At 50.9% G+C, this 60948-nt stretch overlaps 1 protein-coding gene across 1 annotated transcript; it reads left to right on the forward strand.

Annotated features, from left to right (window-relative positions):
• Nucleotides 1-34260: 34260 nt before the first annotated feature.
• On the forward strand, nt 34261-58677 carry LRFN2 (leucine rich repeat and fibronectin type III domain containing 2). The gene is made up of 2 exons (XM_012928493.2): nt 34261-35665; nt 57674-58677. The coding sequence occupies exons 1-2, from the start codon at nt 34275-34277 to the stop codon at nt 58659-58661; spliced, it is 2379 nt and encodes a 792-aa protein (XP_012783947.2). The 5' UTR covers nt 34261-34274; the 3' UTR covers nt 58662-58677.
• The last annotated feature ends 2271 nt before the right edge of the window (nt 58678-60948 follow it).

Below are 60948 nucleotides of genomic sequence, written 5' to 3' on the forward strand. Positions count from 1 at the left end.
CAGAGTGAGAGGCCACATGCCTGCAGCAGTGGCTGCTTCCTTCCATGCTTGCCAGGTCCATGGGCCTCCTTGCGACACATTCATTCTGCAGAAACACAGGGGCTTGTGAAGACCTCAGGGGGAACAGACAAGAGCTTGTTGATAGTCCTGCTGGACCTCCCAGTTGCCATGCCAGTGAGTGCCACTGCCTGCTGTGGGTCTGAAGCTCAGGGTGGCCAGGACTGAGGATGGGCAGTTGGGGCTCCTCAGCAGAGGGTGGTGTTTCCAGCCATGAAGTTGCTTGTTGCCCCAACCATGAGTCTCCCAGGGCTCCCTGGGCTGGGGGCGTTTGAGCTCCAGTTGTACACCTTGATAACACCCTTTGCATTAGCTTTGCTTTCTACCCTGTCTTGCTGCCCCCACTCACTCTTCCATGATACAGAAGAGAGAAGGTAGAGAAAGGACCAGAAGGGCCTGAGCCTGGCCACATTTGCTAGAGGAACCAGCCAAAGGGTCCAAGCTGGACAGGCCAGCCAGGGGCCCGAGGCATCCACAAAGGCACTTCAGTTGGAATGGAGCTGAGTGGGAAAGCATTGGAGATGATGGCAGTTTTTTCTTGTTGGCGCCCCTGATTGCTGCTTCCCCTCAGTCCCTGGTGCTCTGCTAGTCCCTTTATCTGGCAGGTTCCTGTCCCCAGGGGACAGGCCAGAATGAGCACAGATGGAATTAGCGCCCCGGCTCCCTGGCCTTCCCAGCTGTGCCTCTGTGAGCCACTCTGCATCCCCTTGTCCCCGGAAGGCTCACTGTGGAACACCTGGCGCCAGCAACCACGCCATAAATGTCAGTTCCTCCTCTCTCCCAGCTCTGCCTAAAATAAAACCGCCGTGGCATGCCTCATCTCAGAAGGAAGTCCTGTGGCGCTCGCGGTGTGTCTTTAAATACACGATCTTACACTTGCCCACACCCCATCGCATCTGCCACTTTCCTGCCCACTCGCACAAGCCCTGGTGGCAATTGGTAACGGAGCCCATTGGCTTGACATTTCATTTTCCCCAGAAAACTTGGTGCCGTTTGCCCAGTTGTCCCTTGCGAACCTCTCATCTTCCAGATGATGCGCGAAGCACTTGAGACATAGCAGCTAGCTGTGGCTCTTCTGTGGACTGTCTTCCACCCAGCGGTTCCTCCAGCCCGCTGCCTGTTCCCAGTGTGAGGACCCTCCTAGTGGGTTGCCCTCCTTCTCTTCCCAGAGGTCATCTGCTGCCTCAAGACCTAGCTTGAGTCCCCACAGAGTCCCTTGTTGGACCTGGCTTGTAATCCGAGTGCACTCCCTGGGTTTTGCATCTGTGCTAAGATGACCCTGGAGCAACAGGGAAGCTATGCTTCTACTAAGTCCTGCTGACCTTGTGTGGCATAAACACTGATTCCCTCAGCCACCATCTTGATGACCCCTTTTCCAAACAAGGGCAGAGCTCCCCTACCCACTACCCACAGCATTGTGGATCCATCCTTCAGCGACAGCCCTCCAATGATGACTGCTGAGCATGCCCCGCCCAGGGCTTCAGCTACAGGAAGCAGGGTTCGCTCCAATATGGGTACCTACATTGTCTCCCACTGGTTCCTGGTGGGACGCAGCACCCATTGCCCACCCTTGGGGGCCCTGCTAGCTAACACATTCTTGGCTGGCTCTATTCTCTTTACTATCTCACTTCTGCCCTTCTCTTCCCAGCGTTTCTAGGAGCCATCTCCTAAATAAGTGATATGCCAGGCACAGCCTTGTTCAGAACCATGGCTTGGCCCATGGTAACTACATGACCTTGGATGATGCCCCCTCACCCCATCTGATTCAGCATTGAGTTATTTCTAGGTCTTGAGGTCCATACCTTAGATGTACTCTGCACAGAGTCCCTGTCTAGCTCTGGTCAACAGCCTGCCCCTGCCCAAGACCTTGAGGCTGAGGGTCAGGGCCTCTCTGAGCCTCCTGTTGATGTCAGAGGAGTTTATCTTGTCGCTGGGTGCATTGTCTGCTGATTTATCTCTGTCCAGGGGAGCGAGCCCAGCTGTAGACAGCAAACATATTGAGTCAATTCCTAATGAACTGATTACTCAGCTTAGCGTTTTAACTGCGGCATTAAGCGTCCTCTCACCCTCATAAACACTGTGCAACTACTGAAAGGATTATGGCTTCTGGGCCTGGCCACTGTCCCCGGGCCAAAAAAAAAAAATGATAGTGAGATTTAATCAAAGTCAAACCAACATACCCTGGGAGGGAAGGGGCTTTTTCCTCTCTCTGATGCCTGGTAGAGGGCGGGGAGTTCATGGATTTTTCTGAGTGGGGAGCAACCTTGCCAGGATGTCTTGTCCATATCACTGTATCTGGGTGTACTCAGGCTCTCTTGGCCCTGTGGTGGAGGTGATCTGGCTGAGGAGTGTCTCTCTCTGTGGTCACACACAGGTGTAAACCTAGAAGAGGTTTTACCAATCAAGGTGGAGTTTGATGCAAGACAGAGAATGCATAGGGACCCCCTGCCACCCTCAGATCCTTTCTGGGGGGTGAGGGGCTTCCACAGGAGCCAGGGCTGCATCTACACTGCCCGTTGTCTTCACTGAGCTTTCTCACTGCTGCTGGAACTGTGTTGGCTTCTACTTGCCTGGGCTGAGGAGTGAGTGTGGCTGGCAGGACCCATCTTGGCAACTCTCAGCTGGGCATCACCTGTCAGCCTGTGAGATCTGTTCAGACAGATCTGGTCAGCTGCATTCCTCCAAGGGAGGGGCTCCCTATTGCATTCCTTGGCTCTAGGCATGGATATGCTCAACTCAGGAGGCACCCAAGAAATTGTGTGTGTGTGTGTGTGTGTGTGTGTGTGTGTGTGTGTGTGAGCACGCGCACATGTGTGGGTGCTTGAGTGCCTCTCTGAGATCCTCACACCTCCACGTATGCACTTAGAAGGTGGTCCTGAGCCTGCCAGGCCCTCACTACTCAAGGTATGCACAGAGTGCCGCAGCACAGGCCCATCCATCTGCACCTTCTCAGCCGAGATCTGCTCTTTAACCAGGTTTCCACCCCCATCCTAGGTGATCCATGTGCATGGTAGCTTGTGTCCATCACCAGCTCAGCGTCTGAGAACAGCTGCCGGAGGTGGGGACAAGAGCCCAAGGGAGCAGCCATCCACGTCACTGGGAGCCGCAGCAGAGCCTCAGAGAGTAGCCAATGAGCAGGCACAGGAGGATATATCCAGAGCAGCAGTCACTGGGCAGAAGGCTCTGGGAATGAATGCTTCTGGGCCAACACAGGACCTGCAACACACTCTGTCCCTGTCAGGGCTGCTGCCTACCCTTGCGCCAGTCCCTGCCCCTGGAAAGGATCCATTTCCTTTGCAGAGTGGAGGCAGAGATGGAGAGGGGTGGTGAACAAGCTGGCCGTGGCAGGGAGCCCCTGCTCAGCACCATCTTGGGAAGGGGTTGTGCTAGGCCCAGGCAGGGTCAGGGGTGGAGTGTGCATGGCAGCAGTAGTGATAGACAATTTCAAGGCTGCCACTCCTCTGCCAGAGAGGCTAGACAGGGGAGGGAGACTGTAGGTGACCTTGAACTTGGAGCCAAGGATGCTGTCAGAGATTCAATAACAGAGCCTCCCAGAGGCCTGAGGGTGCAGGGGAGAGAGGCACCCACCCCTCCTTGCTCCCACTCCTGCCTCTGAGCTGCCAGAAGTTCTCTTTTTCCCTCATGTGCCGTGGCTGGGAGGTGCTGCATCTCACTGGGATAACATGGGGGTGGCAAGATGGCGCCTAAACGGAAGGGGGAGGATGCCGCTGAATGAGCACATTTGTGACAAACTCCTCCTGTGGAGCCTGGCACACAGAAAGCACTCCATAAGCATTGTTCCTCTCCGTGGTCATTAGAACTTTCCATCACAGATCAAGACAGTCTGTTCTGGAGACAAGCCCCGTCTCTTGTCACCTGGCCCCTCCTCCAGAAGGCAGTGGGGAATGGCTGAGCTCTTCTGTGGGGGCCCAGTGGTATTGGCTGCTTGAGCAGTAAAGTCCACACAGCGAGGGGCAGCCAAGAGACAGGGGAAGTGCTGTGGAGAATAGATGGGAACCCAGCCAGTCTCGAGAGAGGATGGCAGGGGAAAGGGCTAGAACTGGGAGGCAGAGAGAAGGAGAGGGGCGTGGCTGTGGCGACCATGCTGCACCTGCTATTTATACTGTTTCTTGTTTATGACCCCAAGGCAAACTCTAAGGTAAATCTTGTCCTCTCGTTTTGTGGGTGGGCAGGTGCGGGGCCATACTGGCCCAGGGTCAGGCAGCTGATGACCTCCACCAGTCTCTTTCTTCTCAGCCACCTTGGTGGAAGACGAAAGAACGCCAAAGGACAGGAGAGCAAGTAGAGGACAACAGGGACAGCGGCTGCAGCAGGAAGTTGGCAGTGGGGTGGGCACAGCTTCTGAGGTGGCCTAGTCATGTCTCGGCATTCCTGGCAGGCCTGTGCCACTCGGGAGCTCATTACTGCCAGTCACCTGCTGCCTGCATTCTGGGGCCCTCTGAGGTCCTTGTCCATGCCAGCCTGAACCATTCTCCCCTCCCCTCTGCAGGGTGGCATCTGAGCTAGCCTGGGCAGGAAGAACTGGAGGGCTGAGCCCAGGGTGCAGCTGAGAAGGCAGTGAGAGGACAGGGATGGGTAGGAGGAGGCTGCAGAGCAAGAGGCAGCTGAGACCACTCCAGAGGAGCCAGGAGGAGTCGTCATGACAACCACTGATGGCGGCGTCGTGGAGGAAAAGGAGGGACAGTTTGGGGATTTTGATTTGCTGTCATTGTACCTTTGCTTAGAGGTGCAGTGAACTGTCTGGCCTGTGGGCCTGAGTATCTCCTCATGACCCCACTCCACCCATGCACACCCTTCCAGCCCTGCCTTCAGAAACCTGCCCCTGCCTAGGCTTTACCATACATAGGGGGCTATGCAGGCCCCATCACGTGATCTGCTATGAAACTGTACACATGGCCACCTAAAGAGGAGTTGTGTCTGAGGCCAGGAGGAGGTTCCTTCCCCATCTTCCCCGACCCCGCTCCACTTAAACACATCCCTTTTTCTGCAGGGTACTTGATGTTCCTGCCAAGCATGTGGAGGAATGTAAGGTAGAGAGCTTCAGTCACCTGCCTGGCTTCACAACCCTAGCATGATCCTTCCCAGCTAAACAGCTGTCCATGCCTCAGTTTCCCCAGTGTGAAGGGGGGTGGTAAGTGGGCTACAGGCGAGAATAGGTAGGCTCATGTCTGTGCAGCATGTACAACAGTGGTGTTGCTCAGCCTGGCTGCTGTGGCCGGATTTGTGCTGTCTCCAGCCCCAGGGCTATGGACTAAGGGCTAGGAAAGATGAGATTGTCTGCTGCCCACAGGCCTAGGCACCTCCTGGCCTCAGGCCCTGCCCTACTGTTGCCCCACTCCCATGCAGGGAGCCTTTGGCACACTTACTGGAGGAGGGCTGGGTGGGGCATCTGCTTTAGAGGGCTGTGCCCAAGCCAGGAAGTGGCCCAGACTTTCTGGGTCTGTTTCCAAAATGTGATTTCCATCCATGGCACAATAATAAGCAAATAATGCAAAGCCGACTGGTTCCAGCCCTCTGGGGAGGATCTGTCTGCGTCCATAAGAGGCTGAAACTGTGGCTGCCTCTTCATCCGTGGCTTTTGTCTTTTCCTTCTGAACCCTAGCTCTCAGAAGACCTGCTTCCCCGAGCAGTAGAAGCCAGCGGGGGGCTGGTGGCTCCCCAGATTGGCATGGCATTGCCGTGAACACAGGTCCCAGTGTGGGTTTGCCCCTGCAGCAGCCTTACTTTCCCTCCAGATGTGCAGGTGACATGATTTTCAACCTCATCTTAGTTCCCACGAGGTTCAGAGCAATCACTTTTTTCAGCCAAGCGTGCAGTCAGCAGACTAGTACTCCTTTAAGTCACGGAGAACCACGAAGCAGTGCTTCTGCTCGTGACGCAAGACACCGGACTGTATGTCACTGACAGTTCCTGGTGGGACCTCTGCAGGTGCATGGCGGCAAGCCACTTCCAGGGATATGAGGCTCAGAGAAAGCAAGGAGCTCCTTCAAAACCACACAGCAAGCGGGTTAAGGAGTCAGGATTCAGATTCAGGGATGCTCTGCCAGAAATATTAGAAGATGATTAAGAGCTCCAGACCAGCAGGACCAGGATCTGGCTGGTGAACTTGCTATTTTTAGTCTCTACTTCTTATCATAATAACAAAGATACTCCTAATTCAGTGCTGTTGAAGACTAAGAAGCTAATACACAGAAAGTGGGGGCTGTTCAGTGGCTCAATGAGTTACATCGCTATCTATGATGTTGGCAGCCCATAGGAGAGCATTATGAGTCCTAGCTGCCCTTCCTCTGATCCAGCTCCCTGCTAATGCACCTGGGAAGGCAGCAGAAGATAACCCAAGTACTTGGGCCCCTGCCACCCACATAGCACTGAGCAGTAAATGGAGTTTCTGGTTCCTGGCTTCAGCCTAGCCGAACTCTGGCTGTTGTGTGTCATGTCTGAATGAACAGATGTAAGATTCTCTTCTCTCTCTCTCTCTCTCTCTCTCTCTTTCTTTCTGATAAACTGCCTTTCAAAATAAGTAAATAAATTCTCTTCAAAATATCCAAGATGTAGAGCAGAGCCTCACATACAGCAAGCATTCAATCCGTATATACCATTATTCTTTCTACCAGTCTTTGAGGCTACCATGCAAAGGCCTAGAAAGTGAAGCCCTAGCCTGTGCTGAAATATTCACACTCAGTAGTTTTTGAAATTTTCCTAGAAGTAGGTCTTTGTAAAAAGGCAAAAACAATTTTTAAGCCAATGCTTATTAAAAAAAAAACTTATTTCACTGCAGCACAGATTTCTTAGGGTTGGCAGGGCCTTGCGTGATGGAGAGAAGAAAAGGGTGGGACAGGTTTTGTTTTTTGCAAAAGCATGCACTGGCACTTCATTGCAACCACCCTGGAGGCCAAAGCCATTGGGGTGGACGCTGGGATGAGGACAGAGACAGCAGCCCCCTGCCCAGCCAGGCCAGTCACTGAAATTTCGCTGGCTTCATGCTCTGGGCCTCAGCTCAGCTTCCTCTCCTGGAAATCAAAACTCTGGCTCCAGATGGCTCTGGCAACGTTGACTCAGCACCCAGGTGCCCCCAAACCAGGATGTCCTCCAGGACTCTGCCTGATAACACCGGGTGCTCACAGCAGGAAGGAGACAGAGGCCCTAAGGCATTCTAGAATGTGATGACTGAAAGGGCATCTCAGGAAGCTACTCTGGACACTCCCCTTTTTTCAGATGAGAATACTGACATCCTTGTGGGAAGAATCAACGTGTCCAGGGTTCAACGTGGGACTAGAACCCCTGTGTCCTGAGTGCCCTTGGCACTCAGCTCAGGGCTGGGATGCCCTGCTCCAGGAGGTGACTACCACGTCAGGGGAAACAGCATCCTCCCATGTTGGCATAGAAGCGGAGAGCCATGCTGCTGTCCGTGGTGCTGATGACAGTGTAAAGACTGTCTGTAGGGAGGACTGTGTGGGGTGGTTCTGAATGCTTTCTGTTGTTTAATCCTGCAAGAAGAGGACCGCCATCACCACCTTCTGTTCTGGGAAAACTGAGGAACATAGACATTCCAGCTCACAAGGCTTTGATTTTTGAATCAGACAAAATTTTAGAGCCTTCCCCTCAGCTGACCCCTTGGTTTCTATTATTTCTGTGTTTTCAGTCCCTCAAAGCCCAGGCCAGTGACTGACACTGCCCAAATTTCAGTCTAACACTTCTAGGGTATTTGTGGGGACCTTCTGTGTGATCAGTTGGACAGCCAAAACAGCGGCTTCTTCCAGAACTGACACCTCAATGCCAAAGCCCAGAATGTGGCCTCACACCTCACCTATATGTGTACATGCAGTTGTGTATTCATGCACACACACACACACACACACACGTGTTACAGAGGGTCAAGTGCATTGGGAAGTGAATGGTCTAATAGGAAGTGAACTGGGTTGAAACTGCCAGGGCACTTAGCTCAAGCCTTGGCTCAGCCACTGACAAGCCAAGGCAGTTCCAGCTGCCCAATGCACCTGCCCTGTGAGGAATGGAGCTGTGTCTGCACTAGTCACTGTGAATCTCCAGTTGTCGTCACTCCTCAAATAAATGGATGCTGTCCTCATTGCTGTTTTGTAGCTGTGAGACCAGGAGCAGCTTAATCACCCTCTCTGTTTGTAAGTTCACCTCAATTGCAAAATAAAGACCAACTATACTCACTGATTGTATTGTTGCAATGATTAAATGAATTCATGTATGCCAAACACTTAGAATTTGCTGCTGAATGAATATTTTAAATAATTAACTTATTTGAAAGGCAGAGTTAAGGAGATAAGGAGCGACAAAAGTAGATCTTCCATTCACTGATTTGTTCCCCAAATTGCCCCAATGGTCGGAGCTAGACCAATCTGAAGCCAAAAACCAGGAGCTTCCTTCAGATTTCCTAAGTGAGTACAGGGGCTTGAGTACATGGACCATCCTCTAATAATTTCACAGGCACATTAGCATGGAGCTGGATGGGAGGTGGAGTAGCTAGGACTCAAACCAGCTCTGCCTCACCCAGGAGCCAGCACATGCTGCGGCCCCAAATGGTGACTCCAAGTCCATTCTGTTCCACTTCCACTCCAGGACCCCTGGACTCACATCTCTGTCTTCTCCACATGCTCCAGCCTCTGACTGCCACCCACCTCTAGTGGCATAGCTTTATGACCCCACAGTACTCAGAGTTAGTGAAATGCAGAATCTTGGTGCTGACACTAGGCCTGCAGCATCTGGTGGGTGAAGACAGGTCCCTCCAGGGGCTAGGCTGCCTTTAGGTGGCTCCTCATCCATGCCTGGGGTGCACAAGGTGGCTATACACTCATGAAGTCCCTGAGAGTGGAAGTGACTAAGTCATGTCTGCAAAACCGGAACAGCTCCCCGATGGCAGAGGCTGTACGGTGCTCGTCAGCCTGAAGACCCAGTTAGGAAAAACCACTTGGAGGAGTACCCTTCTGTCTTTCAGATAAATGCAAGATGGGGCCAAGGGTGTGTAGTGCCTGAATGGTGATTCCCAAATGATGGATCCTCCTGGAACCTTGGAGTGTATGTCTTGTTGGGAGCAAGGACTTGGGAGTTTCCCCCCAGGAGTGTGCCTGTGCCTCTGAGGGAGCTTCCTAGCCAGAGCCAGGAGCAGGCACCTGGAATCCTGCAGGGGCGTGTGCAGGGAAAGTCGTCACTTCCTTGGAACATACTCATTCCCCTCCTGGGGTTCCCCTCCACCCCCTCCATTCTCCTGACATTGCCAGCGCTGCTGCCTTCAGAGTAAGAACACGGCACAGCCACTCCCAGGTTCACTGTTTGGCCACTGTTTTTGTCACTCTTGGCCAGCAAGATCATTTCTTGAATTTCACTGAGGTGCCCTCAGTACTTGAGAGTAATTACTGCTCTCAGCAAATGGAGTTTTTAATTTCACCAGGGTATGTGCAAATTGCATATTTTGCATTTCCTCAGCTTTAATCAATACTGTAACAGAATTAAGAGGTCCCAGTAAGACTTGTGATCTTACCTAAGCTAACAAAAAGTGAGCCTGCATAACTACAAACAGGACTTCCACTAATGCATTTGCAGATAGCAGATGACCACGTTTTTCTGTCTTGGATTTCATTTCTCAAGTTCCTTCAAGTTAGTAACTGAGAGAGTGGGGAGTTGACGAGGGAGGCATAATCTCACTACTATTATAGATGAAAATTTGAAATTGATTTATTTATTTGAAAGGCAAAGTTGCTGTGGGGGAGGCTGGTGCTGTGGTGCAGTGGGTTGAGCCAATGCCTGTGACACCAGAATCCCAGCTGCGTCAGTTGCAATCAGTTGTTGCTCTCTTCTGTTTCCATTTCCCTGGTAAAACACCCGGGAAAGCAACAGAAGATGGCCCAAGTGCTTGAGATACTGCCATCCATGGGGGAGACCTGCATGCAGTCCCAGTGTTCTGGTTTCCTAGCCCAGCCCTGCCCATTGTGGCCATTTAGGGGAGCAAACCAGGAAGCAGTGGATAAAAGACTTCTCTCTCCCTCTCTCTCTCAGTGTACTCAGACTGGGGTATAGGCTCTGCTGTAGGTGGGGATTTTTTAATAGCTTTATTTCTTTTCACTGTATCCTGTACCCACAGTATCTGACACATGTTAGAAGTTCGGTAGACTATTTGCTACAGGAAAGAATGCAGTTGCCTGCCACAACTGCTGGACATGCAATGCATATTCTTCCCAGCATCACTGTTTAGCTCAAATTTCTGTGTTTCCAGGGGCACAGTCTATAGTGTTTGCCTCCTGAATGCTTGGCTGCTTAATTAAATAAGGAGACAAATTCAATGTTACATTCCAATGGTAAGAAAGAGTGTTTCATACAATCGTCTCCCCTTTGCCTGTCCCCCCACTGCCTGGCTTCCTCTCAAATCCAGCTGGCCAGAGGAAGCAGGCACGAAGAACAAGGGTTCTTCTTTACCCTTATCTCTTCAGCACATGGCCAATTTTTAAAATAGCATTTAATGACCATGGTATGAAGATGTCACTGTGCCAGCGCTATCCCCATGCGACTAGAGAGTATGAGGTCCTTCTCATCTTTCCACAGTAATCCATCCCCTGGGCTGCAGAGGGGCATCGTAGGCTGGCTCACCTACCTCATTTCTTGTACCCAGCCCCCTGGGTAGAAGACACTGCTGAGTACACCCTCTGCCTTATAGGCTTCTCTGTGGTGATGCTCTTGCTACAGAAGCCAGACAATTAGAGGTAATTGGGATAATCGGCATTTATTATGGCAATTTGCATTTGTACAGCAAGCAGCACAGAATTCACTTACCTAGCTTGGGAAATGCGCTTTTTGGATATGGGCTGAACCTGGCTCTACGGTACCCTGCAGCATCCCCAGGACTTGCCTTTCTTTGCTCCCAGGATGGCCTTAGGACAGGCTCAGGTGTGAGTCTCACCAGCCAATCAAAGGGGAGCATGTAAATGAGGGCCTGGAAACTCCAGCAGCTTCTCCTTCCTCACCAGGCACTGTCTGGAAAAAGTCCTGAATCTGAGGCTAGACCTCTGGTGACTGATTTTTTGCTGTGTTGACCAGATGTTTGAGTTAATTGACAGAATTGTCTCAGTGTTTCAGCTGAGCAGCTCCAAGTTCATACCTGCTGTTTGTATGGGCCTGGGCAAGGAATCCCTGGAAGAGACTTGACACAAGAGCCTCAACATTTGCAGGGGCTGTAGAACTTAGGACCACCCCTCCTTTTCAGGCAAGCATATTTCCCTTGGATTCAGTTTCATGGCACCCATATGTCCCTCTCCTAAGTGACAACAGAGTTCCCAGTGGCTACCAATGCATGCTCTTGACTGTGGCTTCCAGGATTTGAAGCCCTTCTCTGACAGTTGTTAGCTGCGTGGCCCTGATAAAGTGACTTACCCTCTCCTAAGAGTGGAGATCCTAATAGTGACTCCTGAAGTTAGCATGGAATCCAATGAGACAATGCAGGAATGTTTGATGCAGTGGTTAAGATGCAGCGTGGGCATCTATATCTTCTATCAGACTGCCAGGCTTTGTCTCAGCTTTTGGTTTCTGATGGTCCCACAGATTCTGGGAGAACATTAGTGCAATGAACAAAAACATTTGCTGTAGCATCTTTTTATCCAGTGCATTAATGAGTATCAAGGTGAAGCTGCTGGAAAAGGGGGTCCCCAAAGAGGGCGTTTTGGTAAGATGAGGGTGTGTTTTACTCTCACAGAGCAACTGAGCTGGTTCAGTCTAGTCAGGCAGCTGTACTTAGCAAAGCCATTTAGCTCTGAGTTCCTTTCCATTTGTGGCCTGGCCATGCCAGTGGGAATCTATATTTACCTGTGTGGCTGGAGCTTTCTTACTGGCACATGAACTGTCCAGTTCACCGCAACTGGAAAGAAAAGCTGAGTGTGTTGGCTTTCCTGTAATATAAGGAATGGAAGAGTTGTTGGATGCTTTACTCAGAAGCGGCTGGGATAAAGCATCTCGACCGGTGACCATATGTCCATCCAAACCCAGTGGGTAGAGGCGGGGCAGGGGCAGGTGCAGGCCTGTTAGCAAAAAGAGGAATGGCAATAAGACATTGTGCCTGATCTCCATTGTTGGGGCAATCAAGGGAGCTAAGATACTTGGTGTTGCTCTGAATAGTCAACTTTGTATGTGGTTGGGACTCTGACTCCCAACGTGCCAGATTGCAGTGAATAGCTGCTGTCTGAGTGCTGCAGGCACACAGGCTACTGTGTTCCCGAGACCTTAGGCTTTTTATTGCTCCTCTGTGGTACCTTCTTTTTTTCAGGAGAGTGCCCACGAACTAGGTCTCCCCTATATTCTCAGCTCTGAGGGTCATTGCTATCCAGGATGAGAGACTGATTGTCAATGAAGTGTCTGTCTTAGTGAATTGCCCTTCCTGGTCTGTTTGACTTAGTTGATCCACTCATGGCAATAAAGCATGACTGGCTCTTCCTCATGATGACTGAGTGCATCTTTTTGACACTGAAAGGAGAGACACCAGGTTCAGTGAAGTCAGGGGACTCCTGAGCTAACATCCACCAAGTTCTGCTTGAGTAACAAGCAGTCCCTGATACTACTACCCTAACACAACTAAGGTTAACTCCTTACTGTGAGTCTAGGTGACTCTCGGGACAATCATCTTCTATGGGGTCCCAAAAGATCTCCAAAGGCTCCCTTTTCCAGGGTTTACAGTCTGGAACACACAGTCTCCTTGGCCTTCATAGCAAGGCAAGAGAAAGATGGACCATCAAATCTGGCCATGCTGCCCACTAATCATACTTACCTTTTATTGATTCAGTGCAGTGACAGGACTCAGAGACCTACACAGGTGCTGTGCAATGTTACCTGGGCAGGGAGAGCTAGATGTTGGCAGATATTGGCAAATCCCCTATAAACCTGTTAAACGTGGCATGTCACAGTGCCTCTGGCTTTTCAGAGTTTACTCATTTCTTCCATGACCCTAGGGCAACAATAAAGCAAGCTATCTACCCTTCCCTTATGAACACAGCAAATATTTTTACCCACAGGATTGTGGGTAAAAATTTGGAGGGGTCAAACGCCAAATTTCATACTCAAACCCTCCGTGTGGGATTTTGAATGTTTTTCCAGAGTAGCCAGCATATTGTCTTTGAAGACCCTAGATCCACATCATTAGGATCCTTCCTTTGGATTGAGACTGAGAAAATTGTCTTAAAATACACACAACTCTCTTGGTTTGGAGACAGAAATGCACAAGCACTGTCTTCATCTATACCTCTATTTGGTGGTGACACTCCTGGTGAGCAAAGTGGGAGAAGAAAGGCAAGTTCTGGTAGGGGAAGCAGGGAAAGAGGAGAGAAAGATGGTAGGAGGCAGAGCAATGGAAATGATTGGGATAACTGAAATGAACTGAATGGTGACTGAGCTAATCATTCACTGAGTAGGAACCTGAATGTCTGTGTGGGTGGCCCATGGCTGCTTAGAGAAAAGTCTGTAGGGACTGGAGTGATGATTATGAGAAAGTCAATTTCCCCTGGTGCCACAATTATCATAATTGTGAGTCTGTTGTCTTTGAAGCCTGTGTTGTGGCCTTGACCGGAGAATCACGGCTCCTTCTCCTTGTTGTGTCCCCTTAAAGGGGATTGTGAGCCTTAGGTCTGGGTCCTACACAGTCGTAAATAAGCCTGAGACTATGCAGAGCTCTCAATGACCTGTTTTCATTGTCCTTATTTGCAAAATAGAAATGAAAATATTAAAGATTTCCTCCAGACTTTCTTGGTAGAATCCAAAAAGTCATTGAACAGGCCAGTTTTGTTTACTCCAAAGGACTGGATAGAGTGCATCCCATTGTACTCACATCCCATTGGACTCACATCACCACTGTCATTATCGCTTTTTTGTGGCGTTGACCACACATGGTAGTCAGGACATCAAGATGTCATTAGTGGTGAGTTCCCAGAGGATCTACAGAATCAGGCTTAGGAAGTGAATCTTGGACATACCCAGGTCTGCATCCTCCCAGCATCTCCTCCCTGGATCCACTGCCTTGGAGTTCAATAGCTTTCCAAGTTGTCAGCTGTCTCCCCTTTTCATCTAGAATGAATTTGTGCTTCTGGCTATCTGTATCTGTGTTTTGTTGTTTGTGGCAAAGCTTAGTCACTTACAGCAGTGCAGATTTATTACCTCAGTCTGATTGCTCTCTCAGCTCCTTTGGCTGAAACCAAGGCCCAGTTAAGGAAAAAACATCTTAGCTCTCTTAGACTGAGATTTAGTCATTGAGATTTAGTTCCTTGGGGCTGTAGGACTGAGGTCCCCTCTCTCTTGCTGGTTGTCACCAGGGGCTCAACACTCTCTGTAAAATGAGGATGTATTTGTACTTTCAAGACTAGCAGGTGAAACTTCTATCATGCTTGGAGCTTCCATGATTTAGAAAGAGCTGAATCCTCCTTAATTGTTCATGTGATTGGGACAGGCCCATGGAAACACTCTGCCTCCTGATGAACTCCAGGTCACTTGACTGGGAAGCCTCATTAACAACATCTGCCAGTTCCCTTCTGCCCTGTCATGCTTCATAATCCAAGCAGTGATTCCAATTCTATCTGCAAGTCTCATGCCCAATTACATGCAAGGAGAGGGGATGATATCCAGTGTGGGCCGCTTAGAAACAAGTCTGCTATTGCATCTGAGAGATTTGTCTCCAAGAGCCCCTTATTTCCAACTCTTGACCCTTTTCTCAGATCACAGTGAACTCCGATCCTGTAGTACCCTAAATTTGGGAGACTTATAGAGATAAAGATACAGATAAGGATCTCTCTTTTTCTCTTTGTCTCTATCACACACAAACACACATGAAATGGGACTGATTCTGTATGAGGAATTGGCTCATGTAGCTATGGTGGCTGATGAGCAATCTCTCAGTCTGCCAGCTGCCAGAAAAGTCAGTGATGTTTAACCCCAGCCCAAGGGTGGGAGAAGAGAAGATGAGAAGGCCATGCTTAAGTAGGCAGGCAGGAAGGAAAAACAAACAAACAAACAAACAAACAAACAAACAGCAAGCTGCTTCTTCCTCTGCCTTTGCCTTCTCTACTCTTCAGTTCCTTAAAGGGTTCAATGGTGCCCACTGACACTGGGAGGGTCCTCTTCTGTACGGAGCACATCAGAACACACTCTCACAGACACACCCAGAAATATGCTTGAGCTGCGGGGCACCTGTGGCTAGGCAAACTGAACTTGGAACATTAGCCATCCCAGAGATGCAGATGTAATTGCCCGGGTGGTAACCTCAGCCTGAGGTCCTTACAGCAGAGCATGGGGGTAGGATTCAGTGCTGTCACTTACTTGGGAAATGCAACCCAAGCCAGAGGGGATAAAGGTGGAGGAGAACAGAGGGGATGCTGTGCTGGTTTGTTCTAAACCAGCCCCAAGGGGCAGGGCTGATCTCTTACCAGATGCATTTGTTCCACCAGACAAACTTTGTCTGGACAGGCTGACCACACTGTCCTGGCCGTGCAGGGAGGGAGCTGGCCGAAGCTGTCTGACTGACTTCCTCCTTGACTCTCCTGTTTTCATTGGCCTTTGACACATAAGGAGTTACTGCACTTGCTGGCTGTGTGGCTGGCCTCCCAGGGAGCGATCCCAGAAGTGGGAGCCTCTGCGCTCGGGTGTGAGAACTCATTCCCTACTCTATAGAAAACCCCTTCTATGTATGAAATGTTCTGGTCTTGTGGCAAGCCAGGTGAGGTCTGGCAGACAGGGGAAATCCAGCACTAAGGATGTGCTTGGCAGAGGGATGCCTTGGGAGCTGTACACTGAGGCATGACATGAGGAGCCAGGGAGAGCCATAAGCAGGGGAGGGAAACAGAGATAAGATGTATTTCAGTCATTCATTTTAAATTCTAAAGGTCATGTACTTAAATAAAATGGAAATAGTACAAAATCCAAATAATGAAAATAAAGTCGTTTTCATGTTCTAGACCCCAAGTTATGGTTTCCAGAGAAACCTGAAATTTTTCTGATTTATACAGCAAGTCACATGGTAGGTGGATAAATAGATGTAGAATGTGTGTGTGTGTGTGCGTGTCCTTTTCAAGGACTTCAAACAGTATTTCATTCTATGAAAGGACTTCAAAAAGTTCATGGAATTTAAAGAAAAGCTCATTTTGGTGCTAAAGAATCTCCTAATGTACATTTTCTATGAGCTTTTGAAGACCTCTTGTATTGAACAGATTCATAAGTTTTAGTATCAAAATAAATTATCTTTTATTTTTATTTCCCCATGAACTTGTGGAAGCCCTCTGACAGTCCCTAGCGATTATGAACTATGCTGTAATGAAATCCTTGTCTCTATATCTTTGCACCTGAGTTCAATATCTGTGTAGAGTCGATTCGTGGATGTGGAGTTGCTGACTCACAGAGAGGGAATCCTTGGCATTGCTGTAGATAGCCTTGATGTTTCTATAGATACCCATTACTGAATTGCCTTCTAGCAGTTCTGTCCTAATCTGTTATCTTTTCCCAAGTCTTACAGTGTTTGGTTGTGTATGTTTACCTACAGTCTCACCAGTACTGGCTATTGTCAAGCAACTGAGACTTTACTAAATTCTTTATTTAAGAAAAGCTAAAATTTTTCATGTGAATCTTTCAGTGAGCATAATTTTGTGCACCTAAGACATAAGAGTTTTTTAAAGCATTTGTGAGATTGTGGGTCTGTCTCTTTGTCTGGCATGTCCCAGTTTGACAGGGGCCCCTACTTAAGGGAAGCTCTTAGCAGGAATGGGGAAGGGAGCAGGGCACAGGGACTGGAGGGTTAACCAGCAGCAGAGAAAGCCAGCTGGGGAGAGACTGGCAGGTGTTTTGAGTTTGATGACAAGATGGACAGGAGCTGGGCATATGGGAATATTGTACTCTGGGTTTCAGCACATCTGAAAGAATCTTGAAATGAGTTTTCTGGGGACGGGGATAGGATGGGTTGGTTTTCAGGACTCGTCCAGCCTGGAATCAAGCCTTCTGTCCTGGAAAATGCCTTTGGCAAAGGAAACAGGAATTTATAATTCAGAGAGAAAGAGGTGTCTGGGTAATTAAATACAACTCAGACTGGTATGTGTATGTGTGTTTGTGTGTGTGCGTGTGTGTGCATGTATATATACACGCAACATGAGTGTGAGAGTTGAGGGGGAGATAGAGATGGGGCTAACACTCTTGGAAGGACCACTGTGGGAGTTCATGGCTAAGTAAGCAGGTGATGCTGGGTTCTAATGGTATTCTTAGGGCCTTGACATCAGGGAGTCCTGGGAGATCCTCCTTAAGCAATGCCTCCATCAGTTCCCCCTCCCCCTTCAGCTCTATCGCCACATCTTCATGCTCCAGTTCTATTTTTCCTCCCTCGTCCCCTACTGAGGAGCTTAGAACTCACCAATGCAGATAGCAAGATTGTAACCCTGACTGGTGACACCACTGGCCACTGTCACTTTGCCAGCTGATAGTGGTCAGTTCTGGGTCATCGTCAGCTTGAAATGTCAACAGCATCAAAGGAACAGACCTAAGGTATGGTTGAGTTTGGATGGTTGACCAATTGTGACTGGTACTGAGACCAGTTGATGCCATAAATGCTAGCCCAGATGGCCTAGAGAAACCAAGATGTGCATTGTCATATTACTCAGCAATTCTGATTGGGCCTTACCCTCCATTCTTGAAATACCTTCACTGGGGAGGTAAGATTGAACTCAGCTCCTCTGAGAGTCTATTGCTGAGGCTCCCAGACTTTGTTCACTGCCTTTTTTTCCCCTAATGCAGTCTCCATAATGACCACAGGTATTGCTTCAACTGGGAGAGTTTCCCTTAGAAGTGATGAGATGGCGAGATGGTGCAGCCACACTAGCCCCCAGAAGCATGTAGAGTTATTTCTTGTTCCTAGATGGGAACCATGCTGCATCCTCCCATCACCTCACAGACTAGGGCAGGTCCGTGGGAACAACTCCCTTAAGGTCCCTCTTGGATCCCTTTGGGATCTTTGACAAGGGGTTCCTTACCATCCCTGGCCATAGAGAGTTCGTGTGTGGCTAGGGAACAGAAGAGAATGCGCTCTGTTTCTAACAAGGTAAGGTTCACGCAGCAGCAGCGTGGCCATTCAGTTCTGTCTCCTAATTTTCAGGAGATCAGGATCAACAAGGCACCACTGAATCCTGGTAATGAAATGGCTGCTTGCCCCAACACAGGTGCCATGGTCTGTCCACAGAGATGCTCATTAAGTGCCAGGGATGCTAATTGAATCACTGCAGGTCCAGACACAACCAGGTGCTTCCCCCAGGGAAACAGCTTACCTTCTTCCTTTTGTCTCTTCACCTCTTGCCCCAGCCCTTTGAGCTGGAGCTGCTTTAGCATCTCCTCTTAGTATTAGAGCAATCAAGATTTTGAGAATTAGAGCCTGCCTAGGATGAACCCCATCTAGAATTCTCCAACCTCTCTGTTCATAAAGTGAATTGAATGAGGCTGTATATTGCCCAACTTCTAGGATAGTAGTTGAACTTTGGGAGAAGTCACTTCCATCAAAGATTCTGGATACTCTTCCTGAAACAATACCTGACCCTATAATACTTAGTACCAAAGGCCAGTTAGTTCACAGACTCCAGTAACTGTTCCATAGAACTGAAGAGGAACATAAACAAACATCTGTCTCACTCCTTTAGGCCACAGCTCAGGGGTGTGAGGGAGCAATGAGAGGAAAGCTAGCAATAATGTGTATGACAGCTTTCATGCTGCCCCGAGTTAAAGGAACCCACAGCTCAGGCCTCAGGACAGAGCCTCTGCAGTTCTTGCCTGCTCCTTTGAGCATTCCGAGAACTGTGAGTGCCAAATGGTGAGGATCACTTCCTCCTTACATTCTGTCTTTATCCCCTTTGCACTGTCTCTAAAGGAGCACCATCTCCTGGAGGTGCCATGTTTGCCTCCTTGTAGGTTTCCCCTTAACACCTGTTACTTTTCCCCCATAGCACATGCTCAGTAAATGTTCTCTGGATCAAGGGGTGGGTAATAAAGGAGTGCTTTCACTCGAGCTGCTTATATATGAAAATGTTTCCAAAAGTTCAAGGAAAATGATATTACAGGATGTTTAAGAGGCTGGTGCTATGGCCCAGAGGGTTGGGCTGCGATCTGCAGGACTACTACCCCGTATTGTGTGTGTTTGAGTCCAGGTTGCTCCATTTCCATTCCAGCTCCATGTTAATGTACCTGGGAAGGTATTAGAAGATGGTCCAAGCTCTTGGGCCTCAGCCTCCACATGGGAGACCCAGATGAAGCTCCAGGTTCCTACCTTCAGTCTGGACTAGCCCCAGCCGTTGTGATCATTTGGGGAGTGAGCCAGTAGATGAAAGATTTCTCTCTCTCTGTCCTTCCTTCCCTCTCATAACTCTGACTTTCAAATAAATATTACATATATATATGTACATATATATGTACATATATATGTTTATTTTTTTGAAATCTATATATATGGAGATATATATATATATATGATATATATAAACTGGCTTTAAAAATTCATGGTAAATACTTACTGTTTAAAAATTATGCATGAATTTCAAGCTTTTGGGGGCCAAAATAATGGCGTCATTTAATTGCATTTTTCTATGAACTTGCTGAGCCCCCCACCCTCCTTCCGCCCTGCACTAAGTCTTTCCACAATGAGATTAAGCTGGACATGGTGAGTACTGCACACTTGACATTCCTTGCTGGCTTGCAGTCTGGCTGCGTCCCTCCTCCCTGTGCACACCCAATCAAGAACCCAGAGAAGTCTGTCCCCAAGCAGGGGTGCTCTTCCCTCCCTCCCTTCTTTGTAATATGCTCAGGGTCCTTTGGCATTTCACTCCAGTGCAATTTGTTTGTTTTCACCCGCGTTGAAAATACCAACAAATGTCACCCGCCTTCACTCCTCCGTCCTGATGTGAGACTCCGACAGGCCAAGAGCCTGCAGCACTAATGAGCAGCTCAGGTCTCCAGAGCTCTCAGTGTGCAGGAGGTGGGCAGGCAGCTGGCTCCAGGGGGAGAAGGGTGAGTACTGAGTTATAGGGTGTGGCAAGGCTGCAGGGATCAGAAAGAGGCTAGGGATGCAGGAGCGGGCAGTTCTCCCAACAGCACTGTCAGAGGGAAAGATGGTAGGAGAGTCCAACAACCTCCCCATGTGTTGAAGGACTTGTAAACATTTGCCCCAAAGGTCTAGTTGAGCTCTTTCTATCTGCTGTGTACCTTTCTCAGGGATGGGGATTGATGACCCTTGGTTGTTTTGGAAATTAATGTTAGTTAGAAATAGGTTTCATTGTGAGTGATGAAAAGCCAGACAAACCAAAAGTAGCCTAACAAGATAGGGCTTTATTTCTCTTTGATGTAACAGGTACAGGGAGTGAGGTCTATATTTAAGGAAAGGACATTGTGCCAATGTCAATTGTGCTAGAGTTATGTAAGATGTCACGGTAGGAAAGTAGGTTAAACACCATATAGGAACTGCGTACCAATTCCCACTTCTGATGAGTCTTATATGACTTCAAAATAAAACATTGTAGTAATTAAAAACTTCACTGCGTCCAGGCTATCCTATGGTGGTGTCATGATCACCAGGTGCCCAGGTTCCTTCTGTTTCATTATTGTGCATCCTCAACGCATGGCTAGTGCGTTATTGTCTAAGACCCTACTCATCTTCTACGCACCCATCCACAGTTCAGTCAGTAAGTAAAAGGGAGGGTCCAGGAAGACAGTGTCTTTTCTTTAAGGACACCTGTAGTGAGGGCATCCTCCTGCATAACTAGTTAGGAGCCTTGGGTAGAACTTAGCACATGGCCACAGTTAGGTGCAGAAGAGACTGAGCCATGTTGTTCATATTCAGGGTGGACTTCAGGCCAACTACAACTGAAGAATTGTTACTGTGGAATAAGGAGAGAATGAACATTGGAGGATAATCAGGGGCTCTGTGCAGTTACCGTTTGGGGGAAGCACACAGCCCTAGGTGTGATGGAAGAGTTGGCTGTTTTCCCCGTCCAGGTTTCCATCCTGCCTTCTCCTCTGCCCTGTCCAGCTCCAGCAGGAAGTGGCCTTTGCTTCCTCTTCCACCAAAGGGTCCCCTCCTCTTTCCTGGGTCTAAACCTCCAGCCAACCTCCTTGGTTCTGCAGAGTTGAAGTTAGGGACACTTCCGTAGCTCTGCTGTTATGTCACAGGGAGAAAGAAGTGGGAGTAACAATAGACTGTCTCCAGTCCTGCAGTATTTCCTCATCAAGAAACAGTGTCTCAAAGTTCAAACAACTCCTGTCCTCACTGAGCATAACTGCCATTAATGCTTTACCCATCTGTCTATGTGACCTTTGAAATATGTGTGATAAGGATCATGAAAGGTTAGGGCTAGGATCCTGTGGTCTCCAGCTGTGCACTTCAAGACATCCAGGGTACTAGGTTTTGGTCATACCTGGCAGAGGTGGGCCTCTTAGGCCCTTAGGCAACCTCCTATCTCCTGATTCTTAGAATCCTGAATCTTCATCCTGTGAGGTGGGCTATGCTAGCTGAGACCAGGCAGAAGAAGTACAAGTTCACTGCTTCACCTGAGCAGGACACTGCCTCTGCTGATGGTAGGAGGTGGGAAGGGATCAGCTGTTTCCTAAATCACAAAGCACTCCCCTCTTCAACCCCACTCCTCAGGCGCAAATCTAGGATCATTGTCGGTTGGACACACAGAATCCCTGGGAAGGACCACACTCTGGGGCCCACACCCCACTCTCTCAGGCAGTTCCAAGTCACTGCTGGCCTGTGAGAACACTGCGCTCCATGAGGGTTGTTTCCAGGGGAGGAGGACGGAAGTCCAAAATGACTCAGGATGGCCTCTCTGGGCAAGTCCCCCTAACACCTCCATCAAATAGGGCTAGTGACCACCTGCACTTCCTAATTGCACAGAAGATGTCTAGCATGTAATGCCCAAGAGCAGATGACAAGAACATTGCTGCTGCTCATGTCAGCCATATGTGAAGCGAGGAGGAGCTTGACTTGTTGGACCTGCTGAGATGTTCATGGAAAAACAAAACAAAATCAAATGTAAAGGTTTGGAGATGAACTTTAAAGATCCTGATCCCAGGTTCCCAGGCAATTGAAGCAGTAGGCACTACCAGGTGGGGACAGCTCTGTCCACAGGGGATGGCGCTAAAGGCAGCCAAGTTGAAACTGAGAGAGACCCAGGCCAGAGTTAAGGGAAGAATGCCTTGGCAACTTCAGAGACCAGGTATAGAAGTCACCGTTGTTGCACAGCACATAAGACTGCTGCCTAGGACACCAGCATCCACATGGGTGCTGAGAGGAGTCCCCGGTGCTCCACTTCTGATCCAGCCCCCTGTTAAGGACCTGGAAAAGCAGCAGGGGATGACCCAAGTGCTGAACTCCTGCACCCACAAGAGAGACCCAGATGAAGCTCTCGTCCCTGGCCTTGGACTGTCCCATCCTGGGCTATTCCAGTCATCTGGGAAGTGCACTCCCCTCTCTGTAACTCTGAGTTTCAAGCAAATAAATAAATCACTTTTAAAAAGTTGTGTACATTTGCACTGGAGAAACTGAGACAGGAGATGGGGTTGCTGAGAAGGATGGTGGGATTTTTGCCTTGCCAGATGTAGAGGTACGTTATCTTTGAGAACTCTTGGTAAGGAAGTAGGGGCATGTTAGGAGTTCTGGTTTAAAGGAGATGTAGGGAGAATCAGTCATCTACCCACTTCCCTGCCCACCTCCCTCTCCCTCTGGAAGAAGAGAACTGCACGTCCTCATCTCTTCCTTCCCTTTTCCAAGTCACCATTAGTAGATGGCAGTCCCCCAGAGGACAGACAAGAAGCCCTTAGCCTCTATGGAGCCCAGCGCAGCAGGTACTCTAGCAGGACAAATGTGGGTAACCTGGGTGATATCAGGCTCACTCACACAGCCTGCTGCATGGGTAGGGGCTCTGGTGTAAAGCACTGGCTAGGGAAGGAGTTACCAGGAAACCTGCTGAGATGGAGGCGAGGGGGTAGCCAACCTGGCTCCCCTGTGCCTCCCACAGCAGCTGGTTCCAGAACACTCCTGAGCTGACTACATTAGGACTTTAAAGGACCTGAGTCACTTTAGTCTTGGAAGCCTCTTTCATTAAAAAAACAATAATAATAATTCAAGTTAACCCATGGCCACTTTTCTTGTGGGCACAGAGGTATCTTACACACAGTTCCCACTCAGCCTGGCCCTGGCATCCAGAGTGGCCAGACTGGACTTGGTTATTGCTCTCCAGTCACAGCTTTACTTATGTTAGCTCTTTCCCTCACCGCCCGCAGCCACAGAGTTCCCTAAACTGGCAGCCAAGGTCCCTGGGGTGCTGAATTCTGTGACTATGTCAGCTTCCTTTGGAGTGATGAGCCCAAATCCACTCACTAGCGAAGCTGCTCTTTGAGAGTAGCCTGTGGCAACCTAGAGAACATGCGCAGAATGGGAGCCAGGAGCCGTGGTGCACAATGCCGTCTTAGAGTTTCCCTGCCTGCCCTGCTTGTGCATTGCATGGGACTGGCTCCAGCAGGGCTCGCAACTCCCTGAGAGTCTCTGGCTTCACAGACAAGGAAGTTGAGCTTCTGAAAGCCCCAGCAGCCTGCCCACGACCACACAGCTAGGAAGGCTGAGCTGAGCCTTCTTTACTGCCAACCATGCAAGGTCACCAAGAGTGTCACCTTCCCTAAGAAACATTTCTTTGCCACCGGTGGGGGCCATACTGCCGAATTTCTATAATATTCCATCACCTTCTTTCAATCTTCATAGAGTAGGGCATAGATCATTGAATAAGTTACGTAAACCTCCCTGGGCCTCAACTGCTCCATCATTAAGCAAGGAGAGAGTGTCATTGAATTCTTTAAATGTAATAACAAAAGTAAAGCATTAGACAGACCATACATCCTTCCTCTTTCCCCTGGGTAGCAGTTAACCAAACAGCAGACTCCTGGAAAGAGAGAAGGTGTTTGCCCAGCTCTATGCATCCTGTATCCCGCAAGCCTGTGGTAGAAACCTGATGGGAGGGCTGCGTCACGGCATCCCACTGGAGTGGGTCCTGCATCTATAGGGTGAGGGTAGAGGGGGTGGAGGAGTGAAGGAGGAGGGATTAACTACAGGCTTCAAGATTTGGCTCCAGATGGGATGCGGGGGAAAAAAACAGTGATGGAGAAGATAGAGGCAGAGGGACACCGAAAGGCAGCCAAGTGACAAGAAGGGAAGGAAAGTCAGTTTCAGGCTTGAGGATGGGGAGGAAGATGGGGGTGTATGTTGGTGCTGAGATGGTCTGAGACTCTGCCCATCTCATACAACCAAGGCTGGAAATGGACTGGCACATGATCAGAGAAAACTGAGGCCCAAGAGGTCTGTGGAGAGCCAAGGCAGAGCCAACACAGGGACGCAGCTCACAGAGCTGCCCGTATTCCTCCAGCTTTACCGCGGTGGTGGAGGGTAGGGGGAGAGACACGGCAACCCCCCACCCCCGGCCACCTGCGGACAGTGATAGGGACACAGAGAGCACATTCCAAGGTAATGGAGCCTGGTGTTCGCAATAAAAATTTTAATGTGCCATCCTGGTGGTGATGGCGGCTTTTGTCTGATCAGCCCATCAACGCTTGAGAGGGCTGGCTATGTAAACAGCAAAATCAAACTGAATACATAGTTACTGCCCTGGAGTCTTTGCGGCTGATTGTTTCCCATGCATTTGTCTCTCGCTTCTCTTCTTCCTTTTCCTTCTCCCCCTTCTCCTTATGCCCCCCAGTGGTTTTCTTATCCAGCAGGTGGCTGTGAAAGTTCGCCCTAGAACAGGGCTCTCTCTCTCTCTTGCTCTCAGTCTGGCATTCTGGTCTGGTTAATTCTGAAGCTTCTGCCACAGGGTCCCTCCTCTGCATGGGGATGAGCTCCCAAGCAAGGCCATCCACAGGCCCCTCCTGCCCCAGCCTCTGCTTTCTGTTGGGTTTGGTGGACACAGGGAGGCAGCGCAGGAGGTGAGTGGACAGAGAGCTATTCCATGGTTACAGGGTCCCAGTGGGCCCCCCTTTATCCCCGTAAGACCTCTGTGCCTTTGGATGATCCCTTACTACAAGCCAACGGGGCTGCTCAGGCCTGGGGTGAGAGTGTGACAGGTTCCCGGCTGTTGCCGGCTGCTGGGGCTGCCCCATCCTGCCTTGCCAGCACTGCCCTGAGTCACCTCTTTATGAAGCTTCCTGCAGGTTCTGCTTTGAAGCTGCCTTCTGCTTTCTCCCGTGACACTGACTGGGACAGTGCCACTCAGGACCTGTGTGAGAGCAGCAGACAAGGGAGTAGCCTGGGGTCTCCTGTTCTGTTCACCATTGGCACCATAGGTACAAGAGTAAATGATCAAGCTGCTATGCTCTTTGGGGAGAGGGGGAAGGCACAGCCGTGTCCTCAGGGAGCCCAAGTCTGAGCGGGAGACACAGCCCCGTCCTCAGAGAGCCCCATGTGAGGGGGGAGACACAGCCCTGTCCTCAAGGAGCCTCATCCAAGGAGGGGGAGATAGTTTCTACCCACTACAGCTCCCATCTGCTGTCTCATTCAATGCCATCTCCCACAATCCCATCCTGTAGCCAGAGTGAACTTGGATGCCATTAGTCGATGAGTAGCCTCTAGCCTAGGTGGCTTGAAAAAAGTATAACTGATTTTAACGTTAGCCTGAACCAAGCATAATGAAGAGAGTAAATCACAGTGAACATTCTGTGGCCAAATGGAAATGAGTTTTGGATTCTCTGTATTGTTAAATTATCCATTCCACTGCTCCCTGCTCCCTGGAGAGAACCAGACACTAGGTCCTGGGCATAGCTGGAGGGTGCGGGGCTGTCAGGGAGACTGGGGCAGCTTTAGGGGCGGGTGGAGATGGATGGGCTCGGTGAGGAGGAAAGGCCTAGAAAGGCTTGGTGCCTGGATGTGCATCCCCCAGTGATCCACAGGTTACTCTGGCCCTCCCAGGAGAGGAGGGAATGGTTCGTCCAGGGCCCACACCTAGATCCTCCTATGAGACAAAGATGCTTAAAAGAGCAGCCATGGGACTTAAGGCACTGTTCAAAGCCCTGACCCTATGCACACAATGATCTTGTAGCATGTCTCTGTGGTTCCAGGCCTGCTGCACCCTGTTCCCACCCTCCCTGCCACCCCCTGCCTGCCAATGCACACACAATGACTGAACCAAGCTGACAAATGCAAACAGGGGAGATCCTAGGCTAGACTAGAGCCTGGAGCTCACAGCTCTGGGGCTGTGTGTCCCCAACCCGGGGACAGATCACAGGCAGCCATGGAGACAGACACAATGAAAGCCTGACCACATGGCACCAAAACCTCATTGGTTTCCACTGAAGCCGAGCACCTGCTGAGCCTCCAAGCCTGGTTTCTTCATTCACTTTGGGGGGGTCCATACTTCAGTCATCTCCATTCACAGAACACCCCCTCACTCAGGAGCTGTCATATCCCCGCATTCACATTCCCATCTCACAGCCTGTGGCCCAACCCGTCTGGGGGCACTCTCCATACATATATACACACACATTCCTTCACATGTAGGCTTGTGTGTACGTGTCTCCAGCCAATAGACAGCATCCCTACAACCCTCAGCCCAGGCTGGGCCCACACCTACCAGAGACATTTCCCATTAAATTATTTTTTTAAAAGATTTATTTATTTTTATTACAAAGTCAGATATACAGAGAGGAGAGACAGAGAGGAAGATCTTCCATCTGATGATTCACTCCCCAAGTGACCGCAACAGCTGGTGCGCGCCGATCTGAAGCCAGGAACCTGGAGCCTCTTCCAGGTCTCCCGTGCGGGTGCAGGCTCCCAAATCTTTGGGCCGTCCTCAACTGCTTTCCCAGGCCACAAGCAGGGAGCTGGATGGGAAGTGGAGCTGCCGGGATTAGAACCGGCGCCCATATGGGATCCTGGGGTGTTCAAGGCGAGGACTTTAGCCTCTAGGCCACGCTGCTGGGCCCATTTCCCATTAAATTATTAACTACCCACTACTTGCGTGCCAGCAGAGGCTGCCAGTTTTTGGTCACCATTGATGAGAATATGCATGGTTTTTCATATCATTTTTAAAATTTCCTTGCATCTCCCATTTCCCCAATAGCTTGGCCTCAGCAGGTTGCTTATAGAATGACAGTTATAATTAAGAAGTTTGCCTGGGGCTGGAGTCCCCAGAAATGACTTAGTCATTGTGAACAAAGGTTTCATGGTAAGTGGTATATTTGGATCACGATGGCAGGAAATGTGAAGAGAAGTGGGGAACCGAGGCAGGGAGCAGGAGGAGGCCGGCGTAGAGCAGGGTCAGGAGTGGAGGACTGAGGCTCAGCCTCACCAGGGCCTCCAGGAGATGGTGCAGAGCACGTCTGAGCTGAGCCATAGGAGTGGGGAAAGTGTGGGGGCATTGGCCCTCCTCTGTCTCTCTCACTAGCATTGGTTGAAGAGCGCTGCCTCAGAGCAGGCTTTCATCAGAGAGTCAGAATGTTAGGAGTGCCGGGGGACATGACAGCCCAGTGTTACTCTTGTCCCAACTCACTCATTCATTCTTTCGCTTATCCAACGCATCCCCGGTGACTACTCAAGTGCCAGGTGCTGGGGTTTCAGAGCTGAAGCACGCACAAGTACCTGCCAAGAAGGGGTTCCCAGGTGGATGGGGAGGGGGCAGTGAAGGCAGGCAAACACATCGTAGACATGTGAACCTGGAGGCTTGATGCTGGCGTTTAGGGCACAGAGGGAGCAGTTCTGAGCTTAATGGCTTCCTTAGGATAACAACTGCTTGTCTTGGACCCACAAAGTTTACACAGAGCCTAAATGGGCTCATCTGCTACCGGGATATTGCTGACATTGTTTCCAGCCATCATTGTCAGTGATACCAAACCTCAGTCTTTTGTCCTGGTCTGTGAAGGAATTTGCACCTTCCAGATGTGGCTCCTGGCCTGGGGTCTTGTCCTTTTTGTTTAAGTGTCCTGGGGATGTTTACGGGCGGGGACTCTCTTCCAGGTGGTCTCTCTCCTCTCTCTCTCCATCCATCCCTCTCTCCCTTTCTCTATTCTTACTGAACCAGAGCCCTTCCCCTCCAGTGCCCGAGATCCAAGGATGCAACTCCTCTGTCAGACTGGGAGCGTTCTGGGAGCTTGGCCTCTTCATCTGAGCCCACACTCATTGAGCTTGCCCTGTCCTCTTCTCAAGGTTCTAGAAGGATCCCTGTATGTATGGCTTCCTCATTTTTCCTCCCTCTCTGGAAAATTCCCAGACCACCCAGGGAGCATGAATGTCCTCCCTCAACCGGAAACTGCTTCCTTTCTCTGTACCCTGTCTGAGTGAGTCCCTGCAGGATCTGTCTTGCAGGGTGTCATTTTCAGGGAGCAGAAGCTCAGAGGGAGGAAGTGGCGAAGGTAGGGCGCTGGGTGGCAGCTTGGCCTGTGGTAGAACGGAGCTCCTCCCACTCTTGTCAATTCACACACTGGAGGGGCCTCTGCTCTCTGCCTGATGCTGTAGACAGGCATCTGGCTTGACTTACAGGCTGCAGGGCCGGGTGATCCTCTGCTACTTGCCAGGATATCTCTTCAATGAAAACCAGGGTAGAGAAATCTCACAGAATGCATACCAGCCCATCTTCCATGTTGCCTCTGCAGGTGCTTCTGATGGGGCGAGGAGGGGGCAGCTGAGGAGGGGAGGAAGGCTTGGGGCTGGCAGGCAGGCCTGGGGGCTCCAGGTCCTTTCCTTGCCTGCCTCTGCAACCATTCCTTCCCCACTCTCTGTTCTCACTGCTCTCTCTTTTTCTTCAGCGTTAAATATAAAATCCCATCTGGAGGCTGAGATTACAAGCCGTCAGCCCAGCTCCACAACTCTGTGTTTGCTGCCAGTAGACTTCTGTTGCTGTGTGTGTGTGTGTGTGTGTGTGTGTGTGTGTGTGCACGCACGCGCCTGAGCACGCGTGCGTGTGCATGTGTGGCTCACCACCACCCAGGCCTGACTGGCAGTCTTCCGGGGCCTCTGCTTCTGTGGACATCAGCATCAGTGTTCCATCCGGAATCAGCCCTAAGCTGCAAACATGAAATGCTTCAAGGTGGCGGGGCTGCTGGGCCATCCCCAGGCACTAGGCAACTTGGTAGTGCAAGCAGCCCAGGCGCATAGAAGCTTGGAGGGGTCTCCTCTTCCTCTCTGAGCAGACCAGACACTCCCTCAATTTTAATTGTGGAGCATCCTGGGACATTAGCAGCCTTTGGGCCCAAACCATCTTTGAACGTCAATTCCTAGTGGTTCCAATGGAGATGGCAATGGTCATGGATACAAGGCATGGTGAGGCAGGACGTTCACTGCCTGAGGTTGCTAGTTAAAGGCTGCTAAGAAGACCCAGAGGGTGTGTTTTTCTTTCTTCTAAAGATTTACCTTATTTGTTTGAAAGGTAGAGTGACACAGAGAGAGATAGAGAAGAGAGAAAGGATCTTCTACCTGCTGGTTCACTCCCCAAAAGCTAAGGCTGGGCCAGGCCAGAGCTAGGAGCCTGGACCTCATCTGGGTCTCCCACATGGGTAGCAGGGACCCAAAGCACTGGGTTCATCACCTATTGCTCCCTAAGTGCATTAGCAGTGTGTACTTGCTTCTGGATCCGAAGCGGGTCAGCCAGGACTTGAACCGTGCTCATACGGGATGCTGGCATTCCAAGCCTCAATACCAGCTCCAGCAGACACCTCCTCCTTACTGCACAAGGACCCCTTATGCATTAGCGGCATACTCACTTTGCAGAGTTGCAGGGTCTGAATGAAGAAATTTCACCGAGGAGTGGAGGAGACTGTTCCTACCCTGGTTCAACTCCCAGGGCAGGGCTGATTGTCTGGTGCAGGGCTGGTGGGAGAATGATTCCTGTCCACCCCCTACTCGGGTTTCTGCCAACTCTCCTGAAAGCCCTCATCCCAGCATTGCCTCATAGACATTCTAGGCAGGGCAGAGCAGCCTGGCTCTGCAGAGGATCCATGTTCTGCAGGCTGATTCTGACATTTGATACCAGCATCCATTTCACAGCCTCTCTTTGATATCCATGTACCCCTGAGCTTAGCCCACAAAGGATTCTGCAGCCCGTCCTGCCTGCCCTCACGTGTCCCCCTGCTCCTGGCCCCAGCCCTGTCCTTCTCATCACTCCCTCCATCACCTGTATCACTTGGATATGCTGTGAGGCCCCAAGGACCTGGATGTGCTCTAAATACCCTACTTGGTTCCATGCCCTATTGCCTCCCAACTTGGAGGTTAAGCTTTCTTCTTTTTGGCTGTTATAGTAACACATTAAGTGACAGTTCTTAGAATGTAATTTTAATTAAGATTCAATAGTTGCTGCTCTGTCAGCTATCTTCCATGCTGATTATTTAAAATGCATTTACCCAGCACTATTATGTCACAGCATTGAATTCATTAGACATTTGTTAATCCTCAACAAACTTCTTTTCTCCAATGTGGTTTGCTTAGCTTATTCTCTAAGGGCAAGGCCATGGGAAACAATGGGCCTCATGCCCCTGGTAGCTGTGGCGGGTGTGCCTCCAACATTCTGTGGGGCAGGTGACTGAGTTAAGGATGCCAGAGGTCTCCCTCTGTGTTACGTCAATGTAAGCCACCTGGCCAACACCGTCAGGACTCAGGGGAGAGTGGTAAACAGGCCTAGAAGGGCAAATGGAAAAGCTCAGGCCATGAATAGCCTTGGCCTTAACCCCAGGTGCACCTGACAGATACCCTCATCTCCTGTGCATTTCCATGGCATGAAAATGTTGGAAAATGTTTCTTGGCCTTGGAACTCTACAGTGTTTCAACTCTCCAGAGCACATAAGGAAGAATGGCTTTATTGTAGGGCTGTAGGATACTAATCACCCTGGGCCCTATACAGCCATTTGAAAAGTATATTTACGGGGCCCAGCGGCATGGCCTAGCGGCTAGAGTCCTCGCCTTGAACGCGCCAGGATCCCATATGGGCGCCGGTTCTAGTCCCGGCAGCTCCACTTCCCATCCAGCTCCCTGCTTGTGGCCTGGGAAAGCAGTTGAGGACGGCCCAATGCATTGGGACCCTGCACCCGTGTGGGAGACCTGGAAGAGGTTCCTGGTTCCCAGCTTCGGATCGGCACACACTGGCCCGTTGCGGCTCACTTGGGGAGTGAAACATTGGACAGAAGATCTTCCTCTCTGTCTCTCCTCCTCTCTGTATCTCTGGCTTTGTAATGGAATAAATAAATCTTTTAAAAAAAAAAGTTTTTTTTTTTTTTAAAAAGAAAAGTATATTTACGTATCTTTGATAATTCTGCATAAATAAATATTATAAATCAAGCATCATTTATTTATTTAAATGTATCTGTTGAAAGGCAGAGCAATGAAGAGAGAGATATCTTGCACCTGCTGGTTCACTTTCCAAGTGGCTGCATTAGCCAGGACCAGACCAGACTGAAGGCAGGAGCCTGGAACTCCAATCTAGGCCTCCTGTCTGAATGGCAGTGGCCCAAGCACCTGGGCTGTCATCCATTGACTCCCTAGGAGTGTTAGCAGGGAGCTGGATCAGAAGCGAAGCAGCCAAGACTCTAACTGGCAGTCTGATACATGATGCCAGCATTGTAGGCAGCAGCTTAATTTGCTGTGCCACTGCATCAGCCCCACATGCAGCCTCAGGGGATATCACTGAGTGTAACTGTCCTGTGCTCCCAGTGGGTACAGAGGCTGCCATTCAACTCCATGGAAATATAAGCGGTGGCCAGGGAAGTGGTCTCAGCTGTGCAGCCACCATGAGTCACTGAGAGGAAGAGCTGTCCAGGAGGTCCAGCCCTTTGAGCACAGAGAATGTGAAACACTTCCATATAGTGGCACATGGGGGCTGGACACATCTGGTGGGAGCTGGCATGGTTCTGGCAGGAGCTTGGTGAGAATAGGCACAGGGCATCGTGGGCAAATATCTGCGGGAAAACCGAGCAAGAATTGTGCGGATCTGGGCACTTGGCAGAGGCTTCCACTGTGTGCTTGCTGCATGAAGAGGAGAAAACAAACCCTCGAGAGTATTCTAGAAACAACCAGATGGTGAATATTTGGGGCTTTTCTGGCCACATGTTGCCTGCTGCAGCTACTTACCTCTGCCATTGTAGCAAAAAAAAAAAAAAAAAAAAAAAAAAAAAAAAAAAAAAAAAGAAGCTACAGATAACAGGTAAATAAACCTGTGTTTTAATAAAGCTTTCTTGACAAAAACAGACAGCGGGTTAGAGTTGGGCTGTGAGCTATATTTTGTAGTGCTGTCCAGTATGGCAGCCAACAGCAACTGGAACTGGTGAGCATTTGAACTGTGTCCTGAGAACAAACAAACGCTAACCATCTCATTAATCATTGACTTGATGATTATTGAAATTAAATCTTGAATATCATGGTTAAATAAAATACATCACCAAAATGACTTCACCTTGTTTTTGTATTATTCCTTTTCAACGGGCCACTTGAATATTTGAAATTAGTGACAAGTTCCAGCTCACATGATATTGCCACTGAACAGTGCTCCTCTCAGATAACACTCCAGGTGAAATGCAGAAGTCCCTGGCTCTTAAAGGGTCTCAGATATGGGCTTTATCCTTAAGGAGACACAATAATGGAATTCAAATCTACATAGTGGAAAATGTGGTTGGAGCTGGTTTTTAAATGTACTGTACTATGTGTTTCTCCTTTTAAGTCTATGAATCATTTTGTGTGCATCTGTGTCCTTCAGACCGGGACCCGTGAAGCTCTACCTCCTTACAAACAGGAGTATCTTTGTGGTGAAGAAGAAATAGCAGTGATGCCAAGCACGAGTGTGGTGTCTGCTACGGCAGCTTTTCTCTACTTCTCGGAGCACTGTGTAGAGAGAGTGAGCTTTTGCAGCAGCAGCAAGCAGGAGTGTGCAGCACTTCCCTGACTGACTGTCTCCACAGGACCCTAGTTAGCACTCCTACAAGGTACTTTGTGAGGCAGCGGGCTGCCTGATGCTCCATAACCAGTGGGCACACTTCTCCCGAAGTCCAGCTGCACAGGCTGCTTGCAGCACTACCCGAAACAAGCAGCAGAAGCACAGCATGGCCAGCGAGCGAACTCGGAGTGGGAGGCAGCGAGACTGTGCCAGTTTCCTGTTCCTCCCTGCCCGAGGGTCATTGGCAGTGAACATAGAGTAAAGTAAGTCCTTCTTCTGGGCTGTGCTGTCAGAGCTGAAGGCAAATGAAGAGATGAGGAGCTTAAATGTGGAGTAAGGTGGAAAAGGAGGAGCTCCAAGGAGAAAATGCAAAGTGTATGTGGGTGGGGTGAGGGTGAGGGCGAGGGTTCAGAGAAGTCATTGATGAGAAGGCAACTTGTTTTTCTATTTAAAAGGGGTTCATTTATTGATTTGAAAGTCTGACTTAGAGAGAGATAGAGATCTTCTATTTACTGGTTCACTTCCCAAATGGAAACCTCAGCCCTGGAGCTGGGCCAGGCCGAAGCCAGGAGCCAGGATCTCTGTCTGAGAGCTCCACATGTCTGCACAGGTTTGCCAGCAACCAAGTACTCAGGTCATCATTTGCCACTTCCTAGTGCATTGGTAGGGAGCTGAATGAGAGCCAGGCATAGCTGGGACTTGAACCTGCACTCCTATAGGTGATGTGGATGGGGCAGGAGATAAGGCACATCGCCACAATGTCTACCTTCACTCACTTCCTTGTGCTTAAGGGGTGCTGGTTCAGTTTCATTCGCTGCTGAGTCTACACTACATAAGAAAGGAACAGGCACTTTCAGAGATAGCTGTTAGGTATCTTCCAAACTCAATGATTATAAAGTGCACTACTGATGGGGTCTCCAGCCGCACTCCTGCCCTACCCTTCCAACCTACAAACATATATTGAGAATCTACTGTATTCTTGGCACCGTGCTATATCCTTGGAATACAGTGATTCATGGAGCAGACGGAAGTAACCACCCTCTAAAAGCTCATGTTCTAGCAGAAGAGATAGGGAAGGATCAATACAGGTAATAAGTGAGTAAATGAAATTGTACATCAGCCAATAAGAGTTCAGGGAACAGAAAACATTGGGCTGCATCGGAAGAGCTGGTGGGGGAGAGGAGGCCGTGCACCTGCTGCTGCCTCAGGCAGGGGCGAGTGGGAGGGCAGTGGAATGTTGCTTCTGACCCTGACCTTGTGTACCTCCCTTCCAGGGGCTGTAGCCTGAGTGACCAGACCATGGAGACCCTGCTTGGTGGCCTGCTGGCATTTGGCATGGCGTTTGCCGCGGTCGACGCCTGCCCCAAGTATTGTGTCTGCCAGAACTTGTCTGAGTCACTGGGAACCCTGTGCCCCTCCAAGGGGCTCCTCTTTGTGCCCCCCGACATTGACCGGCGGACAGTGGAGCTGCGCCTGGGCGGCAACTTTATCATCCACATCGGCCGCCAGGACTTTGCCAACATGACAGGGCTGGTGGACCTGACCCTGTCCAGGAACACCATCAGCCACATCCAACCCTTCTCCTTCCTGGACCTCGAAAGCCTGCGCTCCTTGCACCTTGACAGCAACCGGCTGCCCAGCCTGGGCGAGGACACACTGCGTGGCTTGGTCAACTTGCAACACCTCATTGTGAACAACAACCAGCTGGGCGGCATCGCCGAAGACGCCTTTGAGGACTTCCTGCTGACGCTAGAGGACCTGGACCTGTCTTACAACAACCTGCACGGCCTGCCCTGGGGCTCTGTGCGCCGCATGGTCAACCTCCACCAGCTGAGCCTGGACCACAATTTGTTGGACCACATCGCGGAAGGCACGTTTGCCGACCTGCAGAAGCTGGCCCGCCTAGACCTCACCTCCAACCGGCTGCAGAAGCTACCACCGGACCCCATCTTCGCTCGCTCCCAGGCCTCTGCCCTGACCGCCACACCCTTTGCCCCAGCCTTGTCTTTTAGTTTTGGAGGGAATCCTCTGCACTGCAACTGTGAGCTCCTCTGGCTGCGGAGACTGGAGCGGGAGGATGACCTGGAGACCTGCGGTTCCCCGGGAGGACTCAAGGGACGCTACTTCTGGCACGTGCGGGAGGAGGAGTTTGTGTGCGAGCCGCCTCTTGTCACCCAGCACACGCACAAGCTGCTAGTTCTGGAGGGTCAGGCGGCCACGCTCAAGTGCAAGGCCATCGGGGACCCCAGCCCCTTGATCCACTGGATAGCCCCTGATGACCGCCTGGTGGGGAACTCCTCGAGGACCGCTGTGTATGACAACGGCACGTTGGACATCCTCATCACCACGTCTCAGGACAGCGGCCCCTTCACCTGCATCGCGGCCAACGCTGCAGGCGAGGCCACCGCCACAGTAGAGGTCTCCATCGTCCAGCTGCCGCACCTCAGCAACAGCACCAGCCGCTTGGCGCCCCCCAAGTCCCGCCTCTCAGACATCACCGGCTCCAGTAAGACCAGCAGGGGCGGTGGGGGTGGAGAGCCTCCCAAAAGCCCCCCGGAACGAGCCGTGCTGGTGTCCGACGTGACCACCACCTCGGCGTTAGTTAAATGGTCGGTCAGCAAGTCTGCGCCACGAGTGAAGATGTACCAGCTGCAATACAACTGCTCCGACGACGAGGTACTGATCTACAGGTGAGGCCGGAGGCTGCTGCCAGGGAGGGGAGGGGTGATGGGGCTGCCCCGGCTATGCCCATCTGTGTCCCTCTTCCCAAAGGGGTACACCGGACCTTTAGTGCAGGTAAGGGGGTATGAGAAGAATACCAGCTGCTAGTTCAAGAAGAAAAGAATCTTCTGTGGATAAAAAAGCCTTCCTTCCTGTGGGTGGCTGTGCTAGATGGTTGCGTGACTATGAGCCGTGGAACCTTCTGTCTTGAGCCTAGCCAGAGGTGGCAGTAAGGGGGATGTGCAAGGACAATGAATCCATCTCTTGCCCAAAGAATCTGATTCCTCCAAGGGAAGAGGCATTTGACCTTCAGCCTTGAGGTCAGAGAGTGGCTTGCAATCATGGCTGTGCCATTTCCATGTCATTTAATTCTCCTTCCTCAGTTGCCACATCTGCCAAGTGGGAACAATCCACATTTGACTTGGTTTACGTTTATGGCAAACTGGATTTTTTTTAAAAAAAGAAAGAAAAGCAGAAAGGAAAATAAAAAAGGAGTGGTGGGTCGGCTTGGGTAATCGCAAGGTGAGGAGCTTGCTTCAGGTGTGAGGCTCGGCTAAAATACCGGTCCCCATGAACACACTCATTTCTGGTTTCTTAAATTCCCAAGTTCTGCTTCCTCCCAAGTTGGGATCACCCACTCTCTGTCCTAGCAGCCCTAAAGAGAGGAGCATCCCTTTTTTTAAAAAAAAAATTTTTTAAAGATTTATTTATCTTTTTTATTACAAAGTCAGATATACAAAGGAGAGACAAGGGAAGATCTTCCGTCCGATGATTCACTCCCCAGGTGACCGCAATGGCCAGTGCTGCACCGATCCGAAGCCGGGAACCTGGAACCTCTTCCAGGTCTCCCACAAGGGCGCAGGGTCCCAAAGGTTTGGGCCGTCCTCGACTGCCTTCCCAGGCCACAGGCAGGGAGCTGGATGGGAAGTGGAGCTGCCGGGATTAGAACCGGCGCCCATATGGGATCCCGGCGCGTTCAAGGCGAGGACTTCAGCTGCTAGGCCACGCCGCCAGACATGAGCATTCCTTTTCATATGTGCTCTAATGCAGCTTAGGTTGTCCTGCTCACCTGGGCCTGGCCTATAAGTGGTGACAGTGATTTCTACCTTGTCATGCCCTTGTGAAGGTCAAGAGGGCATGTTCTGAGCCAGATAAGGAGAGAGGGCTGAGAGGAAGCTACAGAATTGCTTAGGTTCTGTAGAGGAAGGGATGAGGTCAGAGGGTGAGAGCCAGGGATCCCACTGCCCTTCAGGACTGCTCCTTGCAGGTACACCAGCCCCAGTGCCTAGGAAACATGGGGGACCCGGCCTGCAAGCTTCCTGCTCCATGACTGCTCAGCGTCCTGTGAAGCTGCAGCACTCGGCTTTGATGCACTTGTGAGGACAGTGAAGAGGAGGGGTGCCGTGAGATTCAACAGGCAGTCAAAAAGCTGCAAGCCCCCGATTCACTGTCAAGATTTCATCCAGCTCTGCTTGTCTGGGTGGAGGGGTTTCTGGGCAGGGAGCATGTGCAAAGAAGCAGAGACCATGGGATGAGGCTGGGGCAGCATGGATATGATTGTAAGGACACCTGCCAGGCTGGTTCAGGCAGCAGCTTCAAATCTCAGGGTGGAGAGAATGCAGCGCGAGAGCTGATCTTCCACACCAGTCCATAATACACATGCAATGTACAGAGAGACACTGAAGTGTCTAGTTCAACTCGAAACCATGTGTGTCTTTCTAATGATAAACGGGGAAATTAAAAAATGACCCACATTCCCAACATCCAAAGCTAACCAGAGACATTTGGTATGTGCTCTAAGTTTTATGTCAACTCCACGTGATATTTATTATCGTCCCACGCACACTATTGTGTCTTAATCCCTGACACTCAGCATTATGGCTTGCTCAGTTTCTGTGGTGCTGGAATGCATTGCATTAGATGGTTCCATAACTTATTTCACTAGTCTTCTATTGTTGAATGTTCAGATTGCTTCACATTTTTCAATATTAAAAGTAAAGCAGTGATAGATATTTTCATGCAGCAATGCATTTGTGCAACTCCAGTAGTTTCCTAAATATATATTCCTAGGACATGGATTACTAGTTTAACAAATACATTATATTGTTTACATATTCCCTAGAAATACTTATCTATCCTCCCACCAGTGGAAGGTGACAGTACCCATTTTGACCACAACCTCCCCAACATTGAAAATATAATAACTTTTTTCTTGACCGTTTCTAGGAGTGAAAAATAGAAACTTGTTTTCATTTGCATTTCCTTGATAACCTGCAAGGTTGACCTTTTGAAAATAAGTCTATTTCTGCACTTTTGAATTTGTGATTGGGCCCTGAATTTGATAAGAAGTGTAAAGGTGAAAGACTGCCAGTTCTGAGGTTTGTGTGGACACGAGGAAGGGGACAAATGCAGCTTCCAAGAGGGGGGAGGACGAGATGGGCCACAGGCAGAGGTTTCTAGAAGGGCATTGCTCTGTGGGGTCTCAAAAATCCTGGAAGTGGGCAGGCATTTGGCACAATGAGGACTGCATTCAAGTCCTGCCTCTGTTTCCAGTTCTACAGCTTTCTCCTTAAGCTGTGTCCTCGGAGGCAGCAGGTGATGGCTTAAGTCTTTGGACCCCTGACACCCATCTGGACTTAGTTCTGGGCTGCTGGCCTTGACCTGACCCAGTCCCAGCTGTTGCAGGTATTTGAAAAGTGAATTAGAGGATTGGAAGTCTCTGTTTCATTGTGTTTGTCTCTGAAAATAGATAAAATAAATAAATGGGAATATCTTTAAACGGGAGCTTCCTAAAAATGCCATGGTGCCTGTGTGCACTTTAAAAAAGTACTGGGAGGGGCAGGAGAGGGCTTGGGCTGTGCTCCTGTTGTCACCTGGGAAGGAAGTCAAGTTGCTTTCATTTCAGGATTGAGAACCATAAATTTTTAAAGATTCCTCTAGTAGGAATAAAAGGGAAGCATTAAAAAATCTCAACATAAAAATGTAGGTAAGAAAGACAACTTCTCAGAGTGGTCATGAAGACTGAAAGCGATTTGATCATGTAGACACACCAAAGGCATGCAGGTTCTGATTGGCAGGAGTAGTGGTCACAGGGAGAAGGCCACTGTGGAAAGTAAGGCCACTCTCTCATCTGCCACAGGGAAGGAACTAGAGGAGGAAAAGCCAGACACATAACACCATGTTTTCATTCAAAGCTTTCCAGATGGCATTTGGAATTCCAGGTCACGGTAGCAGCACTCTCTGGTTCGCATCGTTGCCAGCTTCCTGTGTGTTGGGTGCTAAGGCTTGGAGACAGTGCCCACCAAGCCTTCCTGGATATACTGGGAAGTATCTAAGGCCAAGCGAATCCTGGGATCACTCAGCCAGCAAGAGGCCAGACTGTGATCTGAATCGCAGACATCTGGCTGCAGGGTCATGACTAAACCACTGTATTCGTACTGTGCTACAAAGCCACATGTCTTGGGGAGGAAAACAATTGAGAGACTCTGAGGAAGGAACTGGATTTTTAACAAAATGGATTGTTCCCAGACAAAGAAGACACTAGCAGACTGCATTGTGATTCTCAGCTGTACTCAGATTTTGACCAGAACTTGTGCAAACCAGGAGGAGAGGCTAGAATTTCAAGAGGAGTGCGAGGGGGAGTCCAAACTACTCAGAGACCATGGGACCATGGCAGAAACCACAAACAGTTTTGGAGAACTAGTACTGAGCCAGAAGAAAAAGCTGTGCTTGGGAAAGGAGCTGAGCTGAGAGCAGACGAAGAGCTAGGCCTGGCAGCTTCCGCCTGGCCTCCTACCAGCCCAGTGAGAAGATCAGCGGCAGCAGCAGCAAGGTCAGACACATCGACTCAAGGATTGAGCTGTGCTGTCCACTTGCCTAAGGTTTCAGGCACATGTATGTCTTTAGTTCTTACCAAGGCCCACTAGGTCAAAACGATTTTTTTCTAGAGACTTTCTCCATGAAGATCTGTGACCCCTTGGGAAAAAGGGTCCACTGAGGACTAGTCCTGCCACAGTACTGAGCTATGTCTTTGGGAGGCTGTGGATCAGGAGCATCCAACTTTGCTACCCTACTTGGCAAATTGTCTTGTCTAATCTGACTCCCTTTCTAACAAGCTCTCTATGGTCTATCTGTCCATGCTAGTGCAAAGAATTGATTGTAACTGCACAAATCCAGGTTGGGGAAAGACTGGCTTGAGTGAAGTTTGGTGGGGACTGGGTTGTACTCAAAGGCAGGACCACCAAGTGATGGCACTGTGGAAGGACTTGCACAGTTGTTAGCTGTGTTGACAGAAGAATGATCAGATCATGAGAGGTTATGGCTCTGCTGAGTCGTTCCTGTTGATCAGAGCAGAGCTGCGAGGTGTTTCATCCAGGCTGGCATCACTATCAGGAGTTGTGGTCACACACTGCCAGGGGGTCCAGAGGCCAGGAGATGACAAGGGGGTTGCAGAATCCCATGTGAGATGGGCAAAGTTGACCTTAGAGGTGAGAGGAGATCTTGGGGTTTTTAATTTATTGGAAGAGTTTGTGATTGGAAGGGAAGGAAACACACACACACACACACACACACACACACACACATATACACTCACACACATGTAAGCTTTGGTCCATTACAAAAGCAAGACTCCAGCAACAGTCTTACATACATCCTTCTCTCCATCCAGCTAGGAAGTGATGTGGCTTTGGATTCTTCTTGCTCTGTAGCATGTGCTACTCCTGTGACACACTCTTCTGCACCACTAGCCCCTAGTGACTCCTGGCCCCTACCATCTGAGCATTCAGTACATGCTGGACCAAGCAGAATGGCCATGAGCATCCAGCCTGCCCAGCAGCAGAACAGGAAAAGCTGTCACAGGTGTGAGTAACCTCTACCTGAAGAATGTATTTAAAGCCAGCTCCATGGATACTGAACAGACAGTCTGACTTTCAGACCAAAGTGGAAATGTTTCGTTCCAGTGATATCCATCTTCGTCATCTAACCTGTTCAAGGTGCTCATAATCCAAAGACCAAGATAGTAGGACTTCCACTGGTGCTGAATTCATTTGCTTGGACCTGTTGGGCCCACTACAGCATCCACTTCCCAGGGTTCAAGTGCCCGATCTAATAGGTCAAAGACATGGATCTTGGTGGAAACTTGGTGTCCAGGGACACAGATTATCAACAGGTCACCAGGGAGCCACGCTGAGGTCCACAGAAGACCTGAGGAACTGCGAGCAGGTGTTGGAAAGCATCAGGGCTTATCTGTGTGTCAGGAAGGAGAGTGGAGATAGGGGCAATCCCAAGTCGTGGATGTTCACACAGGGTTTGCATTTGGCAAGGCACTGGTGTCCTGCTCTTTGCTCAGATAATAAGCTCCCTAATTATGTCAAGGTTCTGGCTGGTCTCTCCAAACATCTGCCTTATCCAAATACACACAGCTAAGCCCTGCTGGACTCGGGCAGTCCACAAGTGTTTGCTGTGTGACTGGGGAAGGCTGACAGGCGCGTCTCTCAATGTGCAGGCCTGCCCTTTCAGCAAGGGGACAGGGTTAATGCAGACAGAAGCAGAAGGGAGAAGAGTGAACAAGGTGGGGGGTGTGGCCTGGCCTGGCCCTCTGGAGGGAACAACGACCCACCCATCTCAGCTCGGCCTCAGCCCCGGTGAGAGATGGAAAATCACGTACTTTGCATGTCTGTCATGATCAGCCCAAATGACATTCACAAACACTTGTGTTTAAGAGTCATTGGGAGCATCTGTCACAGGCCATGTTGTCAAAAAGGGCCTCAGGGGGGACGGCCAGTGTGTTCCAAAAGCACCTTGTGGAACCAGCCCAAATGTGGCCTCGTTGGCCTGGTGCTACTCAAGCAGCTGACATCTCCCTATGGAGAAGGTGAGGGGCCGTGAGAGGAGGGGCCCTGAAGTGGGGAGGAGGACAGCCACAGTGTCCCCCACTCCTGAGCTAAGCTGCGGGACCTGCTTTCCACACCAAATGCTTCTGTGTCAGACACCCCTCCCACCCAACACCCACCCACATACCCACACACTCTGAGCAGAGTGGATCACCTTGTCAAGTCTGGCAGGCTTCCATCACAGACTGCCTCTTTGCTGCTTGTCTACCTTGGAGGTTGGAGGCAAGGACCAGGGTAAATTCAACTTGGTCCTACTGCCTAAGAAACTTATTAGTCAAGACCTCAGTGGAGCCTTCTCACTCCCCAGGAAGGGACAGCCACACAGCCACATCCCTCCACCCAGGGGTAAGAAGGATATCTATTGCTGAACCTGGTGGCCTGGAGCAGGTGGTGGGGGTATGTGGGGGAAGCTGACAGAGCTGGGGTTCCCATTAGGAGAACACGCAGGCCCCACCATCTATGCCAGGAGAAGGTCCTTGGACTTGACTGTTTCCCCAGACAACCTGGCTTCCACTGACAGGGCAGGCAGAACCCCCAGGCAGAGGAAGAGAGAGCTATGAAAAAAGGAAACTTGGAGCTGGCATAATGGTATAGCACACTAATCCTCTGTCTATGATGCTAGCATCCCCTACAAGCACTAGTTCATGTCCTGGCCGCTCCACTTTTGATCAAACTGCCTGTTAATGTACCTGGGAAAGCAGCAGAGGAGAGCCCAAACCCTTGGGCCCCTAATGGGAAACTGGGAAGAAGCTCCTGGCTTTTGGCTTTGGATCATCACAGCTCCAAGTATTATGGTCATTTGGTGAGCTCATCCTTCTCTTAGTCTTGTCTTCTCTCTCTATGGCTCTGCCTATCAAATAAAAATAAAATAAATCTTTAAAAAAGAGAGGGAGAGAGAGACCTGGGAAGCAGGTTGCTCCTTGACTAAAGCCAAAATCAAAGTGAGCCAGCCCTGGAGTTTGTGTGGGTCTACATTACTTTCGTACCAATTGATTCTTAAATCACCCGAGAGTAGGAATAAGCAAAATTCTGTCTGTTTTATAAATGGAAATACCAAGTCTCAAATGAACAGAGCAGATTTCTCTACTTTGTGCAGAGCACAAATGGAGCTAAGTAATCTTCATCCAGGGCCCAAGTTTTCTCCGGGGCTGGAGGCTTGCCGTGGGCACACCCCCTGTGACGCTTCCTCCTGGAAAGAACAGGGTGGTCTCCATCAGTCCCAGTTACTGACATCTGCATTCCCAAGTCCCAGCACTGTTGGAGCCTAGGGATTTGAGGTGTGCCATGAGAAGCTTGGCTCACTCATAGACAGCCACGTGGGACAGCAAGCGGGACACTGACAAGAGAACTTGGGGTCCCCTGTCACACTTAAGGAACCCTTGTAAAGTCATCAAGTTGCTAGTGGCATCAAAGAGAAAGCAAAAATAGATGAGCACAAAATGCAAGTGAACGTGACCTCAACACATAACAGGTTATTTGCCTCTTACGTAAAAGAAGTCCAGGGAGGGAGAAGTTTGAGGCTGGTTTCCCGGGCAACAGGGTCACCAGGAGCCCAGCTCCTTCTAGCTTTCTGTTCTAGCCTCTGCACATTGTCTGTCTTCAAGGTCACCTCATAGTACAAAACAGCTGCCGGCATTCTGGCTATCACATCTCCTTTGTAAGGAGCCAAGAAGCTGGACAAGAGAAGAGCAGAGATGGCAAAGGTGTGTGGAGAGGAGGGTCCTGGAGATCTGTGACTATTTATTAGGACCCAGCCTCCTTCCTTTCCAGGAGTACTATTTTTCTCCCTGATCCCCAGGAAGCTGCCTTTACAAAAAACAAAGCTGTAACCTGGAACATGGTCTGATGGGGTTTTTAAGGGATCATGATACATAGTAAACTTGGCAACTCTGGAAGACTCAAAGGAGCAAATCCCTCAATGATGGAACTTCAAAGCCCAGAGACTACCAGAATGTAGACATCAATATTCCTGATGACATGTCAGGAATCATGTCCCTCTCACACCCTGCCCATCTCACTCTGCTCAGGAAAGCGACACCACTCAGATTGAGAAACTTCTGGGGCATCTGCTCAGAGGTGACTAATTTCTCGACATGTCATTCTCTCTGTACTCTCTCCAGGCTCTGGCTAAAGACGTGTCTGAAGGGAGAAATAATGATCAGGAGTAAAGGAATGGCAGCAAGCAGCTGGTCACACTTTCTTCTGGAATGAGGGTTCCTCCTCCAGTAAAAACACCAGAGAATCAGCCCTCTGTTCTTCTTTTAAAATGGTTTATTTGTCTGAAAGGCAGAGAGAGAGAGAGCTCTTTCACTGCTAGTTCACTCTCCAAATGCTTTCAAAGGCCGTGGCTGGGCCAGGTCAAAGTCAGGAGTGAGGAATGCAATCATGCCTTCCCTGTGGGTGGCAAAGACCCAAGGGCTTGAGTCATCACCCGCTACCTTCCAGGGTGAGAATTAGCAGGAAGCAGCATGGAGAGCTGAGTGAGACTCCAACCCAAGGACCCCAATATGGAATGTTCCCACTGCACCAAGCACCCACCCCTCTGTGACTTTTATGCAGTGTACATTTGGTTCATTTGGAGGTTGGGGTTGAATAGTATATGTATATATATTTCATATCAGGAGGGAAAGTACCATGAATGTTTCCAGAAGAAGGGGTTGGGTAGGGAGGGGTACCTGGAACGTGGGGACCAGTGCTGGTGTGGGGGTGAAGATCAGCGCACCAGTGAACACTCCTCTGTTCACTAGACTTCCCCAGGTATGTTCCCAGGTCCCATGCCCAGTCTGCGGCAGTCAGGTTGGTGTGGGGACCCAAGCATCTGACTCCATGGCTGCCTTTTCCAGCAGTCCCGTGTTTCTCAGTGCCGGCTGCACATCAGAATCTCCCCCTGTCCTGCTGAGAGCCTCAGGCTCAGCCTGAGCTGGGTCTAGGTGCCATGCTTCAACAGCTCTCTACCCCATGCTCAGTTGGGCCTTTGCCTCCTGCCCTTTTGTCTGGGGAGGTATTGACCCTTCCACCACCCTCAGAGCTGATTGTGGAATTAGAGGCGATGATAGGCATGAAAGAGGAGCAGGGATACAGCTACTCCAGCTCATCCAGCTTTGGGGGTTGTACCTGTTGTGTCAGAGATCCCCAAAAGGCGGTGATCTAGCGCTGGTACAGGAGCTCCATAGACCTTAGAGACTGAGCAGGTCCTTAAATTGTTCCCACGATGTGCGCAGGGGCTCTTGTGCCGGCTGACTCTTTCAGTCTGGGGCCTGTGCTATGGCATGGCCCAGGCTCCCCAGGAGCAGCCCTGAGCCTGTACCAGGGAAGGTGAAAGGGTGAACACCTTATCCCCCTCACCTTTGGGAAAAGGAAGGAGGGCAGGCAAGGCATATTCTGTGCTGCCTCCTGGTGGGCCAGCAAGACAGAGCTCCAAGTGCCCACTGTGTGAGCTTGCTTATCCAAATACCCACTACAGAAGTCCTTCCCCACCTGCTGGCCCCATCGGCCACTCAAATTCCTGTCCTATGGGCTGTGTCTGGGGGAGCCAGACCATGAAAGGCACCCACCTCCCTGATGCTTCTTCTCTCTTGAAGAGCTCCCCACTCCAAAGGCCTGCCTGCTGGCTTCTGCTGCTATTGTGCCCCCTCAGACCCAGTGACCTGAAAGGAAGTCAAAAGAGAAGCATGACTGGTGGGAGGCCTGGGTGAAGGTGGCCACATGGCTGCGTGGGTTGGCACCTGCCCACACAGCCACAACACAGAGAAGCAGCCGGGGAAGACAACGGATTAGGGCTGCTGTTCTGTTCATTGCTAGTTCTCTTTTCTCCTCTCTCGAGACACTGCAGAGAGAAGCAAAGAGGAATGTCTTTGTGGTTGCCAATTAGGCTGCTGGTCTGGTATGTGCATGCCTGGCGGGAGTGGGCACCCTGTGGGCAACGGGCGGATTTGGGCCAAAAAATCAAATTAACGCCCATCATCCTGAGCATCTCAGAGACAGGTTGGGGGAGCAGGAAGAGTCACACAAAACTGCAGAGGGGGAGGTGCCAGCCCTGGGTGAAAGGAAGAATGGATGACGGGGCTCATTAATGGCATGGGAGAGAGGGCTGTCCCTGGCTGGGTGCATTGTGCAGGCAGCACCAGAGGCGGGCTTCTGCGCAGGACATCACTGGGGGGTCTGATGCCCCAGGGTGGAAGAGCTAGGTGTGGGAAATATGCCTGCCTCTGGAAAGAAGATGCAGGACAGGAAATGCAGCATCAGAGAGCGCCATCAAACCCAGCACCTTCTGTCTAGGGGATCAGCCACAGTTCAGGAGCTCTTCAGCTTGGTAATTAACAAGGCGACCCCACCCCCAACCATGAGGTTAAAACATAAATGAATTCTTCAACAGAATATGTTGGCTTGAAGCTAGCTGGAATGAGTTTCTATGCCTCAACAGGAGGGGTGCCCTCTGGGGGGGGGGTGAGGCTTGTGGCTGTGTCTTGGGGAAACCGGTGTTTTCTAGAAAGGGAAGGCTAGGGTAGCCGTTGCGGGTAAACAGCGGAGGAAAGGGGTGAAGGCAGGTGTCTGGGCAAGACCATAAGTCTTTCAAGCAGTTTCTATTCTTTGGGGGAGAGAGGAAAAAAAAAAGACACAGGTGTTACTACAAACTCAGACTGGTGCTTAGTGTTCAAGCAGTGACCTTGGTGCAGGGCCCTGATGAGTGAGAAAAGAACCCTGAATCATGGGCCCGGCATGGTAGCCTAGTGGCTAAAGTCCTCGCCAGGATCCCATATGGGCACCGGTTCTAATCCCTGAGGCCCTGATTCCCATCCAGCTTCCTGCTTGTGGCCTGGGAAAGCAATGAAGGACGGCCCAAAGCCTTGGGAGCCTGCACCCATGTGGGAAACCTGGAAGAGGCTCCTGACTCCTGACTTCAGATGGGCTCAGTTCCAGCCATTGCGGCCACTTGGGGAGTGAATCAATGGATGGAAGATCTTTTTCTCTGACTCTCCTTCTGTATATCTGACTTCTGCAATAAAAATAAAAAAATAAATTAAAAAAAAAAAAACTGAAACACCTCTCACCCCATACAGGAAAGGACCCTGAAAGAGGAGTGGCAGTGAGGCAGGACTGGCTGGAGCCCTGACACCTGGGACAGTGGCGAGGCCTTGGGTTTTATACGGGATAAAAGGAACTGGAGCTGCGGAGGTTTGGAAGCAGCTGGAAGGAACTTCCATTGCCACAGGCTAGGGCAGGGCAGGACCAGGGCGAGGACCAGTTTCAGGCAGAGGGAGGGACAGCTACAGGGGATCTTAGCTAAATCTTGCGACCCTCCTGCTCCTGTACACATGGGAGGAAGGACCCTGGGCACCTCAGGACAGCAGTTCAGGGCATGGGAGCCTAACTGAGCATAAAATCCTCCTCCTGCAGAGAACAGGAAGTACCAAGAGAGGATTTTCTGGGTAGAACTCTCCAGGCTGCGTCTGCTTGGCCCAGGAGTCTTGCTGAAGAGGCCTGGCTCTTAGCCCTGGAACATAGAGGAGTTTCTGGTCTCCCTGTGCGGGGTACCTCTCCCCTCACCCCTACGCTGCCCCATGCTGTCCCACACCCAGATCCTGTGTTCTCCCCACCACCCCTGACTGACAGAGGTGGTCATGTCTGGGCCTAGTTGGTTAGCTTGAGGCATGTGCTATAAGATTCCTGGTTGCCCATTCACTCTCAGGGTGTGTGAGTGCATTTCCGCTAGTGCCCCACTGTGAGGATGGAGGCTGAGGCTGGGGGGATCGGCTTGGCCACCTGGGGCTCTTTGTCCTGGGGCTGCCACTGCAGCACACTAGGCTTGGAGACAGGCTCTAGGAAGTTGGGCTGGTGACAGTGGTGGCAGCGAGCTCTGAACACAAGGGAGATATTTTTACCACCCATCAAAATGCCAGCCTAGAGAACCCGTGCCAAGGACTGCTTCCCAAGGCTTCCTCCTTCAAGCTTTCATTTTCTCCAGGGAGGCTTTGCAAATGTCCAGGGCTGCTTGTGAGTCCTCAGCAGTTCTGTCCCCTCCAGGTCAGGAGTTGAAATGGCTATCCTGCAGTCCAAGCAGGGGAACTGGGAGGTAGGCTGCCTCCACTGTACCTAGCCCTGCTGTCAGCCACTCTGTCTGGAATGCACCTAGAATTGGGGCCCTCTCCCCAAATGCTTCCTTCATCCATCAGAAAGCCTGAAATTTCCTGGTGAGAGATGTGTTTCTTTGGCTCTACTAGGAGCTGAAACCTGGGAGATGCAAAAATACCTTTCCTCTAAACCCCACCAGCAGGATTGCTGATCTGATGGAGGGCATCTGGCAGCAAAAAGAGGGATGGTCCACAGGTTGTACTTCAGAGCCCCGTTGCCCTGTGTGGGCAGGTTGCGGAGAGCTCACAGAGTGGGAGGGGGACAGCCAAATCCCTAGAGATCCTGTGTGCTGACTCATTCATCTCGACCATCTTGGTCCAGGTTCTTCCATGTTTAAAATGGGGCTGAGGGTTTGCCTACCTTCTCGCTGTCTCTACAGACTGAAAACAATCCTGGGTGAGAAGGCCCAGGTCCAGGCCATCCAAGTCTTTCTTTGTGAATCCTTGGGGCATTCTTTCCTCGTGTTCCACCCTTCTCTCCCTGCCACTGCACTAAATTCCTCTCCTTCTTGGCTGAACGGTGGCCGTGCTGCCCCATTTCTCAGGAAGGCAAACTGAGGTTCCAAGAGAGAAGAGACACAGCCAAGCTTCACACATTAGCTAGCTCCTCGGCGGCAGGACTGACTTTCAGAGAGGGACTCCTGTCCGATCCCAAAGCCCATATCCTTTTCTCTGAAGCAAAAGCTAAGCATAATTGGGATTTATTTGGAAGCTGGATGGGAAGTGGAGCTGCTGGGATTAAAACAGGCTCCCATACGGAATCCCGGCGCATTCAAGGCGAGGACTTTAGCCACTAGACCACAAGCAGGGCCCAATTGGGATTTATTTGGAAAGACATGAAGGAAGCAAACCAGATGGACGGACAGAGGTTGTAGGTGGTGATGACGCCTGCCTAGGTCAGCTCAGCCCTAAGAAGGAGAACAGAGTGGGGCACTGTGACTGCAGGGCAGCACTGGGGACAGCACGGGACATCCCCACCTGCATCACGATAGCTAGCCACTCCCTGCAGATGCAGTCCCTGGGAAGACCAGGGTGCTCCGAGGCAGGGGTGCTCATGAGACCTGCGATGCCAGAATGGGGAAATATGGAGTCTGACTGTGCTGTCGCTCCCAGTCAGTGAGTTAGTGACACCCTGTGGAGGGCTGAGAGGGGGCAGTGGAGCTGAGCCAGGAACTGTATGGCTGGGCAGGGTCCCAAGGACCAGAAATGCTCCATGCAGAAGTGTAGGACCCAGGGAGAATGGAAGAGCTGCATCACTTCACATACCTCAAGGGGAATGCTGACCAGCTCTGGGCAGCTCTGGGAGTTTCACTGGGACCAGTGGGGAGGGAGGACATAGCTGCTGGTCCTGCTCCAGCAGAGGTGCTGAGCCACTGAGAGCTGCCCAGGGCTGGGAAAATCTTTAGTGGGAATGCCACAGTGTTGGACATGTGGGGATAGTGCTGGAGACCCCTGATGGAGGGACCCTCGGGAGTGCCTGCAGCCTGTGAAAGAGGTCAGCAGAGGACATGTCTGGACAGGGACCAGGGGTGCCCAGAGCCCACCACAGCCCCTACCCCAGCTCAGACGGCTGGCCTCTTGGGCTGGTGAGCTGGGCAGGGGGGCTGCCCTACTGGCTGATATTGTCTTCATGCCTACCTTTGTTTTCTGCCCCACCAGATCCGGGCAATTCCTGCTCATAATCTCTAGTATCAAGGAGCATTCACTGATGGCTTGGGCTTTGTTCAAATGTAGAGGAGGTTTTTGTTTTTTAAGATTACATTTATTTGAAAGAAAAAGACAGAGAAGAGATACAGAAAGAACAAATGTGGAACTCCATCCACATCTCTCCTGTGGGTGTCGGGGCCCAGGTACCCCAATCATCCTCCACTGCCTTCCAGGAGCTGGATCAGCACTGGAGTAACCAGCACTCATACCAACGCCCATATGGGATGCCAGCGTAGCAAGTGGTAGCTTTCCCTGCTGTGCCACAATGCCAGCCCCATCAAAAGTCAGGGATTGACTCAGTCCTGGAAGCCCCACTGAGAGGGACTGCACCATCTCCCCTTTCACACAGAATCTAATCTAAACCCAAGGCCACGTGACCAGCCACTGATGGTGCTGGGTGTGCATCCTTGTGGTCCAGTGTCAACACCCTGTCCTCGGACCTCCTGACTCTCCCCTTGCCCTGAGGTCAGCCAAGATGCTCTCGCTCATCCTGAGGTCTTGGTCAACCACTGATTCTCAAATGAATAAGTTTCTTTTGACAAGCTCATGGGAAAAAAATGTATATTATGAAAACACTGTGTATACATTTCAAAATTCTTTGCATCAAAATAAACGTATTTTAAGACCATTTTTCACCAACTTTTTAAAATACCTGTCTACATATTGAACACACTTTGTCACATACATACACACACACTCACAAATAGCTACACATCCAGCACTCAATGACCCTGTTGGGGTCATTTGACCCAGGCATACCACACACGCTTTGGGTTTTTTTGTCTTTGTTTTAAGATTCATTTTTAAGAATCATTTTTATTGGAAAGGCAGATTTACAGAGAGAAGGTGCAACCAAGAGAGATTTTCCAATCTGCTGGCTCACTTTCCCCAATGACCTCAAAGGTAGGAGCTGAGCCAATCTGAAGCCAGCAGCTTCTTCTGGGTCTCCCACATGGGTGCAGGGGCTCAGGGACTTGAACCATCTTATTCTGCTTTTCCAGGTCATGAGCAGGGAGCTGGATGGGAAATGGAGCAGGTGGCACTAACATACCCATCTGAGATACTGGTGGTAGAGTAGGAGGCTTAGTTTACTACACCACGCCTCTGGTCCCTACCTCACACATTTTACACATGTACACACACACACATTCCCTCAGACACCTGTGCTTACACTCCCCATAGACACACACAGGCACATCCAACAAGAGTCTTCAGCAGTTCAGCTGGGGAGCTCAGGAAGACAGGATACGTCTACATGGGGAGATTTCCTCAGGACCAGCTAGGGCCCCCAGCTGGTGCTTTTCCACAAGCAACCCTCACATTTATGCGGGGTTCCACATTTCACAAAGCATAATGGCCTGCACTTCCCAAGTCATCAGGCAAAGAAGAGTGCTCATGGCAAAGGCACAGCAAGAAAAAACTAGGCATAGATTTTTTTAAAAAAGAAATGTTCGTCCCCAAATCAACTCATCTTTGAATTCCATTTTTCCACCAACCATTTTGAAATTCCCTTGTAGCTACTCGGCATTGGCTGTAGACCAGATACAGTGGCTGGAAAGAGAGCTTTACAAAGACGGGTAAGGCCCTGCCCTAGTCTCAAGGGAGAGGCAGGTGTAGGCACTAGCAGAAGATGACTAGCAAGGCTCTGGGGGACAGAACCCAGGGGAGAGCTCGCCCAGAGATGGGATTTGCATCAGTCCTTACCAGAATGAGGTGGGGGAAAGAGTGCTCCTAGAAGAAGAATCCCTACCTGCAGTGGGTCAGAAGGGCTCGGCGGGGAGCCAGGGCTGGGACAGGGAGGGGGCGGACCACGTCTTTAACCTGGAGCTGTGCTCAGCACAGTTGGCCTGAAGGCAGGGCCATCTTTCTCCCAAGTGCAAAGCACAAGTGGCAAGTCCAGAGGTTGGGTATTGTTATCAATGCCAAGGTTACCACCTATGTCACTCAAGGTGGAGGCAGAGGGTAAAAGAGAACACTTCAGTGCTCAATCGGCAACACATATACTAAAACTGCAATGAAAGGGAACACTTCAGCCAAGGGCTCGGGTTATGGTGGAGGGTCGAGCTGCTGTCAGGGTCACCTCGTGAGGACTTGGAAGTTAGCAGCAGCAGGAAATCACTGCCTGTCCCCTGCCACCTTCCACCTAGGAAGGAAGGGACACGGAGTAGGGCATGCCCAGGTGTGTCTGGTGGAAGTTAGAAACCCAGGAGCTTCCCACCTTCACATCTTCCAGGGCTCCCACCTGCCAACAGACAAAGGAGCCTGAAAAATGTCATTTCCAGCCACACAGAACAGAGTGGGAGACAAGTGGGAACCAGACTGGAAGCAACAGTAGAATGACAGGGCTGCTCCTTCCCTTCTCTGCCATCAGCTGTAGATTTGTTGAAATGAAGCAGAAAAATGCCTCCTGAATATTAATGAAGGCAGCAAGGAAGCAAACTCAGAAGCAGCAAGCACAAGAAAGGAGGCTTGTGTTGTTTCTTTCCAGGGTAAGGACTTGGGGTTGCAATTTCACATTGTGTTTTGGAGCATATGAGTTTAATTAAATTTAACGCGTTGGAGCAACTTAACTTAAAATAGCAATTCGTCTAACAGGGATGTTGATGGTTTATACTGAGGAAAGCAGTAGCTCAGGCTTTGGGGAGCATGTTTCTCATGGAGGGCTGGCGCCTGCTGGTTGGGTAGCTGTCTTCTTTCTACCTTTCCAATGTACTCTTCCCCAATAACCCCCGGCTCTCTGGCCAGGGTCCACATGCCTCTCTGCTGGTGGTTGAGTTAAGCCACGATAAGTAGCTGAAGAAGTCTGAGGCAGAGGAGAGAAGAGGCTGTGAGGTGTGTTTGGTGCCCACCCTGTGAGGTTGACCCAGAAAGTTTCTTTCTTTTTTTTTTTTTAAAGATTTATTTATTTTTATTGCAAGGTCAGATATATGCAGAGAGGAGGAGAGACAGAAATATCTTCCATCCGATGATTCACTCCCCAAGTGACCGCAACAGCCAGTGCTGCACTGATCTGAACCCAGGAGCCCAGATCCTCTTCTAGGTCTCCCATGTGTGCACAGGGTCCCAAGGCATTTGGGTCTTCCTCACTGCTTTCCCAGGCCACAAGCAGGGAGCTAGATGGGAAGTGGAGCTGCCGGGATTAGAACCGGCGCTCATATGGAATCCCGGCACATTCAAGCCAAGGACTTTAACCACTAGGCCACAAGCAGGGCCCAACCCTGGCAGTTTCTTAAATCCTCATACCCAGTGGCTCTCAAGGGAGAAGGGGACACAATTTTTATCCCCCTGGACAGTCAGCAATGTTTGGAGACTGGGATGTGTGCTGGCATCAAGGCTAGAGCCAGGAGGTTCCTAAATACCCTGTAGTGCAGGAGGCAGCCCCTTACATTCAAGACTCAGTCCAACCCACAAGTTCACCTGCCAGGGTTGGTAAATGCCTCTCTTCACAGGTGTGTCTTAACATCTTCACATTTCCCCTAATCTCCGGTAGACCAATGCTTTGTAAGAATATAATAACAGGAGCTGGTGCTGTGACGCAGTGGGTTAAGTCAACGCCTGCAGTATCAGCATCATATACCACAACAATGGCTCAAGATTGGAATCCAAGACACTGTGCTTCTAATCTATCTGAAGATGCTCCAATTATCTGGGCCACTGGCACCCATGTGGGAGACTCTGAAGGAGCTCTGGATTCTCAGAGCCAGGAACCTAGCTCAGGACTGACCTAGTCCAGGAACCTAGCCCAGCCCTGACCATAGCACCCATTTAGGAAATGGGCCAGTGGGGTGAAAAGTCTCATTCCTTCCCTTCTTCTTATGTTATTATTCCTTCCAATAAATAAAACACAATTGCTTTTAAAGAATATAATAGGATTAAATCATCAGAAGGGAATCTTTATGTACTTGGATGTCAAGGTGATACCAATTGATATTCCTGGTTTCTGCTCTGTTGGAACAGAGAGCAGGGGCAAACAGTCCATTCACCAGACTGACCTACACGAGTCTCTCCTTCCTGGGCCAAGGGGGCAAGGATGCCTCAGTAACCACCAGCCTTGGGTTCCTGCACATCCTGTGAAGTCTCCCATTCCTTATGCACCTCTTGTTCACTTATTCATTAATAAATGCCCTCTTTAGTCTTTTTTCCCCTGAAGGAAAGTCTTGAGGGGGTCCACACTAGAGGACGGTTTTCAAAAATGGGCAAAGTTAAGAGGGTGTGCAGGTGCTAGGAGAAAAAATGGGACAGGCAGTCTGGTTTGGGAGCCCAGCTCAGGAACTCCTGCTGCCTCGAAGAGATCCTGGAGACCATCTTGGTGAGCCAAAGGGTCTGACCAGGGCTGGGTGTTATTAGTTCAGCATTGGTGGGGGCAGTGCTGAGAGTGGACTTTTAGGGAAGCATAAACGGAGACAGAGCCCGTCTGGAGGCCACCACACTCATTAGAGTCAGAAATAGGGAGGTACATGCCACAACCTGCGTTTGAAGCTTGGAATGTCTAAGCCAGAGACATGGGCTGTGGGCAGGAATGAAGGGTGAGCCAAGGCTCCCAGGAGCTAGCCTGGAGCATCAGTAGTTAGTGTGTGTGGGGAGCGATGCTGTGTACAGGTGTGCACTGATGTGACTGAAGTTCCATCTCAGTCAGTAGTGTCTGAGTAACACCTTTCATGTGACTTTCATGCAGGTTGTCTATTGGCTATGTGGGGGTAGATGTGTCTTGATTTTTTTACATAAAAGATAGTTAACTATTAATTGTTTTTCATTTTATTCATTTGAAAAGTAGAGGCAGAGAGTGAGTTAGAGGGGGAAACTTTCAACCCACTGGAATCAATCTCCAAATGTCTTCAACATTCAGGGTTAAAACCAGACCAAAGCCAGGTGCCAGGAGCTCCATCTGGGCCTCCTCTGTGGGGATCAGGGACCCCACTGCATGAGCTTTCACCTGCAGCCTCCCAGGTTGCACACTGGCAGGGAATTTGGATGCGGCGTGCAGCTGGGACTGGAACTTAGGCCCTCTGCTTTGAGGTTAGGCATCCCAGTGGAGCCTTGACCTCTGCACCCAATGCCCAGCCTGTGCTCTTGCCTTAGCTGAGTATGCACTCTGGATCCCAATGGAGCCAGTCAGCTCTGAGCTCTGTCCTCACCCGGAGGGAAAGTGTAAATGGGTTCTCTTCTTCTATAAATGAGAGTGTTGTCAGGAGGCTCAATGAGATAATGGCTGTGAGCCTCCTAGCACAAGGGCAGTGCCTGAATGTCAGAGGCAGCTTGGAGACAATTGACTGACTGTGCTCATGTCTCCTCAGTGCCCACTCTGCTCCAACACACACACACACACACACACACACACACACACACAGAGTCCTGGGACAGGGGACTCAGGAATTGCCATCCCAGTCTTCTTCCTGCTGCTGGGACACCTATGTTAGCACAGCTCACCAGCAGCTCTATCACATTACAATATCTCCCGATCTAGACAGCAAGGAAAGCAGGGTCCTGTGTGAAGTCACCCAGGAGGTCAGGAAGATGGCAGCATGGCCCTGGAGCCACCTCTGGCACTTACTGGCTAGGCATCCTTGGGCTGGTGGCTTGAACTTCCTGTGCACTAGTTTCCTAGTGTTCCTAGTTTTCCTAATGTAGAGAAGGCAGTAGTAATAGTCATTGAAGATTAAATGAGTGTCCATCTCCTCAAAGTCATCAGCGTAGTGTTCAGCACAGCGGCAATTCTCATGTTAACTGCTCTTTTTTTTTTCCTCCTAAGATTTATTCACTTGAAACAGAGTTACTGAGAAAGAACAAGATCTTCCCTCCACTGATTCACTTCTCAAATGGCTACAACAGCTAGAACTGGGACAAGCCAGGAGCTTCTTCCGGGTCTCCCATGGGTACAAGGGCCCAGGCACTTGGGTCTCTTGTTGCTTTTCCCAGGAGTGTTGTCAGGGAGCTGGATCAGAAGGGACCTGTTGAGACATGAACCGGCACCCACATGGGTTGCTGGTATCACAGGCCGTGACCTTTACCCACGATATCACCTTACTGGCCTCTTAACTTCAGCCTTGTTAGCAGCAGGGTCTGCTGCCCAGGAGAAGGTGTCTAATCACCAAGATGACTTTTGGACTCAGATCCACTATGCATGCCATGCTGCTGTTGGGAGGGTTAACTGCAGGAAGAAAGGCAGAACCCCTGGCACTGAGCAGGTGTCATTGCACAGGCAGGCTCACACCTCGGGCAGGGCAAGTGCTCTCAACTGCCCATGACTTGAGGGAGGAGGGGCCACCACGCTCATGATAGACAGGAGTCTATCATGGCTTGGCTGGCCTTTGCCCAATGCCTCTGCTGTGTCACCTGTGAAACGGTGGCCTTAAAGGTGCTGCCTCAGGGAATTGCTGAGGCACAAGCTGACGGAATGACACAAGGGGCTACAGACACAGCTTGGCACACAACAGCCGCTAGAGGGTTGGTCTTGTGATGGTCACTGCTCTTGGTAGGCTTAGCTCCTGCCTGTCCTCGTAGCCTGAGGAGGAAGGAGCCAGGCTTTGGGGAACAAGTGTGTCCCAGAAGCGCTGGCCACACAAGGCTCCCAGGGCTCTGCCCAGCAGGTGGCGCAAGGCACAGAGGAAGACAAGCTGTGACAAGCTCCTGATGCTGCTGCGCAAGATGGAGTTATTGACCAGTGATGGGCCAAGGCAGACTTTTTACTAGGACAGAGAAAACTGCCCCTGTACCTGTCACACTGCGGAGACCAGGCCCAGCCTGTGGGCCCAGAAGCTAAAGTGCCAGCTGCCTGGTAATAACAGTTGTAGCCGTGTGATGTCAGTGTCTGAGCTGTAGCCATTTCTCCTCTAAAATGTGAGCACTGAACAATGCTTTCCCAGAACTGCCATGAGGTCCACATTAAATGGTCACTAGAGAGGTTGTAGATGGCCCAAAGGTCTGACTCACGGGGTCCTTGCTGGATGGCACCCTCTGGCTGGCTTTGCCTTCCCTATAACTTTTCCTGCTGTCAGCATGGGCCAGGGGGAGGGGTGGGGCGTGCAGGGGCTAGGTTTCCTCCAGCAGGCACCCCCTGGGGCTGAGCATGATGGGACATCAATATCAGCCTGTCAGCTCTCATCCTGCACGCGGCGGGGGTGGGTGTGTCCCAGACAGAAGGTATCATTCAGCCTTCAGGCTTTGGTATTTTTTAATCTGAGATCTCAATTAAGCTGCCTGGCTCAGGTTTGGAGAGAGCAGAGGTGGATGGGAAAGGATGTTCTCAAGTGACATGGGGCTGGAGAAACGAGTGGAGGGGCTTCCAGGAGAGTGGCTTAGTGGCACCTCCAGTGTGTCTGTGAGGTTACTGAGAGAGTTGGCAGGCATAATAAGGAACGTGGTGATCAGGGCTTGCGTCCAGGCTTCTATCCAAGCAGGATGCCAAGGATGGGCCCCAATGTCTGGAGATAGTGCCCCACTTGACCCTTCCTAAGCCAAAGGATCCAGACCCCTCCCCTGGGTGTCCTGGATCAGGCTGGCCCACTACCCCTGTGTCAACCCTTCCTGTGGGGTACACAGTGCCCCCTAGCCTTCAACTTGGTTGAGTGCAACCCCCTCCCCTGACTCCAGGTTCCTTCTGCTTGGAGCCAACCCCGAATCATGGGGGAGCCCCTTTTGGAGAGGAGTTGGTGTTCGCTGTTCAGGACAGGGTCCTTAGAGAGGGCTTCATGTCACAGGTGACCTTGATGCATCTTGGGGAACTGAGGTGGGCCTCATCCTCACCCCTGCTGCCCAGAGGCCCTGGGGAAGAGCTGCAGCCGCTGTGGGGAGGAGCAGGGGTCCCTGTATGTAATGTCTGCCTCATCACTTCTTTAATTTCTCTGCCTCTGTCCTTCCCTCCCATCCCTGTGTGTCCTCTTTCAACTCTGCTGGAGTGTTCCCCTTTCCCCTCTCTACCTCCACCTCCCCCTACCCGGCCTGGTCTCTCCTCCCTGTCCTGTCTTCACTCCTGCTGCCTTTGCATCTCCATGTCCCCCCAACCACTCCCCTTGACATCCTCGCTCACATCCTCACACTCCTCCCTTCAATTGCCCACATTGCTTGTCACCCCACCTACCTGCCTGCTCCTTTACCTGGGTGGGTGTGGTCTGCCTCTTTCCTTTCCCCGTTTCCTGTGTGCTATCCACACCTACCATCCTCTTCCTCCCTGTCATTCCACTTCGGCCCCGTCCCCTCCCCACCACCTCTTGCTATCTATGTTCCCCCTACCCCCATCCCACCCCAGGATGATCCCAGCCTCCAACAAGGCCTTCGTGGTCAACAACCTGGTGTCGGGGACTGGCTACGACCTGTGTGTGCTGGCCATGTGGGACGACACGGCCACAACGCTCACAGCCACCAACATCGTGGGCTGCGCCCAGTTCTTCACCAAGGCGGACTACACACAGTGCCAGTCCATGCACAGCCAGATCCTGGGCGGTACCATGATCCTTGTAATCGGGGGCATCATTGTGGCCACACTGCTGGTCTTCATTGTCATCCTCATGGTGCGTTACAAGGTCTGCAGCCAGGAAGGACCTGGCAAGATGACCACAGCTGCTGTGAGCAACGTGTACGCACAGACCAACGGGGCCCAGCTGCCGCCGCCACCGCCTCTGGGCGTTGCACCTGCTGGGCAGCCATCACAAGTGCCACCCAAGGTGGTGGTGCGGAATGAGCTTGTGGACTTCAGTGCCACCCTGGTTCGAGGCAGTGACTCGTCTTCCTCCAGCTCTCTGGGCAGTGGGGAGGCAGCGGGGCTGGGCCGGGGTCCCTGGAGGCTCCCGCCCCCTGCCACCCGCCCCAAGCCCAATCTGGATCGGCTGATGGGAGCTTTTGCCTCCCTGGACCTCAAAAGTCAGAGAAAGGAGGAGCTGCTGGACTCCAGGACTCCAGCCGGGAGAGGGTCTGGGACACCGGCCAGGGGTCACCACTCCGACCGAGAGCCACTGCTGGGACCCCCAGCAGCCCGGGCCAGGAGCCTGCTCCCACTGCCCTTGGAGGGCAAGACCAAACGAAGCCACTCATTTGACATGGGGGACTTTGCAGCTGCTGCAGTAGCTGCAGGAGGAGGTGCCCCCAGTGGGTACAGCCCCCCTCGGAGGGTCTCCAACATTTGGACCAAACGCAGCCTCTCTGTCAATGGCATGTTGTTGCCCTTTGAGGAGAGTGACCTGCTGGGGGCCCGCGGCACATTCGGCAGCTCTGAGTGGGTGATGGAGAGTACCGTGTAGGGTGAGGGGGGCTCCCTCCCCCTTAGACCCCTGCAGGGTGGGAGAAGAAGCAGGGCAGAATTGTTCCTGGCAAGTCTTTGTGGGGTTTCTATGGTGATGTTTACATCCAGGGCCTTTTGTCCCCAACCACCACATTATCCTCCACCCTCACCTGCCTCCCTTTCCCAGGCCCGGCCCTGACCCAGCCGGGGTGCTCAGGGAATGTGGACTCACTCGCGTGCGGACTGAGCCCCGAGTGGCTGGAAAGGCAAGACTCTGCCTTTCTTCATCACAGATGTAGCGTGCCGGAAAGCGGCTTCGGATTGCTGTGGGTCCCAGTGTGGTTTTTATTTCTGAATTTACGTTTTCCATTTCCCAGACTCCTCTTCTTCATTTGCACAGATACCTGGGAGTGTGCTGTCCGCTTGAAGACATGTTCCTTGCAACCCTGGGGCGGGGCAGGTATTGCCACCTGATGTGAGAAGGGGAAAGGGCCCTTTTTCCACACTTGCATGAGGAACACTGTGAGGCCCCTGCCTTGATCCCAGTGGGTTCCTGCCACCCTCCCGTGATTCCCTGGGAGGGCTGGGTGGCCCCAATTCCTGTGCTTTGCAATTACAACACCCCACACCCATCACAGTGGCTTAGGCCAAATGTCACTGCTGAGGAGAAGGGCATCCAGGGATCTCTGGGAATTTTTTCTCTTTCTCGGGAAACAGGTTTGTGAGGCCCAGGGGGCTTTTCCTAAGGAGAGCTGCGTGGGGCTCCAGAGCTACTAAAGAGCCAACTGGAGAACTGGGGAAGGCTCTTTTTGTCTTTGGACCTCTGTTTTCTAAGTGACTAGCGATGCAGGGATTGTGCAAGCAGGTCTCTGAGGGAGAATTCTAGAAGCATTGCAAGGAGAGCCCGCAGTTGTAGTTCCCAACCTCAGCGAGGAGTCTGCGGTCATCCCGCCTTTGCTGCTGTCTCCCCAGAGCACAGGGACTTGCTCATGATCCTGATGTGAGTCTGTGACAGAGCCAGGGGAGGGCCCTGGCACCTACCTCCCAGGGATAAGGTTTGGAACCCATGGCTTGGTCTGTTCTGGGCCCCAAGCAGACCCCATGTTTGTTCCAGAAGGAAGCAACTCCAAATGAGCCTTTGGGGTGGGGGATGTCCTCTGAGAAGGGAGGGGTCAATCACTAAAATGACAGGTGGAGAATGGAGGCACACATGGGAGCTAACTCCACGCTCACAGCCAGCCAGCCAGCCAGGGAGAATCGGCTTTGCTTGAATCTCAGCCACTGTGCCTGTATTCCTCCTCCTGGTCTCTGCTTGCAGGACCCCCTCCTTTCTAACACACTACCTCTCCCTCTACGTTCCCAGTTCATCCTCTCCCTCCTCTATATTTTTTGTCTCTCTCTCTCCCTCTCCCACTTTCCAACCACACAGATACCAGCATCCTAGTGAAGCCATTTTTTCAGGAGGCTTAAAAGCCCTGAGATCAGACCTGGATGGCAGCTGCACCTCCCCTCTAGCACTAGGAGCAGGGCTTGGGGTCTGCCAGGCCTTCCCCTGGTTTCCTGCTCTGTCCTCTCCTCTTCACCCCTGTTTTTATCTCCCCTTTCCTCCTCTCTCCTGACCTCACCCTTCTTCTGTTACTCTCTGCCTCCCGCTCCACCCCACCCGACCCCATCCAGCCCTGATGATTGGTGGCCCTGGCCAGGTCATTAATAGACCAGGTCAGCCTCTCCTGAGACAAGTGGATTTCCCAGGCCGGTATTAGGGTTGGAGCACACCCCTTCCCCAGTCAGGGCCACACAGAAGGTCCCTCCTCTTACCATCTTGTTGTCCTTCTCTTCATCTTTCCTGTTGCCCTTTCCGGATGCAGCTGTTGCTTTGGCCTTTGGTCTCAGACACACAGAAGAAGGTGGAGAAAGGTGGGGAACACAGCTCGCTGTTCTGACCAGTGGTTCTGAGCTTGGTGGTCACATGATCTGATCATGTTTCCAACTTGGGAGCTTTGGAAAACAGCATCCCCATGATCAGCTGATCGATTCTGACCTCCTTCGCTAAAGTGCAAGAAGAAAGGTCAAATGCAGTTTCAAAATCCACCAGCAACCCCTCTTTCTCAGGAGGGAGACCCATGAATGTCTGCTGTTTGTTTCTCTGGAACCTGGGGTTTTCCAAAATGACTTCAAAGTGACATTTTCTGCTGCACCTGTGTCTAGGACTGCCTGGTGGGAGCCAATGCTCCCTGCCAAGTTCACGTATGGGGTGGGAAAGTCTTCTGAAATGAGATTGTGGGGACGTCCTCCCAGGGTGAAAA

The sequence above is a fragment of the Ochotona princeps genome, chromosome 1 (assembly GCF_030435755.1).
Source record: "Ochotona princeps isolate mOchPri1 chromosome 1, mOchPri1.hap1, whole genome shotgun sequence".
Classification (NCBI taxonomy): Eukaryota; Metazoa; Chordata; class Mammalia; order Lagomorpha; family Ochotonidae; genus Ochotona; species Ochotona princeps.

Excerpts from the sequence above, each read along its gene's own strand:
- LRFN2 (XM_012928493.2), top strand. The coding sequence starts at position 34,275 with ATGGAGACCCTGCTTGGTGGCCTGCTGGCATTTGGCATGGCGTTTGCC. Across the intron at positions 35,666-57,673 it reads GACGAGGTACTGATCTACAG|GATGATCCCAGCCTCCAACA; the intron begins GTGAGGCCGGAG and ends ATCCCACCCCAG.